The sequence below is a fragment of the Pecten maximus genome, chromosome 4, assembly GCF_902652985.1.
Source record: "Pecten maximus chromosome 4, xPecMax1.1, whole genome shotgun sequence".
Lineage (NCBI taxonomy): Eukaryota > Metazoa > Mollusca > Bivalvia > Pectinida > Pectinidae > Pecten > Pecten maximus.
The window spans coordinates 13515081-13582334 of NC_047018.1; the positions used below are offsets into that span (position 1 = coordinate 13515081).

The 67254-nt window shown below is 36.0% G+C and overlaps 7 protein-coding genes and 2 long non-coding RNA genes across 11 annotated transcripts in view; 5 read left to right on the forward strand and 4 right to left on the reverse strand.

Annotated features, from left to right (window-relative positions):
• Positions 1-182, forward strand: part of LOC117325295 — a 13118-nt gene extending 12936 nt beyond the window's left edge. Inside the window, exon 2 of the mRNA XM_033881412.1 lies at positions 1-182. This exon is cut by the window's left edge and continues 3271 nt beyond it. The gene's annotated coding sequence lies outside the window, so the exon portion shown is untranslated.
• Positions 183-3999: 3817 nt separating this feature from the next.
• Positions 4000-13974, reverse strand: LOC117325296 (inositol monophosphatase 3-like). The gene is made up of 5 exons (XM_033881413.1): positions 13638-13974; positions 11640-11805; positions 10896-10991; positions 10057-10236; positions 4000-8146 (listed from the first exon to the last, which is right to left on the reverse strand). The coding sequence occupies exons 1-5, from the start codon at positions 13959-13961 to the stop codon at positions 7866-7868; spliced, it is 1047 nt and encodes a 348-aa protein (XP_033737304.1). The 5' UTR covers positions 13962-13974; the 3' UTR covers positions 4000-7865.
• A 213-nt stretch (positions 13975-14187) lies between these two features.
• Positions 14188-22102, forward strand: LOC117325297 (probable ubiquitin-conjugating enzyme E2 W-A). Its single transcript, XM_033881414.1, has 6 exons — positions 14188-14214; positions 15963-16054; positions 18834-18936; positions 19553-19708; positions 21141-21216; positions 21558-22102. The coding sequence occupies exons 1-6, from the start codon at positions 14200-14202 to the stop codon at positions 21569-21571; spliced, it is 456 nt and encodes a 151-aa protein (XP_033737305.1). The 5' UTR covers positions 14188-14199; the 3' UTR covers positions 21572-22102.
• Positions 22103-22575: 473 nt separating this feature from the next.
• Positions 22576-30898, forward strand: LOC117325298. The gene is made up of 2 exons (XR_004532235.1): positions 22576-26887; positions 27098-30898. It is a non-coding gene; the product is annotated as an uncharacterized LOC117325298 (long non-coding RNA).
• Positions 30899-32731: 1833 nt separating this feature from the next.
• Positions 32732-60019, forward strand: LOC117325299 (neurotrypsin-like). Of its 3 annotated transcripts, XM_033881417.1 has the most exons (9): positions 32732-32870; positions 33404-33566; positions 35847-36037; positions 38065-38206; positions 38601-38806; positions 40542-40683; positions 40948-41113; positions 41395-41443; positions 59935-60019. In XM_033881417.1, the coding sequence occupies exons 1-8, from the start codon at positions 32777-32779 to the stop codon at positions 41395-41397; spliced, it is 1107 nt and encodes a 368-aa protein (XP_033737308.1). In that variant the 5' UTR covers positions 32732-32776; the 3' UTR covers positions 41398-41443; positions 59935-60019. The 3 variants fall into 3 exon arrangements, with proteins under 3 accessions (XP_033737308.1, XP_033737307.1, XP_033737309.1); XM_033881416.1 differs by lacking the exon at positions 59935-60019 and having other exon boundaries at positions 41395-41912; XM_033881418.1 differs by lacking the exons at positions 32732-32870; positions 33404-33566; positions 59935-60019 and adding an exon at positions 34960-35230 and having other exon boundaries at positions 41395-41912.
• Positions 33626-34396, reverse strand: LOC117325302. The gene is made up of 3 exons (XR_004532236.1): positions 34021-34396; positions 33701-33872; positions 33626-33669 (listed from the first exon to the last, which is right to left on the reverse strand). It is a non-coding gene; the product is annotated as an uncharacterized LOC117325302 (long non-coding RNA).
• Positions 47085-48839, reverse strand: LOC117325301. Its single transcript, XM_033881420.1, has 3 exons — positions 48512-48839; positions 47505-47711; positions 47085-47225 (listed from the first exon to the last, which is right to left on the reverse strand). Exons 1-3 carry the CDS (start codon positions 48693-48695, stop codon positions 47164-47166), a joined length of 453 nt encoding a protein of 150 aa, XP_033737311.1. The 5' UTR covers positions 48696-48839; the 3' UTR covers positions 47085-47163.
• Positions 56860-60008, forward strand: LOC117325300 (neurotrypsin-like). Its single transcript, XM_033881419.1, has 6 exons — positions 56860-57010; positions 57454-57595; positions 57988-58193; positions 59036-59177; positions 59448-59613; positions 59892-60008. The coding sequence occupies exons 1-6, from the start codon at positions 56875-56877 to the stop codon at positions 59892-59894; spliced, it is 795 nt and encodes a 264-aa protein (XP_033737310.1). The 5' UTR covers positions 56860-56874; the 3' UTR covers positions 59895-60008.
• A 3339-nt stretch (positions 60020-63358) lies between the features above and the next one.
• On the reverse strand, positions 63359-65448 carry LOC117325303 (complement C1q-like protein 4). Its single transcript, XM_033881421.1, has 3 exons — positions 65220-65448; positions 64419-64457; positions 63359-63830 (listed from the first exon to the last, which is right to left on the reverse strand). The coding sequence occupies exons 1-3, from the start codon at positions 65401-65403 to the stop codon at positions 63418-63420; spliced, it is 636 nt and encodes a 211-aa protein (XP_033737312.1). The 5' UTR covers positions 65404-65448; the 3' UTR covers positions 63359-63417.
• Positions 65449-67254: the final 1806 nt, after the last annotated feature.

Sequence of the window (67254 nt, forward strand, 5' to 3'; positions counted from 1 at the left end):
TTACTTATCATTTCTATAATGAAAAACCACACTCCTGTCAACAAGTATTTGTGGTCAACAACATAAGGACCATCGACTTAATTAACACCCACTAACATTCCGTGCAATATATATATATGTATTTAAGTTTAATATACTTGCTTTGACTCCTTGGCGTGTATGCAATAAATGATATAACTAAATGTCCTTGTTTGATTTATTTGTAAGTTTGAGAACCAGAATCTGGAAAGGAAATGTTATATATATATCCAATTATTACATTATTGAATAATGCCGATTTGTAATATATAACTATTCCACCTCCTCTACAAACTGATCTTGGGAAAGCAAGGTAATCATAATTATCTATCTTTAAGTCACCATGTGGTTTAATCCAGCACTCAGAAAGGCATCTTATATCTTTATTTAATTAGGTTTACAAAAATCTTTGTCCTCAAGTTTGTCAACGAGTCCTCGACAGACGTTCCATGAAAGTACCGAGAGTTCACCGTCCCCTTTGTGCTATCTAGGAGTATGGTTCGGAATAGTACCGTGGGGTGTGTTGGGACGTCGAGCCCCTCTCTGTGACAGGTTGTTCATGTATTGAACTTGCGGTTCGCCTTCAGATACTCACGGGTCGCGTTCGGGTGCTCGCGAGTCTCGTCTTGGTAATCTGAGGGTATTATCCGAGTGAAAATGACGTCTGTTGACTGTCGCCGTTACTGACGGCGTCATTGTATCCATTCCGAGGCTGTGTTGACTGTCTGTGCCTAATATAACATATTCCTCGTTTACCATGTATAACCGTCCGTTGATGTAAGGCTTGTCTCTTACTAAGCTGACCTCGTCGCCCAACTGTTTGTGCTGTTTTAACACTGGTCTTTTCCTTCTATCCTCTACCACTGACGGAACATGCTCATGTATTTCGGAATTGGATCCCTTGAGCTTAAAAGGTTTCGTTTTACTTGTTTGCAACAATATTAATGGGACGATTTTTGCCGTGAACACGTCGATCGAAACTGTGTACATTGCCGAACACTATCCTGTGGTCTATTCTGAGGTCTTCGAAAACAAAATCACGAAATATGGGTTCTGTATCCTCATTGTAGGCGTCAGTAAGTCAGTTAGGGATTCATAACTTCCACCATACTGGTTAGCATTAAAATCACCTTGTAAAATTAGTTCATTTCCTATGATGCTTATAATTATTCAGTGGAAACGTCATTTGGGACGTTGAAGCATCACAGACAATTATCTCCTAGTGTCACGTGATTGTCCATCTGCACACGACATCACAGAGCATTCGGCTCAATAGGTACAAAATATTCTCAGAGTAATGGACACTCGTGATATTAACAACCAGAGAATGAGAACATTAACAGTTGCGTGTCATCATTGCATAACTTTATACACGATTACTGCTCCAATCCTAAAACTATCTATACTGTTGTGAAGTAAACCTTATATGTAATCTAACATTATCCAGCAAGACTTTGGCGTTATTACCAAGAGCACATTGATTATGATTGTATTGGTGACCTCAAAGGCCTGATGATACGGCAGAGAATCATTGTAGAACATACATGTAAAACCAAACAATGGGTTTCATATATTGAGTATATTTTATTATCAAAAGAATGACATAATGATTGTACATAATGGCATGATCACAAATACAAGAACTGACCAGGATCAGAACTTACCACAAGAACTGACCAGGATCACTAGAACTTACCACAAGAACTGACCAGGATCAGAACTTACCACAAGAACTGACCAGGATCATTAGAACTAACAAGACTACTTGACCTCGCAACATAAAACCGATATCTCCAGAAGTTTATAACAAACAATAAATAAACAATGCCCCAATGTATTTGATACAGAATTGGAAAAAAAAGTTATGGTATATAATACTTACTACAAATGATCAAAGATATGATCCACCACTTGGTACTAAATAAAAAAAACTGGGATTGGATTTCTAAGTTATTGTTATTTGTAATGTTTGCTGGCTAATTTGCATTATAAGCATACATATTTTTAGTAGAAAGCCCTCTGTCAATGTTAAAATATACCATCGGTCATAATATCTAAGAAATTTCTTCTAAGTTACAAGTTTCCATGAAAGAAAAAAATAATAATAAAACAAAATAAAAACAAATTCAGCACAAATTCAGCCAAGGATTATATGCAATGACCTGTATAGGATATCTATCATCTAGCTGTACTACAATGCATGAAACTGAAAATGCAGGATGCTGGAATAAAGATGGATAGGTTTCCCATTCATATACCACATAAGGTACGTTTAAAATCAACAAATCTTTGTTCATGGCAATTTTTAAACTGTATATTCTAAATAATATCACACTCTCATATCCTAAATATGATCGGAAGTTACCTCAAAAGATGGTTTATGGATCTAGAATGTATATGGAATCAAATATCTTACAGATTAATGTATCTTTAGTGAAAAGACATCCTCCTGAAATTCTACTACTGAATAGACTTGGACCAGACAACGTACTACAAACATTATTTTTGAGTGTTTGTTCATTAAGCATTAAGAAATGTGGCAAGCTGAGTTCCATCTCAATATAACGTAATGGCTTTTTATGAACAGGCTGAAAACTCGAGTTGAGACATGTACAGTTTTAATTTGCTAGAACACTTCATATTTTTACGATTGAGTATGCCCTATATATTCAAGTTCTTTATTGACTTTGAGTCTTCCGACTCATCAGTATCCTATACATACATAATATACAAATTTTACATAACATTGACAACAAAATCAACTTGATATACAAAATGTAGATCTATACTGAAGTCCAAATTGTTTAATACAATGCACACTAAATCGTAAAACACAAAGTCCTCTAGTAAAATCAAGACTCAACTTTCCGAGGGAATTCCAAACCTGTTGAAAATTTTAGGATAAAACTAATTAAAAGATTATATGGACAATAACTTTGACACAGTGTGTATGTGTAGTACACTGTACATGCAGTAGGTTACAAAGAAAAGCCAAGAGATTCAAAGTGTCAAATTTGTTCAACTCATGTTTAAAATTATAGAAGATTTTCATTGAAAAAAAAGATTTGTGGTTTTAAATGGTACTAGAGAGAAAATATTATCTATGGACAGATGGGTCCATTGTTATATTACAAAACAAATATTGTGGACAGACAAGTTGATTTTAGTATAACATCAGTCCAGATTTCTAATTCTACCCTTCCATTCCCCCTTTTTATATCACAAAGTCGACATCATCAACAATAAACAAAACATGATACAAAATGAACACATTTAATTACTCTTTAATATTAATACCACATGACCATACCAATAAGTTACACAACCAGTAAAGCAAAACTACAGGATTTAATTGCTACTCATAGTATATATGGTATCATTTACATCTGTAACAGCTCCAATGATATCACATATACTGAATCTACAGCATAGAGGGACGTAACATAAACATTACTGGGACGTCACAGTCACATAGAGGGACATAACACCAACAGAACTAGGACATCACAGTCACATGTACTGAATCTTTAGTATAGAGGGGTGATAACACCAACAGTATTGGGACATTGCAATCACACGAACTGAATCTACAGTATAGAGGAACGTAACACAAACGGTACTGGGACATCGCAATTATATATAGGGGGACGTAACACAAACGGTACAGGGACATCACAGTCACATGAACCAAATGTACAGTATAGAGGGACGTAACACGGACAGTACTTCTAGGACATCACAGTCACATAGAGGGACGTAACACAGACAGTACTTCTAGGACATCACAGTCACATAGAGGGACTTAACACCAACAGTATTAGGACATCACAATTACATGTACTGAATCTACAGTATAGAGGGACGTAACACAGACAGTACTTCTAGGACATCACAGGCACATAGAGGGACTTAACACCAACAGTATTGGGACATCACAATTACATGTACTGAATCTACAGTATAGAGGGACATCACAGTCACATAGAGGGACGTAACACCAACAGTATTGGGACATCACAATTACATGTACTGAATCTACAGTATAGAGGGACATAACACTGACAGTACTAGGACATTAAAGCTACAGTAATGAATCTAAATTGGAAATGTTAAGCTAGGTGGTTAGGCCACAGATCCAATACAAATAGCCAATTTAGCAAAAGAATCCTGCGATAATGATATTTCCTTACTTCATCAAATATTTATTCATGTGTTCTGCTATAAAATGTTTTATCACGATTATGCACCAATTTACACTCAGTAATACTTATGGTCACTATAGCTTCCATTTATATCCAGTGTTTCTATAGTAGCATTGCAGTACCTGGTAGTTGTTTTCTTAATAGCAGAACTTATTGTGATGAGGTCAACAAACTAGGTAAACATGTATCTCGCTGTGTATGTTTCAGAACAACAATATTAATTGTGTATAGATTTGACCTGAAAACTATGAAATTTCTAATGACTTGTTGCCATAGTTTGCATTCGTAACACCAAAATCAACATTGCTGCTGCAACATTCAACCTGCTTTCTCTCAACAAGTATTTCACACCCGAACACAATCCATTCAATGTGATTATATCCAATAATTTGATCTGTTGTCAAACCTTTTAGTCCTCATACAAAATCACAAACAAAATAACTGTACCAGTACACCATTATTATAACAGGAACTGTACACAATGTGTTTTCACCTCTTGGAAGACAATGAATGATTTAAATCGAATTAATGACATGTCAATAAACCCATTTAAAGTCAGAACAAAAATTAATTTATATAAATATATTTATATATACTAATTATTAAAAATACAAATTGTCATAATTAAACAGAATAATATGATAAGTTTCATCAGTGATCTGTACATTGTAATAATCAAACTTAAACATGATATTTTATTATGTAATACACAGTAACCACGCATTGCTCTCTATTATCATCTGTTGCTATATACATGTACTTCCTTTCCCTTAATGAAAACATACATTTTTTACAAGCTTTGACTATGATTCAAAATGTTCTGGCATATAATATTTATTTTGACTGTAAGTACTGTTTTTTTTTCAAATATACAATCAGCTGTGCATAATTGAGAAAACAAATTTGTTTTAAAAAAGTATGGGATAAAGCCTCTTGAATTTGAAAAACAATATCATCGTAATTTGTAGAATTATCGACCACATGAACCCCAGGACCTAACAAATGTTGTATACTACCAGCACCGGCTACCCCAAATCAACTGTTTCCGTTTTCAGTTAGATAGAGAATGGATAAAAATTCAGAGGAACAGCATTGATTTTTCCTAATATAACAACCAAAATGCGTTTTTTATGTATTTTTGGTAGATACAATGTCATACATCGGTAAATCCATTTAGGAATGTCAAAAGAGAACATGTTCAACATGCAGAGCTATGTTGTTTTACCTATAGCAACATTTACATTAATTCTAAACAATAACCTTAGCCTATATTGAACCTTATATGTTCAACACATAGTAGTGGTTTGATATAACAACAAAATATATGCATGGTAACCGGATAATCTGAAAGATAGGAAAACAAAAATTTGATTTTGAATCTCTGTATACCAAATCTGCATGAAACTATTTATGTAATTACGTGTATATCGTTCATAAATAATATAACTTTCAATATATTGACCTATTAGAGAGCAACTCCTACTGTCAAAGAGAAACATACCTTGATATAAACTTCAAAAAATATTAAGAATCTTTTATCTTTTTTAATGAGTTCTCATTTGATATGAGATTTTATGAAACAAATCTTAAAAACTTTTTAAGGCTCGCAAAAATTAAATTTTCAAAGACTTGTCATAAAATCTCATATGAAATGAAAATAAATTTATGATGCTTTTTATCACTGTATAAAACTCAGAAGACTTACATTTTGACAGGTTAAAAAGTCAAAATGGGGACGGTAAAATCAAACAGAGGCAGCCATTTTGCTACGCCATGTACAATGCATGATGTAACTTTGACATCATTGTCTATATTATGACATCACAATAGATTTCTGACTGCCACTGAAAAAATGCTTCAGGGTATTTGACACTAGTGATATATATGCAAAAAATTAACAAGTACAAATTCACTGGATAACAGGCCGATCATTTATAAAATAAGCTATCGAAAACTGAAATAAAAAAATGAATAAAACAAACATGCTGGTACTGCTAAAGCAATACATGTACATGTCCCCTACCAACCCCTGCTAAAAATAGTAACAGTGACCTTGACCCCAAAAAACCTGAAACTCAAACTTGATCTGTAGCTACTGATACTGAAAATATATACCAACTTTCACCAACATACCTTGAAGCATGGCTGAGAAGTGTGGAAAAATGAGTAGATGGACAGCTGACAGGCGTCCAGAAAAGTATACAAACGGGGAGGAAACCTATAGCTACCCCCGGTTTCACCGGTAGGGGACTAATAATGAAGGGCTTTATATTGTACAGGGGTAACACCTGCACGATACCTAGATACAATGCGGCATGTAGAATGTGAACGAGCTGTGAGTGTTTTCATGTAAACGATCAAAATGGCTGAAATAAAGACCAAGACTCTGGCCATAAAAATGTTGGCACATGCAGATATATGGATGGGAACAGTTTATTTTTTGTGTTTTGTCTTGTTTTTGATAGAGAACATTTTGTTACCCATATTTTTACCTGTATCCAGTTTGTTTTCCCAGAATGTATAGTTCTGTACCACTCGGAACATTACAACCAAGTGATGTGAAAGCAGTATATATGATTAAACAAGAGACTCATTGGCCTTAACGCTCACCTGAGTTCTAAATTCATATACATTTGTATTTCAGTCAATATGACGCACTTTGACCCCACCCATCAGCCCTTGGAGTGCAGTCAGGACTAATTTGTGCATACTATCAAACTCCCATCCCATACTGATAATTCTAACTTTAATAATTCTAACAATGTTAGAATGATTTTTAATGGCAAATCAACTAATGTTACAAAACATATGTGATTTCCCTATAATATAACAAATTTTAATCCTTCCCCAGGGGGAAACATCAAACCCCAATCAATCTAATTAAAATTAATCTTGTAATTTCTGTTCCTCTTCGATACTCTGCAATGTATCGTAAAGGAGTGGAAATTCCAAGAATAATGTTAATTAGATTGAAACCCCAACGGTCATGAAATTCATAATTTTGGTAAAGACCCTTCTATTTATGAAGAGTTTTTTATTCTAAATTATTTGAGTCTTAAAGGTTTTTCAAATTATAGTCAATTTGACTTCTAATTCTTCTGCCCTTTATTAGACCCCTTGGACCATATAATTCACTATTTTGGTTGACTTTTGGCCATGAACAGTATCTTCAAAATCTCTTTGAAATTGGTTCAGAGGTTTCTGAGAAGTGACAAATGTACTTTTTACTGAAGGATGACACATAACGACAGACAACAGGCAATTAGGAACGGTCACTCAGGTGACATAACAACTCCACTAGCCAAGGCTTCTGATTATGTTTCTCACCACGTGGAGTGAAATGTAATCAGAAGCCTTGGCTAGCGAAGATGGTGACATAATAATTAAAATGTATAATCATTTGATATTCATGAAAGAGTTCCATGCCATGGGAGAAAAATACAAATGAAAATTAAAATAGGTTCCTACCAAAAATAGGTTTCACTACCACATATTATTTAATTATACATTACATGATTAATTATGTACACCTCCATTACAATTAACATTGATGAGATCCTGTTTACTGTAGTTATAAAGAAACACCAATTAGCATTTACCCACTAAGCCATGCCCAATACTAAAAATAAAAGCAGATTGATTCTGTCAATGTTTAGAACTGACCGACTTTTTAGCTTCTTCTGCAACCTTAGATAATTTACTTAGGAATTCATAATGATCATTAGCAGCTGCTGTAACTAAAAGTCCATCATGATTTTTCACATCTCCTCCAGCTTTGTAATCAATAGTATCCCCTTCGAGGGTGGTCATTTTACCATTTAATGCGGTTAAAACAGCATTACCAGCACAAATGTCCCATTTCTTGATAAGTGTTATATGCACATAGGCGTCAGCCTTTCCTTTGATCACTTCCAATGTCTTGTAACCTAGAAACAGAGTAAACATTTTGTAACTTAGAAATGGAGTAAACGTTTTGTAACTTAGAAACATAGTAAATGTTTTGTAACTTAGAAACATAGTAAATGTTTTGTTTCCTAGAAACAGAGTTAACGTTCAGTTACCTAGAAACAGAGTTAATGTTTTGTAACCTAGAAACAGAGTTAACGTTTTGTTACCTAGAAACAGAGTTAACGTTTTGTTACTTTAAAACAGAGTTAACGTTTTGTAACTTAGAAACAGAGTTAAGTTTTTGTAACTTAGAAACAGAGTCAACGTTTTGTAATGTAGAAACAGAGTTAACGTTCTGTTACCTAGAAACAGAGTTAACGTTCTGTTACCTAGAAACAGAGTTAACGTTCTGTTACCTAGAAACAGAGTTAAAGTTCTGTTACCTAGAAACAGAGTTAACGTTCTGTTACCTAGAAACAGAGTTAACATTCTGTTACCTAGAAACAGAGTTAAAGATCTGTTACCTAGGAACAGAGTTAAAGTTCTGTTACCTAGAAACAGAGTTAACGTTCTGTTACCTAGAAACAGAGTTAAAGTTCTGTTACCTAGAAACAGAGTTAACGTTCTGTTACCTAGAAACAGAGTTAACATTCTGTTACCTAGAAACAGAGTTAAAGATCTGTTACCTAGGAACAGAGTTAAAGTTCTCTTACCTAGAAACAGAGTTAATGTTTTGTAACCTAGAAACAGAGTTAACGTTTTGTAACTTAGAAACAGAGTAAACGTTTTGTAACCTAGAAACAGAGTTAACGTTTTGTAACATGGAAACAAAGTTAACGTTTTGTAACTTAGAAACAGAGTTAATGTTTTGTAACTTAGAAACAGAGTAAACGTTTTGTAACTTAGAAACAGAGTAAATGTTTTGTAACTTAGAAACAGTCTGAGAGTAAATGTTTTGTAACTTAGAAATAGTCTAGAGTAAATGTTTTGTAACATAAAAAGCGCAATGTTAATGAAGATCGACAGAATATATTTTAATCAGCACAATAATAATTTATAATTATAAATGTAGTATAATTTAATCTGATGCAATTTTTTGAAATACATGTACATTAAAATATATCAACATGGTTAAATGCACCACATCAATACAAGCTTAAGGTATGTGTAATAATGATTAAACAATACAAATCTATAACATAAACAAGAGTACCATGTACTCACTACTGATTACACAATACAAATCTATAATATAGACAAGAGTACCGTGTACTGATTACACAATACAAATCTATAATATAAACAAGAGTACCGTGTACAGATTACACAATACAAATCTATAATATAGACAAGAGTACCGTGTACTGATTACACAATACAAATCTATAATATAGACAAGAGTACCGTGTACAGATTACACAATACAATTCTATAATATAGACAAGAGTACCGTGTACAGATTACACAATACAAATCTATAATATAGACAAGAGTACCGTGTACTGATTACACAATACAAATCTATAATATAGACAAGAGTACAGTGTACAGATTACACACTACAAATCTATAATATAGACAAGAGTACCGTGTACTGATTACACAATACAAATCTATAATATAGACAAGAGTACCGTGTACTCACTACTGATTACACAATACAAATCTATAATATAGACAAGAGTACCGTGTACTGATTACACAATACAAATCTATAACATAGACAAGAGTACCGTGTACTCACTACAGATTACACAATACAAATCTATAACATAGACAAGAGTACTGTGTACAGATTACACAATACAAATCTATAATATAGACAAGAGTACCGTGTACTCACTACTGATTACACAATACAAATCTATAACATAGACAGTCAAAGTGATAAGTCACGAAGAATGATCTATTCTTAACACTGTAACACAGTATATAGTACTAAACTTACCTGCTCCCCCTGCAGGTACAATTTTGGTATCATTGCCGTATGCTTTTTTTGCAATCTTCTCCACTGGTCCGCTGTGTGACCGTGACACAATAATTGTTTTTGGAGCCTTTACTTTACTATCTGATGCAGTCTGGGAAACTTTAAGGTTTTCTGAGTGACCATAGCCCACCCAGGCCCATGCTGAAAGGTAAAATAAGAACTGTAGTTTGTTTTGTACCCGATCTGGATAGCATTCTAATTAGATTTTTTAAATACAAGTTTTTGTTGTAAGATACTTTGAATAAAACAACCAAATGCCATGAGAAATGTGTAGTGTCAGTTATTTTGGAACCTAACAATTAAAATATCTTGGGGCTATTTCATTAAAATATCTACCTAATTACCCCAAAACTCCACAATAAATCACTTCTATCCATGGTTGGATTTTCTTCCTATTAACTCTATGTAATTTATTAAAGAAATTCTATATATAGGTGGTACCCTTTAACAAAACCTGGAGTTCTGGGGTGGGAAAGATGTTTTACTGGAATAGCTCTTACTGATATTGCCCAAAAGACAGCACGACCACGAAAACCTCAAATTTTCTTCTCTGGCATGTTGTTATCAATATACATGTATTATCATAAATCTTTGTTAAGATACATACATTTTACATTTGTTTAATTTGATTCATGAACTTAAAAACAGAACTCAAAGATTTTATTGACTTGCTGGTAGTTAATTGTACAATTTGCATGGAAATGTTATCATAAAAGAGTACTTAAAGTTTTCATACTCAGGTCAAGATTTTAATGACACACTTGCAACAGTTACCCAGGTAACAGCTCTGTTTTTTTTACCTATTTGCTGTAGGAAGGGTTTATATATAACTCCTATTTTTGGTGATCCCTTCACTGCAACACAAATCATCACTGTGACATATTCCTGTAAGTTTTCTGAAATATAAAGAATACATGTGATCATTATCCAGCCATTTTATATATATATTTATTCCTCAGTACAAACAGTACACAAATCAGTATTAGTACTAGTGCTATTTGAAATATAGGTGTAAGCCCGCCAGCAATCTAAGTTTTCTCTCTATATATTCTCCCTTTTGTTCTCTTGAAATCAAACATACGGTACTTGTAATAAGGCAGTGAAGGCAACCTACATATCAATTTGAGCAAAATCCTTCCAGAACCTCATATTTTCCAAGAAATAGTGATAACAAACTTCATCTGTCAAAATCATTTTGTTTTCCTGATCAGACTCAAAATTGATTGAGCACAACTAGCTAGAAACCAATAGAGGAATATGATATTAAAACATCAAGTTTCAGAAATATCATTCCAGTACTTCTCAAGTGATAAAAAACTTCAAGTGTCAAGATGGCTGCCTGGTGGCCATCTTTATTTCCTGCAAGGTAAAACATCTATCAGCCATTTTGCTTTTTCTGTTGCACAAATAGCAAAAGTTAACTGGCATATTTTTCTTTATGTACACACATGTTTAAAATTTATATGTAATTGCACACCTGCATATTCAACTATGGTATACATAATTTATGTGTATTGTAAGAGACATCTATTTGAGTGTATTACCTGTATATTCCTGTGTGGCATCCAATGGATCTACCCACACTGTGATGTCTTTCTTAGGCACCATTTCATCATCCTTAATAATTTTTTCAACTTCTTCAAGTTTTTTACTAACATCTTCAATTATTTTGAAATTGACCGGCTTTAAATCAGTCTCTTCGGATATTATCTAAAACAGAAAGAACAATATTTTAGCAAACATCCAACAAAAGTAAAATATTTTGATTAAATTATTTTGATTGAATCAAATTATGCAAAAATGATCTTATGTGTTCAACAAATTATCAATAAAGGATTACTGGGTAAACAGATCTCAAAATTATGGAGAATTCAGTGTCAATTGACTGGTCTAAAACCCTTTATTCATTCTGACTCAAACTAAGACTAATTATACCACTGCACCACATGTACATCAGTTGTGATATTTATAAGTCACAGGTATTTTTGGCTTAATAATTCGGAGCCCTAGATTGTGTGTTTGCAGCCCATGCCAGCCAGGTCACAAGTCATAAAATTGTCTCCCTTCATTATAATTACAATCATGTTATTCTGTATATCTAATTATTACCACAGTGTATTACATGCACTAATGTGTCATTGGTCTGATGGTTAAAGATTTGAATTTCCTAGTCGTACTTTTAATGTGTACATGCATGCATGTTTTTATATATATTCACATATTAATCTAGTGAGTGTTTTTGAATTGATGGCAGATGACATTGATTAACCTGTGTCAATTTTGTTTTCAATTGTCATGCTATATTGTTTATCATGATAATCATATTACAATAATATGAGGAAAAGGTGGCAAATTTACCCACTATATATATATACCTACTGTATTCATTGTACAGGGTCAGTTCAGTGTGTGTCTAATAATATCCAACTTATCACCCCAGGGAAACCAACACATTATCTAGTACTGTATATGTACCTCATCAGGGATAGCCTTAAGCATGCTACCATTATGTTATCAGTACATCTGAAGATTTACATTGATCATTCAGGAACAGATACAAAGGTGTCGTTACAGACTTTTGTAACCAGAATAAAAGATAAATGCCAACCAACATTTACATGCACTGTACTTTCATTTCATGATAGCAGTCATTACATAAAATCTTAAAACTATATTACTGGTCGATTTAGCAGAATAAGATGTGTTTATAAATTATTTAAGGTTCTCATTCAATACAACAATAATATGTAAATAAGTATAGTAACTATGTGAAGGAACTTTAATTATTTAGGAAATATTGAACTGCAGACAGCTTCTATAATTATAGAGAAGGGAATCGAAGTATGACTACATGTCAGGTGTACATTTCTTTCCAATCCAATGTGGATGAAAAGATAATGATCCGTCCATTACTGAAAATGTATACCGGCCCTATGAGTTTCACCGAGTATTACTTCATAAGTTTAAATCCAAGTCTGTATTCCTGGTAGAGTACATCAGTTTTGCTCCTTGGCCATATGTATATATAAAGTGGAATTGAAAACTTGCTTAATTTTCCAGTATTAATATAACTTACTACACAAGTTATCTCCTTTGATTCAGATATAGAGCAACTCCACCAGAAAGTCAATACAGTTCCGATTTTGCAGGACAAGTTTTACAATCGTCAATGTGCGCATCCTTTACAAAACATCAAGATTTTGTATTTTAGTATATTCATTTTATAACGGTCACGGGTGGAATCTAGGAAGGAGTATGCATGATAAATATCCTAGGCCTGTCCACATGTACACTGGGCCTTGAAGTTGAACTAGCGACCTTTCACTCTCCGAACAGTCATATCACCACTACACTCCGAACAGTCATATCACCACTTCACTAAGGGGATTTTTCAACTAGCCTTGGCTTTTTTATGGCGACCTCTTCATTTACACTCTCATTTCACCTTTGGTTAAAATCATTGCACTTTGGCATGGGGATACATATATATTATAATTGCTGATTATGGAATAAGGATCAAGTGGATGTTATTTATATAATACCTGAATACCAGTAAATGCTTTCGACATCCCATACACAATTGCCCTGTTTGATTCCGAATCTCCCCTTGTTAACATCTCCTTCGCTCCTTCTGCCGTTTTCCCTTTCTCCTTTTCATCCAAAGCGTTTTTCAGTCGAATATCCTTGACTTTTGTGCCTCCACGTCGGGCTAAATCTATACTTGCTGTCAAGAGTTCTTTCATACTTACAGTTGGTTCTCTATTAAACCAATTGGGAACACCGAATGCATATATAATCAAACATAATGCTACAGCTAAAAACATAGCCGCCCCAACGGGATTTAACTTGATGTTAGCAGGACCCATGTTGCTTGTTGTGTGTGATGTGGCCGAAATGTCACAATCCGTTGTTTCGTAAATCTACAAAAATAAGAAGTAAAATAATTGTATATCAATCATCATAAACACAATAACATATTTTTATCATATCTAATATATGTTTGAGGTTAGTCTTGAGTAATATTATAAAGTATTATGTCGTAAAGCACATATTTGTTTAGACTGTTTCATTTATACGAAACTAACTGTAAACAGGAACGAAAATATGGCTTCCATGGAGGTGAGTAGCCGTGAAAATTTCCGGACACCTACATCTTTCTTATCGGGTTACATTTTAACCAAAGCTGTACAATTCACAAGAACCGATTCTATTTCACTCCATGTTCGTAGTTTAAGTGAGAAGTGTTTTTGTGAAAGCTTAATACCATAGTTTCATGTCGACATATTATTGTTGCTCAGACTGTGGGTTTTTTTCTGGGGAAATGTCAAACAAAATCAGCTGTACAGTAGGGACAGAGCAAGTTATTTCATCTAGGACAGTTTGTGACGTGTTCCAAAGAAGACAGATAAACACCTTTTCTATTCAGAAGAAGTTCTTAACATAGCTATACATAGGGTCGGAAGCAAAATATGTTTGATATTTTGGAACTATCCGACTATGCAAGTTGTTGGTATAATTTTAGAGCCGACAGACCAGGAAATAGACATTAAAACGGTAATCCAAGAAATATGACTAAAAATCGCTATGACTTAAAACTGATTTATATGTTACAATGTAATACCCCACCAGGAACCGAGAAGGGGAGCATTTATGTAACAGAAAAAAGTATTTGACCCTTTTTAAAAGAGTCAAATGCATTATTTTTCAGCTACATGTACAATATTAGTTACAGAATTATCTCCCCTTCCTGGTCAAAGACTTAACAGGTGAGCAAATATTTTTTGATTGACCAAAAATTTGCGCTCAGTCGACCAAGCCAGGGATTTATCTCTAAATTAAGAAGACACTGATTGGATCGTGTCAAAGAACACCAGTTCACTGAAGACAGACTTTATATAATGGATAATATAAGTAACAACGAAACACCCCTTGGGACCCTCAGGCTGATGGGCATTTTATGTATAAGGGGGATACAGGATTGCATCACATCCATCCGTCATTCCACATTTTAGCTTGTCTGGACTCTGTCTCATATAGAGCCCATAGTATATATACATGTAAACTTCAAACATGCATCTACACACCCTTATCACTATATATACACTCTGTATATATATATATATATATATGAGGCTGCCCCACTGGGACACATATTGTTGAGTGTATATATAGACAAATTCATAAACCTTTATATAGCTAGGCCCTTTTAGGCTACTAATTGTACTATGCTTAGACTACAGGCATTATTAGTAGTAAGTAAGAGTCAAACAAGTGATGCACCAATTGAAAACACCCATACAGGTATAGGTAATGGACAGTTGCCATGGATTGGTTACCTGTGATTTTTACCTGTAGGCTTCAAATTCCTTTACCTGTATACAATTTCTAACAGCTAGTAATTAATAATCTGTTAACTTTACTTTTGTTATCAACTGTAGTACATTTTTGTAAGAATTTTTAGTACATCATTTTGCAGTACTAATAGCTAGATACAGTGGCCAATGCATGGGTACTTAATTTAGTCAGTCTTACAGGGAAAGCAGAAATCAAGGACTCAAATATCCCAGTCAGGAATTCACTGAGAGAGAATATCTGTATGAAAAATAACACTCATTGACAGTTAAGTAAGTCCCAGAAATAACTATATCAACTTCAAACCTAAGCTAATTGAAATAAGTTATTTAAAACCAGATGCACTTCCATTCATTCCATTCCCTGACATACACAATGAATGACTCACAGTTTACATTCAGCAATCTCAACACATGTGCAGTGTACTCATCATCCAACTTCACATTCTTATTATTTATAGGCCTACAGTCAATTTGTATCAACATGCTTAACTTTTTAAATTTTAACATTTGCAGAAGCGGTTACAAAAAGAGCTTCTAGCTCTAACAAAGGACCCCCCAGCAGGTGTTAAGGTGGACTCAAAAAGCATATGTACAAATCTTTCTGAGTAAGTATATTTGTAATAATTGGTAAGAAGCATTATCCTGATATTTCTTTTTCTGTGCAAATGTAGTAAATTACTTGATTGACAGCCAGATAGCTCCATGTTTTTTTGTGTTTGTCTACTGTAGTGTAATTGAGGTCTGATGCTCGAGTACTGTTAAATTGTTATTGTGACATGTCATTACACTGGGAGAGATGTCTGCGACGTGTCTTTACACTGTGAGAGATATCTGACACACTTCATTACACTGGGAGAGATGTCTGACACATGTCAGTATACTAGGAGAGATGTCTGACACATGTCATTACACTGGGAGAGATGTCTGACACGTGTCATTACACTGGGAGAGATGTCTGACACGTGTCATTACACTGGGAGAGATGTCTGTGACATGTCATTATACTGGGAGAGATGTCTACGACATGTCATTACACTGGGAGAGATGTCTGACACATGTCATTACACTGGGAGAGATGTCTGCGACATGTCATTACACTGGGAGAGATGTCTGCGACGTGTCTTTACACTGGGAGAGATATCTGACACACGTCATTACACTGGGAGAGATGTCTGACACATGTCAGTATACTAGGAGAGATGTCTGCGACATGTCATTATACTAGGAGAGATGTCTGACACATGTCATTACACTGGGAGAGATGTCTGACACGTGTCATTACACTGGAAGAGATGTCTGTGACATGTCATTACACTGGGAGAGATGTCTGCGACATGTCTTTACACTGGGAGAGATATCTGACACACGTCATTACACTGGGAGAGATGTCTGACACATGTCAGTATACTAGGAGAGATGTCTGACACATGTCATTACACTGGGAGAGATGTCTGACACATGTCACTATACTAGAAAAGATGTCTGTGACATGTCATTACACTGGGAGAGATGTCTGCGACATGTCATTACACTGGGAGAGATGTCTGCGTCATGTCATTACACTGGGAGAGATGTCTGACACATGTCATTACACTGGGAGAGATGTCTGCGACATGTCATTACACTGGGAGAGATGTCTGACACATGTCATTACACTGGGAGAGATGTCTGACACATGTCATTACACTGGGAGAGATGTGTGCGACATGTCATTACACTAGGAGAGATGTCTGACACATGTCATTACACTAGGGGAGATGTCTGACACATGTCAGTATACTAGAAGAGATGTCTGTGACATGTCATTACACTGGGAGAGATGTCTACGACATGTCATTACACTGGGATAGATGTCTGACACATGTCATTACACTGGGAGAGATGTCTGACCCATGTCATTACACTGGGAGAGATGTCTGACACATGTCATTACACTGGGAGAGATGTGTGCGACATGTCATTACACTAGGAGAGATGTCTGTATATTTGGAGAGATGTCTTGTCAATGTATCAGTGTTCAGTCCGTATACAGAAAGAGATGTCTGCCAATATACCTGTGACCTGTCTGTAAACATGGAGAGATGGTCTGCCAATATACCTGTGACCTATATGTATACATGGAGAGATGGTCTGCCAATATACCTGTGACATGTGACCTGCCTGTATACAGGGAGAAATGTCTGCCAATATACCTGTGACATGTCTGTATACAGGCAGTGTATGAAATTATATATGAAAATTCCTTAGACAATATGTCTACAGAAAATTCAAATCCCATAGCCCAAGTCATTTTTCGATAGACCAATTTTTTAAAACATTGTTGAAAGTAGCATAACTGTCACGCAAATGTTTGCATCATCCAGTAATAACACACTGTTATGGGTAAAATAAACTCTATTGTAAGCTCTGATTTCATATGATCATTTGTCAGAAAATAATGGAATGTTGTTTTCATGAATTGTAATGTATGTCAGGGCTAAAACTTTTCATAGCCGAACACTACAGGGAGAGATGGTCTGCCAATATACCTGTGACCTGTCTGTATACAGAAAGAGATGGTCTGCCAATATACCTGTGACCTGTCTGTATACAGGGAGAGATCTAGCTGGTCTGCCAATATACCGGTACATGTGACCTGTCTATATACAGGGAGAGATTGTCTGCTAATATACCTGTGACCTGTTTGTATATAGGGAGAGATTGTCTGCCAATATACCTGTGACCTGTCTGTATATAGGGAGAGATTATCTGCCAATATAACTGTGACCTGTCTATATACAGAAAGAGATGGTCTGCCAATATACCTGTGACCTGTCTGTATACAGAAAGAGATGGTCTGCCAATATACCTGTGACCTGTCTGTATACAGAAAGACATGGTCTGCCAATATACCTGTGACCTGTCTGTATATAGGGAGAGATTGTCTACCAATATACCTGTGACCTGTCTGTATACAGGGAGAGATCTAGATGGTCTGCCAATATACCGGTACATGTGACCTGTCTATATACAGGGAAAGATGGTCTGCCAATATAACTGTGACCTGTCTGTATACAGAAAGAGATGGTCTGCCAATATACCTGTGACCTGTCTGTATGCAAGCTTAAAGGTAGCTTATTTATGACAGCAGCATATCTACAGTTATATATATATGTTTAAAGTGGTAAGTATTTATTGATCAGATATTCTATCACTATTAGATATCAGAAGTATTCAAACCTTTCTGTTACAGACTGGGCTAGCACACACATAACTGTATAAAAACCACACTGTCATCTTATTATAATGACACCCATATATGTCAATATATATGTTTGATGAAAGTTTCTATTTACAATATCAATAGAAATCACCAATATTTCTTTTTATTCCATTTAATTACAGATGGACTGTTGACTTAGAAGGTGCCCCAGAATCTATTTATGAGGGAGAAAAATTCCAGTTAATGTTCAAATTTGGTGCAAGATATCCATTTGAATCACCTCAGGTAAAAATCTATTGTATGCATTATTTAGTAAACTTGTAATATATATTTAATCAATTTAGTGAATGCATTGAAGATAAAAAATATTTACATTGTATGTACAATTTTTCTGTTTCTATTTTCAGAACATTTAATATAATTATACACTTAGGACTGTATAATACACTCAGAATATTGTACAAATCTATACACCTTTTCTGTAAGATATATATTAAGAACTTGGTAATATATACCTTTTTTGTATATATAATAATTAATTCATAGCATTGTATCAACTTTTTCTGTTTATGAAATTACGAAAATTGTATAAATTTTCTCTGTATGATTAATTTAGAACAATGTATACTGTATAAATAAGACTGTAACGGTATAATAAATTCAGAAAATTGTATGCACCTTTTTCTGTATGATAAATTCAAGAAAATTGTATGCACCTTTTTCTGTATGATAAATTCAGAAAATTGTATGCACCTTTTTCTGTATGATAAATTCAGAAAATTGTATGCACCTTTTTCTGTATGATAAATACAGAACATATTGTATACACTTTTCTGTAAATGAAATTGAGAACATTATATAAAGTTTTTAACATGTGATATACATTTGGTGTTTATATCAGGTGATGTTTATCGGGGAACATATCCCAGTCCACCCTCACGTGTACAGTAATGGTCACATCTGCTTATCCATCCTCACGGACGATTGGTCTCCAGCCCTCTCAGTCCAGTCTGTATGTCTCAGTGTTGTTAGTATGTTATCCAGCTGTAAAGAAAAGGTAAAGTATTGTCTTACCTTGATCCGGTATGTCTTTTATAAGGTGTGCATGTCAGGGTAGGGAGCTCCAGGTTCACTTTTCTGTGACATGCTGTAGAATCACACATGGTCCAATCTATTTGTCTTTTATAAGGTATACATGTCGGAGCCCTAGGTTACTTGGTTTGTAGCTTTGTCTTATGAGATTACAGATATACTTTGAAAACCTTGTGTCAAAATTCTTTTTTTTTTATGGAGGAAAGGTTCTTTGTAAATTCTCATAATCTGACTGTTTTCATGAATTTGTTCGCTATTGCTTGGCGCATCAATTTGTAACTTAGTATTGATAGTACAGGTAAATGTCATAATTAAAAGTTTTCAATTTTTTTTTAGCTCAACCCTCAATGGGGGGGGGGGGGGGGGGGGGGGGACTTATGTTGTTGTTATGGGGATTAAATATTGCTAACCTTAATCTGAATAAATTATTTTTAATGTCAAATCAAATGTTAAGATTTTGGTGGAAGTATGGAAAAGTAAACTCCTTTATAATTGTACTATGGTATTGATATTTGGTTTGAGGGTTGCTGTGGGGGTTAACTAACAGGTATTACTTCCCGTAATTGTAACACTAGAGGATATCTTAACACAAAATCTTATATTTTCATACAATAATTATGCATTCTCAATTTTGTTTTATATGAAAGTCAAATGTTTGAACTAAGCTGTTTATAGCTGTTTTTTGAGAAATACTGGAAAGATACTTATCAAACTTCGCATTTAGTTTTACTCATTTAATTTGAATCTGATCAAAAAAACGGCAGACATGCGACCATCTTGGATTTTGACAAGTTCTGAAATTTGTTATGATATCATAATTTCTTGAAAAGTACTTGAGGGATATTTCTCAAACTTCAAAAGTAGGTCGACCTTTGTCCATAGTTGTGCCTATTTAAATTTCATTTAGTCTGATTGGAGAAACAAATCAACAGTGAGCAGATAAGGCCACCCTCACCGAGGGTGACAAAACATTTATATATACATATGCATATACATATAACAATACATGTGACATATTACTTAAATGAACCTTTAGTAAAAAGCCAATGTGGTGTTAGCCAAATAAAAACCGCCATAAAGGCCTTGAAAATGTCTTCCCCACAGAAGTATCCCTGTCCAGGGTAAGAGAATATAGGTTTCTACCCCATCCATCCGTCTGTCAGTCTGTCCACTCAGTTTTTCGCACTTTTCTTGGCCATGTTTCAAGTTATGTGGTGAAAGTTGGTATGTAACTTCAGTATGAGCAGCTAAAGAAGCAGATCAAGTTTCAGAGTTTTGGGGTCAAGGTCAAGTTCACTATTACTATTTTTGTTGGGGGCCAGTAATATAAGGGACAATGTATTATACTTCAGCAATACTCATTATGTTTGTAAAATCATGATGTGTTTATGTTTCAGAAACGACCTCCAGATAATGCATTTTATGTGAAAACCTGCAGTAAAAACCCTAAGAAAACTAGGTGGTGGTACCATGGTAAGTATAAATATATCATTTTAGGTCCTATTCTGGTAATATTTTTTATGAGTAAGACCTCCTGAATTATAATGTTTGAATATGCACTATAAATAGGATTTCTTTCTTGAATGTTCTTATTGTTGTTATGATATAAAATGCTCTTAGTTACTCTACAATCTTACTAAAATCATAAAAGCATGTTTGTGAATTCCTTAAGAATCTTTTTTTCCCCTTGTGTTTAAAGATTGATTTTTTTTTTTGTCAATCGATATATGAATGTCATGAAAAACAATAATTGAAAAGAAACTCCTTTGAATTGCCATGCATTTAATATGAAACACTGTTGTCCTTTCTTGTAGACGACGATGTATGACGAGGAAGAAAGGGGCACATTTAGGCTTGGGGAGGAACACATTTACAGAGGCACAGTGTTGACGGGAACAAAGATACGCTATATTATCTGGTTACCACGACCTGGAGCTTACTGGAACCTGAATGTGTCCATTATGATAATAGTCACTTTTTATTTCCACTTAATTAAGACTGGGCAGTTACGGCTGTGATGTATGTTGTCAACCTGTTACCTTTTAAATGTTTTTACAAAATATACCTTGCCACTACTACAAAGTTTTACTGGTAGTTAAATCAGTATTAACAGATATCTTAGCTAGACACACATTAAGTGATTGACATATATTAGGACCGCCAAAATGGTTCCCTTCTGATATTAAAATATATAGGGACAGATAATGAAAGATTTATACACACAATTAATGTATATCATGCATGAAGTAAATAAATGCAGATTTGTATATGTTATATACAATAATGTGGTAATGCAGATCTGTATACTTTATATACAGTAATACAGATCTGTATACATCATATACAGTAATACAGATCTGTATACATTATATACAGTAATACAGATCTGTATACATTATATACAGTAATACAGATTTGTATACATTATATACAGTAATGCAGATTTGTATACATTATATACAGTAATACAGACCTGTATACATTATATACAGTAATACAGATTTGTATACATTATATACAGTAATACAGTATTATATACAGTAATACAGATTTGTATACATTATATACAGTAATGCAGATTTGTATATATAACATACAGTTATACAGTAATACAGATTTGTATATACAGTATTATATACAGTAATACAGATTTGTATACATTATATACAGTAATACAGATTTGTATATATTACATGTACATATATACAGTAATGCAGATTTTTATATATTACATGTATATACAGTGATGCAGATTTGTATATATTATATACAGTAATACAGATTTGTATATATTACATATATATACAGTAATGCAGATTTGTATACATTATATACAGTAATGCAGATTTGTATACATTATATACAGTAATGCAGATTTGTATATATAACATACAGTTATACAGTAATATAGATTAATTTTGTATTATTATATACTCACAAGGTTACCTAACAAGCTTCAATATGGGTGAAAACTCTTCACTCCTGGTACGAACTTAATAACTGTGGTCAATACAGATGATTGTTAAATAATATGGATTGTGATATTATATTGATACATAACAATACAGATTAATAACAAGTACATTGTACCAGAATTAAAATAATAATTGTAAATTAACACAAAATGAAAGGTCACAGTCTGTCACCAAGATCTAAATGTACCTGTCTGGATTTTTGTTTTGATTGATAGTATAAATGTTATAATGATATATGGCTATGTTGTAATACACATGTTATATACAGATAATTGATTATAAACTTCCATTATATGGTTATCATGTTTGTATTGTTGTGTATGCCAGGTATACAAATGCCATGTTTTAATATGAAAATGTATAGTTATTGGTTTATATGCTTATTTGTTTTTGTTTGAGATATTTATTGTGTATTAAAGCAGTATGACTGTGGGTAGAAGTAGTTACATTTGCCTTTCCAGGACAGAAACATATTATTGTAAAATTCATTTTATCTCCAACCAAAACATTTGCTTCAAGTCTAATTATCACTTGTTTTTGTTGCAAAGGCCATGCCATTTCCACTTTTAATGCACAATTTACTTGTAACTTAGGCACGAAGTCACATTTTAAAAAGAAAAATTACTGTTCCTATCAATTTTTGTGATAAAAAAAATCCACTGTTAGCGACTACATATATATTGCTAATAGAAAGAAGGATCATGCACTATGATTGTAATGGACACATATTGTTGCTCTATTTGTTTTATAGATAGATGTTATAAATCATCCTCACACATTAGTGATCAACCATTTAATAAGAAAAATATCTAACCATGTTTTACGCTAGTTATCTCCCCTGACAGTTTCATTTTCATGCATTGATTTTAGAACATCATGAACATACTTTTTGACGACCAATAATTTTGATGCGCATTTTTGATATTTTGTTGTAAGAATGAAGGTTTTTTTTTGTTTTTTTTTGTCATTTTCAGCCCTCAAAACTATCTGCGCAAATTACACAGGTTTTAACAGTAAGTTACCTAGCCTATTAGTTGTATTCTGAAACAGTCTCTATAATACAGACACATTATTACTCAGTAAAAGGTATTGATGATATCAACAAGTTTAAATAGAAAATGCCTTACATAACATATATAACACTACTTGGATAGTTAGACGACATCTCTTCTGTAGCACTGATGGAGTAGGGAGACAATTACAATTTGCCCCCATCCCCTGAAATACATTATTTTGTATCCAGCCAACAGTCCATTACTTAAGACTGGCTATATGTAGTTTTGGCGTTGATGTAATAAGGAAATGGATTTATGATGGATGGATTTAGAGATCTCGATTGTTGTTATGAAGTTAAGTAATACTATTATTCATTGTGGACGATGGTCTTTTTAATTTAATGGTCAAATATTTTAATTTTTGCTATTACAAGATGATAGAATTTATTTTGTCATCAAAGAAATTGGTGAAGCATTAGCTCAATCAGTCACCCTGTGAAATGGAAAATCTTGATTGAATGCCTAAATAAGGTTTGAATAATTATATTAAAGTGGTTGCTTGGTGTGCAAGGTTGTAGTGTTTATTGCAATATTATTGAGACAGGGTTGCCCAGGTGTTTTACACTATTTCCAGATTATACTCATTAACAGGTACCTAAAGTCTGTATCATTGTCTATAATCACAACCCAATAAACACACAAACAGACCAAGCTTAATGGTTGACAACACAGATAATAAAAACACCATTTATTATGTATATTATATACTTCAGATGCCATATCAACTATTCCAGGTGCTTTGCTGCTTCATTACCTAAACATAATATCTAATGACACGAGAGTTACTGTTCAGCAGTAATCAAACAACACTAGATATCTGTATTTTTGAGATCTAGGGTTCAGAATGTTATAAGAGTTTAGTTATTAGTATTTTAACTGACATCACTATGCTGTTCTGATGAAATATAAGAAACATAATTGATCAGTGTAGCATGGCGTGGTATACATCCTATAGCATGAGTTCTTTACAACGTGAACGAGTCGTGTATATGATGCCACACTTGAAAGGTGAAGGTACACCGATGCATGTACATGTATTTGACTTATTATAAAACTGTGTTGAAGAGAATTGCTTACAAATCCTTTTATCATGACTTTTTCATTGAAATAAACATATTAATTGGTGGAGTGTCGTTATCTTAATTTGAGACACCACATGGAGACTGTTGTTTTTTTTAAAGAAATTCTTATTTTTTAATGTTAAATCGCGAACACATTTCATTAACTTATTATAGGTACTCTGGTGATGTGCAATGTTTGAAGAAGTATTTAAATCAGCCTGTTGAAGATCAGTATTTTATGATTTGTTCTGAGTTTTCATCATGTGTTGTTGATGTACACACTAGGAGACATTATAATCCTAGTTACTGTAAAATAACACTTGTTTTTATATTGATATGCTGTATTACGTTTGGTTTACCGGTAAATGTTTTACATTCCTTTTTTGGCTGTTACATGTACACATTGCATTGAAAGTAGATAACCTTTTATTTATGTTTTCAATTTTCCATTGTATAAAAACAATTTGACTGTTTGGTTTCCTGAAAAGTGGCATTTTGTTTGAAAATAATGAAGTCAATATGGACTCTTGAAGCTAGAAGTCTAATCACAATGGTAGGCATGTACAGGTATTTGTTTAGTGGTAGTTTATAGATTTCCTGTCGTTTTTATTATGTATGAATTAGTAACAGTATGTGTGGTTAGGCTAGCTACTGTTTTATGTCCTATTGATGGGATCAACTCATTTAAGGACGTAACTTATAGGAGGAAGAATTTAAAGTTAGATTTGCTTCAATATGATACTTGGAAATTTCCTGCTGTGTACAGGAATTCTGTAACGATTGTTATCAGTCAAATTGGAGCTGAAACAATATACATATATGAAAGTTTCATTTTCCATGTGACTACAATCGATAATTTTTATCAATCTAAATAGCTGATGCGATTTAAAACTCAACCAGGAAACAGATGTTTGGTTTTATATTGTTTCTGGAAAGTAACTGAAAACCATACAGGATTGTGTTAGATGTGTTCCCAATGAATTAAGCAGGCTTTTGATTTGATTAAAAAAAACTGTGACAAAAGAAATGCATGATGTGCATTATATTACACTTGTAAATTCCAGAGAACATTTCGTAAGTTAAAAAAAATATATATGGTAGATTTGATATGTTATGTGCTTACTCTGAATTCTGAGTATTTGTAATTTAAATCAGTACATTGCCTTTAATTTTCCCAATAGCCAGATCAAATATGACTATACCTGTAAATTGCTATATAATCAGTAAAAGATTCAACCAATATTTTTACATCAAAATCATGTTTAGGACAATCAATTGATGAGTTCATCACATGCTGACTAAATAGACGTGTGGACTAACAGGTAACCGGTAACAGTGTATGTAGACATAAATAGAACGTGTGGACTAACAGGTAACCGGTAACAGTGTATGTAGACATAAATAGAACGTATGGACTGACAGGTAACCGGTAACAGACAGTGTATGTAGACATAAATAGAATGTATGGACTAACAGGTAACCGGTAACAGTGTATGTAGACATAAATAGAATGTGTGGACTAACAGGTAACCGGTAACAGACTGTGTATGTAGACATAAATAGATGTGTGGACTAACAGGTAACCGGTAACAGACATTGTATGCAGACATAAATAGAACGTGTGGACTAACAGGTAACCGGTAACAGACTGTGTATGTAGACATAAATAGATGTGTGGACTAACAGGTAACCGGTAACAGTGTATGTAGACATAAATAGACGTGTGGACTGACAGGTAACCGGTAACAGACTGTATGTAGACATAAATAGACGTATGGACTAACAGGTAACCGGTAACAGACAGTGTATGTAGACATAAATAGAACGTGTGGACTAACAGGTAACCGGTAACAGACAGTGTATGTAGACATAAATAGACGTGTGGACTGACAGGTAACCGGTAACAGACTGTGTATGTAGACATAAATAGACGTGTGGACTGACAGGTAACCGGTAACAGACAGTGTATGTAGACATAAATAGAATGTGTGGACTAACAGGTAACCGGTAACAGACTGTGTATGTAGACATAAATAGACGTGTGGACTGACAGGTAACCGGAAACAGACAGTGTATGTAGAAATAAATAGACGTGTGGACTAACAGGTAACCGTTAATAGTGTATGTAGACATAAATAGAACGTGTAGACTAACATGTAACCGGTAACAGACAGTTTTGTAGACATAAAAAGAACGTGTGGACTAACAGGTAACCGGTAACAGACAGTGTATGTAGACATAAATAGAATGTATGGACTAACAGGTAACCGGTAACAGTGTATGTAGACATAAATAGAATGTGTGGACTAACAGGTAACCGGTAACAGACTGTGTATGTAGACATAAATAGATGTGTGGACTAACAGGTAACCGGTAACAGACATTGTATGCAGACATAAATAGAACGTGTTGACTAACAGGTAACCGGTAACAGACTGTGTATGTAGACATAAATAGATGTGTGGACTAACAGGTAACCGGTAACAGACAGTTTGTATGTAGACATAAATAGACGTGTGGACTAACAGGTAACCGTTAACAGTGTATGTAGACATAAAAAGAACGTGTGGACTAACAGGTAACCGGTAACAGACAGTTATGTAGACATAAATAGAACGTGTGGACTAACAGGTAACCGGTAACAGACAGTGTATGTAGACATAAATAGAATGTGTGGACTAAAAGGTAACCGGTAACAGACAGTGTATGTAGACAGAAATAAACACTAACGTGTAAACTCATATTTCAAAGCTAAAAATCTATTGTACCAGGACAAAATGTAGTTGGGGATTACGTAGATAATAAAGTTTGAAGATTTAAAAATGGTTTATTGAGTGTATGCATGTGCCACATAATTAAAGTGTATGTAAATAATTCGCCGGGTGAATGAGTGTAAACTTGACAAAAAGGAAGATTTGATGAAGTTTAGAGTAAACACAAAAACTTTACTAGGGATCAAATATGTATGTAAAAATCACTACTGAACCTTTGCTTTTTGCATATACACATTCAGAAATAATGGACTTTTCCGATTATCTTAGCGTTGGTGTTATCCTAATATTGAGTTGCTGCTACTTTTTTGTGATTATGACTATGTAAAATGATGTAAGTCTATTAGGAAATGTTATTCCTTAGTCAAAAGCATTATTACCTGTAACTTTTTACTTTAAACAACCGTTATGTTTATTTGTTACCTAGGACATCACACATTGAATGTATTAGTCCCATTGTATGTACCCTTAGGTATTACGTTGTACATATTCTACTTTGTCAAGAATCAAATATCAATAAAGCCACAGTCATTTTGTAAATAAGATAGCAAGAACATATTTCAATGGCGTTAAAACACAAAGTTAATATATCAATGGTTGTAAAACACAGACAATATAACAATGGCGGTAAAACACAAAGACAATATAACAATGGCGGTAAACACAATGACAATATAACAATGGCGGTAAAACAAAGACAATAAAACAATGGCGGTAAAACACGAAGACAATATAACAATGGCGGTAAAACACTGAGACAATATAACAATGGCGGTAAAACACAAAGACAATATAACAATGGCGGTAAAACACTGAGACAATTTAACAATGGCGGTAAAACACAAAGACAATATAACGATGGCGGTAAAACACGAAGACAATTTAACAATGGCGGTAAAACACGAAGACAATATAACAATGGCGGTAAAACACAGACAATATAACAATGGCGGTAAAACACAAAGACAATATAACGATGGCGGTAAAACACGAAGACAATATAACAATGGCGCTAAAACAGACAATATAACAATGGCGGTAAAACACGAAGACAATATAACAATGGCGGTAAAACACAAAGACAGTATAACAATGGTGGTAAAACACAAATACGATATAACAATGGCGGTAAAACACAATGACAATATAACAATGGCGGTAAAACACGAAGACAATATAACAATGGCGGTAAAACACAGACAATATAACAATGGCGGTAAAACACAAAGACAATATAACAATGGCGGTAAAACACTGAGACAATATAACAATGGCGGTAAAACACAAAGACAATATAACGATGGCGGTAAAACACGAAGACAATTTAACAATGGCGGTAAAACACGAAGACAATATAACAATGGCGGTAAAACACAGACAATATAACAATGGCGGTAAAACACGAAGACAATATAACAATGGCGGTAAAACACAAAGACAATATAACAATGGCGGTAAAACAATGACAATATAACAATGGCAGTAAAACAGGAGGACAATATAACAAAGGCAGTAAAACACAATGACAATATAACGATGGCGGTAAAACACAAAGACAATATAACAATGGCGGTAAAACACGAAGACAATATAACAATGGCGGTAAAACACAAAGACAATATAACAATGGCGGTAAAACACTGAGACAATTTAACAATGGCGGTAAAACACAAAGACAATATAACGATGGCGGTAAAACACGAAGACAATATAACAATGGCGGTAAAACACAGACAATATAACAATGGCGGTAAAACACAAAGACAATATAACGATGGCGGTAAAACACGAAGACAATATAACAATGGCGCTAAAACACAGACAATATAACAATGGCGGTAAAACACGAAGACAATATAACAATGGCGGTAAAACACAAAGACAGTATAACAATGGTGGTAAAACACAAATACGATATAACAATGGCGGTAAAACACAATGAAAATATAACAATGGCGGTAAAACACGAAGACAATATAACAATGGCGGTAAAACAGACAATATAACAATGGCGGTAAAACACGAAGACAATATAACAATGGCGGTAAAACACTGAGACAATATAACAATGGCGGTAAAACACAAAGAAAATATAACGATGGCGGTAAAACGCAAAGACAATATAACAATTGCGGTAAAACAAAGACAATATAACAATGGCGGTAAAACACAAAGACAATATAACGATGGCGGTAAAACAAAGACAATATAACAATGGCGGTAAAACAAAGACAATATAACAATGGCGGTAAAACACAATGACAATATAACAATGGCGGTAAAACACAAAGACAATATAACAATGGCGGTAAAACACAGACAATATAACAATGGCGATAAAAACACAAAGACTATAACAATGGCGGTAAAACACAGACAATATAACAATGGCGGTAAAACACAATGACAATATAACAATGGCGGTAAAACACAATGACAATATAACAATGGCGGTAAAACAATGACAATATAACAATGGCGGTAAAAGACAATGGCAATATAACAATGGCGGTAAAACACAGACAATATAACAATGGCGGTAAAACACAGACAATATAACAATGGTGGTAAAACACAGACAATATAACAATGGCGGTAAAACAATGACAATATAACATTGGCTAAAACACAATGACAATATGACAATGATGGTAAAGCAGAGGATAATATATTATAATATTAAGACCATATAAAACTGTAAGGCACAAATACGGCATAAGAGACTGTATAAGTAGTCTGTCATTAAGACGTATAATATAAAGACAATGTTTAGACTTTGGTATAACAACAAGCGCAATTACCGTACAAGGGCGATATTATTAAACACAGTGTGACAAAAAGCAATATACCGACACTACCAACTGTAACGAGCAAACCTGTCTGGTTTGTCTTTTTTCGAGAACTGCTTTACACATGTTTTACAAGATTACTTTTGAATCAGGAACTTTGGTTTGAATTGAGTGAACAGTTGCTGAGCTGAAATTGAAGAGAAAAAACTTCGTTTCAATAATTCAAATGTGAATTTATTGTTCAGTGTGTGTTTCCAAGCAAAAAAAGAATAGTGAATATTTCTATCACAAATTGACAACGCCTTTTTGTAGAGCGTTGCCTAGGACAACGTTATATGATGAGTCCAGCAGGGTTGGGCCAAAATAGACTTGTGTCAGAAACAATGGGGTCACCTCATCATCAACTATGAGTGTATTCACCACTCTTCTCCGTAGGAATCTACATTTTCTTTTATTTATTTTAATTACGTTTCAATGATAGAATAATAAAAGTTTTATGGGTTACACACTGTTTTGTTTATTTAGATGTACTCCGTTAACGAGTGCAGAGTGGCTGTAACATGTCATTCATGGCGGTGTCTACTGTCGGATACAGGATTTTCAGGGGGGGGGGTGGGGGGGGGGGGGGTGTTGGCGTGCAAAATTACGAGGGTCCGGGGGTACTTTAGCAGGTAAATGCAAAATCCTGCATTCTAGTGTATTTCACGATATATTCATACAATTTTAGCGGGGCGTACGCCCCCACAGCCCCCCTTAAATGAACTTACAAGTGACGGCGGAAATGTAACTCATTTACAATATCATTATCTATATCATAAATATCTATTTGATTTGAAATCGTTTATCTAATGTTTTCCAATCCTATATGTAGCTCTAATGATATTTACGCATCGATTGTTAAGTTGCATCATCCATTAATATGCGAATTTGAACTGACCAACCAAATCCTGGGCCATCTCGAACGTTGTGCCACTGACTGGATAACACATACGGACCATGCTGTTTAGTGATATATGTAACTTTATAGAGAGAAGAGAAAAGGATATACTTGAAGGACATGAAAACTAATACAGTATGTCAGACATGAATGATATCTATTTAATTTACCTGAGCCGGAGTTGGCCAGGGTAAAAAAACCGTGCTTGCCTGACAGGGGCGAACATTCACGCGATCAACTAAAGGCCAAAAACAAGACGATGTCAAAGGAGACATTACGAAGAAGAACGTTGCTTTTATAGAAGAGAAAAAATAATATCCAAAATTTAGTCACCTTTTACGATCACGCAATGGTGACAGCAGGTAAAATGATTCCTACGTACCTGTAGGACAGACGGACAGAACCTTTTGACTTCTTACCTTCTACTTTTGGAATCAAAATGCGATAAATGTCCAACCGGAAATCATCGCGTACTTTTAAACTGAGTGGCGTATGAAACTGCACATGTAATTGATATAGTCCTGACCTATAGACCGTTATGACCTATATCATATTAATGTACGTATCCCAAAGCATAGTCGTCGAGCACCCCGTCCTACAAGTAGTACAACGAAAAATTAACAAACTTTCACAATAAAACCTCATGTTTCTTAATAAATAACTGAACAAATAACAAAATGACAACTTTCCGACATAACTTGTCTTTAAATATTAACCTTTGTGAGTTTAACAAGACCGCGCGTGTGTGGCGAGTCTTGTGAATATTATTTATATTGTTGTTACATGTTTATTGAACAGAAAGAAGTCCCATTCAAAAGTGAAAAATAAATACATATGTGTATAAGATGTTGATGGGGTACGTATGCATGAGATTACTGTAAACCTGTCTGTTATCCTTAGTGGGATCCAATCTCTGTCTCGGTCCTTATCCATATGTGTCTCCCCGAACGCACTGTCGTATAAAGGTCATACTTTAATAGTTAAAACAAAACAAAAACAAAAATACATGAAAGTGAAGATAGTTCATACCTATAAAGATATGGTGTACGTAATGAGTTGGTTATGATCCTAATGACTACCACATAACCGTTATATAGTTGGTACAGAATCTCGGACTATGTCACCGGTTACTAGCTGATACTCAATTTATAACTAATTTACTTATGTTGTCTAACAAAAATAAAAATTAAAAAGATAGATGAAGTAGCATACAAGTTAAAGAAAATAGCAAAACAACAGGCGATTTTTTTTTTCGTAAAAGACAGATACTGTTTTGATTCTCTATTGCCTGATAAGTTAACCAGGATGTGAACAGTCTGCTGGGCTGATTAATTAGTTAGCGGTAAGCGACCCAGCATGAGCAACAGCTGTTTGCTGTCAAGATCTGCCTCGCAACATTACCCAGTGCCGAATCGAAGGAGGCGGTGGCTGGCCCGAACTGACCGATGGAATCCATGAAGTTTATTGTGTTTTCACTTCTTTTATTTACAGGCGTGGTCCGTACATCGGTACTCAATCTCACGGCTGACACCGACCCCGGTATAGTATATATTATTAATGTTTGTCTTGTTCAGATCAAATATTATGTTTAATGCAGTTCTCTGTACGTACTGTATATCAATGAGAATGCGATGGCGGTAATACTATTGAACTTAACATATTTCATCTACGCCATTATTATAACAAAGAGCATGAATTTATAACGAGATTGTACATGTAATTATCTTCCTGCGAACATTGCACTTTTTAAGACAACGTACTTATTCTGCTGGACCTTGACGTACCGGGATATATGTTTTTTAATTCATGTATGATGGTTTATTTCAGGTAGGCATATTCTGAATTTGACTTTCAGTCTATAACACTGACTTAAACATTCTACTTAGCACATTTCTACAAAATTGTATCTATACAAACTGAAAGTACAATCCCAAGTGGTGTTGACAACCTGTAAATGACTCTTAATTTATAACAAGGTACCACTTTGCTGATCATTGCATCGTTCAACTTTATGTTATAACAACAGGGCGAGATTCCGTCGTATATAGTTCGTGGTTTGTTATCGGTTACAGGTGAACATGTACGTGACGTGTTGGTACCCGTCCGATTGGTAGATTCTCCCAATGAGGGGGAGGGGCGAGTGGAGCTGTTGTACGAAGGCGTATGGGGGACTGTCTGTGACGTGCTGTTCGGGGTTTCTGAGGCCAACCTCGTCTGTGAGATACTGGGATACAGGTAAACATATCGTTAACCTCGTCTGTGAGATACTGGGATACAGGTAAACATATCGGTAACCTCGTCTGTGAGATACTGGGATACAGGTAAACATATCGTTAACCTCGTCTGTGAGATACTGGGATACAGGTAACCTCGTCTGTGAGATACTGGGATACAGGTAAACATATCGTTAACCTCGTCTGTGAGATACTGGGATACAGGTAAACATATCGTTAACCTCGTCTGTGAGATACTGGGATACAGGTAAACATATCGTTAACCTCGTCTGTGAGATACTGGGATACAGGTAAACATGTCGTTAACCTCGTCTGTGAGATACTGGGATACAGGTAAATACATCGTTAACCTCGTCTGTGAGATACTGGGATACAGGTAAACACATGGTTAACCTCGTCTGTGAGATACTGGGATACAGGTAACTTTGTCTGTGAGATACTGGGATACAGGTAACCTCGTCTGTGAGATACTGGGATACAGGTAAACATATCGTTAACCTCGTCTGTGAGATACTGGGATACAGGTAAACATGTCGTTAACCTCGTCTGTGAGATACTGGGATACAGGTAAACATGTCGTTAACCTCGTCTGTGAGATACTGGGATACAGGTAACATATCGTTAACCTCGTCTGTGAGATACTGGGATACAGGTAAACATATCGTTAGTCTCGTCTGTGAGATACTGGGATACAGGTAAACATATCGGTAACCTCGTCTGTGAGATACTGGGATACAGGTAACTTTGTCTGTGAGATACTGGGATACAGGTAACCTCGTCTGTGAGATACTGGGATACAGGTAACCTCGTCTGTGAGATACTGGGATACAGGTAAACATATCGTTAATCTCGTCTGTGAGATACTGGGATACAGGTAAACATATCGGTAACCTTGTCTGTGAGATACTGGGATACAGGTAAACATATCGTTAACCTCGTCTGTGAGATACTGGGATACAGGTAAACATATCGTTAACCTCGTCTGTGAGATACTGGGATACAGGTAAACATATCGTTAACCTCGTCTGTGAGATACTGGGATACAGGTAAACATGTCGTTAACCTCGTCTGTGAGATACTGGGATACAGGTAAACATGTCGTTAACCTCGTCTGTGAGATACTGGGATACAGGTAAATATATCGTTAACCTCGTCTGTGAGATACTGGGATACAGGTAAACACATCGTTAACCTCGTCTGTGAGATACTGGGATACAGGTAACTTTGTCTGTGAGATACTGGGATACAGGTAACCTCGTCTGTGAGATACTGGGATACAGGTAAACATATCGTTAACCTCGTCTGTGAGATACTGGGATACAGGTAAACATGTCGTTAACCTCGTCTGTGAGATACTGGGATACAGGTAAACATGTCGTTAACCTCGTCTGTGAGATACTGGGATACAGGTAACATATCGTTAACCTCGTCTGTGAGATACTGGGATACAGGTAAACATGTCGTTAACCTCGTCTGTGAGATACTGGGATACAGGTAAACATGTCGTAAACCTCGTCTGTGAGATACTGGGATACAGGTAAACATGTCGTTAACCTCGTCTGTGAGATACTGGGATACAGGTAACATATCGTTAACCTCGTCTGTGAGATACTGGGATACAGGTAAACATGTCGTTAACCTCGTCTGTGAGATACTGGGATACAGGTAAACACATCGTTAACCTTGTCTGTGAGATACTGGGATACAGGTAAACATATCGTTAACCTCGTCTGTAAGATACTGGGATACAGGTAAACATATCGTTAACCGATTGCATTGTGTTATACATACAAGTCACACAGGATAGTACACGAATTTCCATTATTATTTCAGAATATCCCATATATTTGATATTTCCACGGCATGCTACAAAAATGATAAACTAATTTTCCTGCATGCTTTTATGTAATACGATGCTTTTATTGCACATTTTGGAAAAAAAAGTGTCTCGAAGGAGTTGTGTAATATTAATTATACTTTATTATATACAGAATTACACAATCCACCACAATGATAGCACATCTTTAAATACTTTCAGACTCTGACGAGGTCCAGCTACGTGTTTTTTTCATCTGATTCTGTTAGAAAGTTTCCAAATAGTGGAATTTGACACTATAGAACGACCAGTACAGTATCCGAATAGAGCTTAGGTTGTTCTATTTTTGTAGGTTATGATATGGATAGTTTTGAAGGCATTTTATAAACGCATTCATAGTGAACTAGGAATGATTAGGTCATGGAATGTATGTTAATGACTTGTTATAATCAATTTCATTTTAAGTCACGGCGGACTCCCCAAGCCAAAACTGACATATGGATTTGGGCGTGGCCCTATCATGGTTGACCTTGACTGCCCCTGGGATGCCACAAATCTCGACCAGTGCAGCCAAACAGGATGGAGCCAAAACCCTCCGCGAGTCTGTAATCACGATGCAGATGTGGGCGTGGCATGTAGAACCACCCCACCAGAAGGTAGATACATTGTTGTATAAAGAACTGAAAACTTGCAATTTTATTCGTGGTCGATCATCGAATATAAACAAATAAACTGTTAAGTAACTATCGTAAAAATACCAAGCATTGTATTCGGGTGTGAGATTTATTGCATTTTTGCCAGTGAAATATATAGAGGATATTGAATGGTTTCCCGTTAAATATAACATATATTTCACGAGTATGACAGAATTTCTAAATATTGTGTCATATGAGTGAAATATATGTTATATTTAACGGGAAACCATTCAATTTTCTTTTTATTGCATTTAAAAAAGAAAATTAAAAACATTACAAAATATTTACCATTGTATGGCACTGCCACTATATAACCCTACCAATTCAGTTGCGAGTTCACCAGCTTATGAACATCTTCGCTAGCCAAGGCTTCTGATTACGTTACACTCCACGAACCCTTGGCAGATATAGGCGTCAGTTCTGGCCCTCTAGCGGTGATTCGAAATTACCACCCTTCACGCATGAAATTTTCGACCAATCAAAACAAGCGTTACCGATTTACTTCATCGGTGATGTTTACAAACACACATCGAGGTTTGGTGTCATTTCGATGAGATATGTGATCAATGACTTATATGACTGCGAATGTTCCCCCAAAGATTGTGATTTTTGTATTTAGGTAAAATGCCATGACATAGTCGGCAGTGTAGCTCTGTACTGGGTGCCGCATTTTTTGTTTACTGTGAAACCAAGCCAGAATGTAAAACGCGATTTGATTGGGTGCCCTGGGATTCCAGGGCGCGACGGTTTGAACACGACTATATCCGCCAAGGGTTCGTGTAGGGTAACGTAATCAGAAGCCTTGGCTAGCGAAGATGGCTTATGAACTGCCAACTGAAATTTGAATTTGAAAATTTCCCAAAAAAAGAAAAAATCGCACGACAAATAAAAAATCACAGATGGTAAATATAAGCATTGAACGGCTTTCAGTTGGCATTCATAGTCGCGCTTCATGTTGAATTTGCCTCTGTCCAGTTGGCATTCATATTGACTATGAATGCCAACTGAAAGCCGTTCAATGCTTAATTAATAGCGTCAAAAAGTGCGGGAATCAGTAATGACGTCATCTCTTTGTGACGTTCCTCCACGTCAACTTGACGGCGCCATTTTGAAAAGACTTATCAACGCAACTTAAGCGTTTTCTGCTGTTATAGTAGAATCTGTACATGAATAGCAAATGTCAAATTTTGTCAAAAACTAGTCTGAAAATTTCAGAAATACAGCAAAATAACCAATTTATCTATCTCCGCTTCGGTTGGAAAAATCGGCAAGTTTCAACGAGGTGAATAAAACTTCTATTTTCACTGCAAAATCTTATATTTTCACTGCTCATCGCTGCAGTGAAAATATAAGTTTTATTAGTTTGATTAATTTCTATATTTCACTAGCAAAAATGCAATAAAGAAATTTATCAAACTAATAAAACTTATATTTTCACTGCAGCGATGAGCGGTGAAAATATAAGATTTTTCACTGCAGCGATGAGCAGTGAAAATTTAAGATTTTGCAGTGAAAATGTAAGTTTTCCGTTTTTGACCAATCAGAGCGGACCTTTTTATTCACCTCGTTGAAACTTGCCGATTTTTTCAATCGAAGCGGAGATAGATAAATTGGTTATTTTGCTGTATATCTGAAATTTTCAGACTAGTTTTTGACAAAATACTCACTTGACGTTAGCTATTCGTGCACAGATTCTCCTATAACAGCAGAAAGCGCTTAAATTGCGTTGATCAGACCTTTTTAAAATGGCGCCGTCAAGTTGACGTGAAGTTACGTCACAAAGAGATGACGTCATTACTGATTCCCGAATTTTTTGACACTATTAATTTTTCGATGTTTTTAATTTTTTTTAAGCTTATGAAATACAAAAGGAAAATTGAACGGTTTCCCGTTAAATATAACATATATTTCACTCGTATGACAGAATATTTCGATATATTTTTTAACGGGAAACCATTCAATATCCTCTATGTATTGTCGTTTAACAGACGTCCCTGTGCGCCTGATAGGAGGGACTGGACCCAACGAGGGGCGTGTCCAGGTACGACATGATGGACAATGGGGCACAGTTTGTAACCAGGACTGGGACCCGAGGGACGCAGCCGTCATTTGTCAGCAACTGGGCTATAGGTAAACATCGGCCATACACACGGACGGTTCTAATCTCATTGGCAGTGTGGTATGTGTTGTGTTCGTCAAATCATAGCCGTAACAAACAACATCGACATCATATGAATCAGATATTTATTATTTGTCTTAGAAGGAAGGGACTACGAATATACATTGATTGACCAACTATGTCTGATCAGAAAATGGCACTTGTTCATTCAAATTGCTATTAATTCGACATCAAATTGTTTCTAGTGTGTTATGCATTAATAATGTCAACTTTATGTCAGAAACTCTAATCAAGGACTTAGATCTGTATCGAAGAACGTGACCTAAATATGACTTTACGTCGCACGTTTGTACCGCGTTCGCCGATTTGTCTTAAATGTACATGTATAACGTTTTGTCCTAACAGTTATGGCGGAGAGGCAATGATGTGGCCGGCCAGAAATAATTTCGGGGCCCGACCCCCAGGGCCTATTTGGCTAAATGAATTGAGTTGTGGTGGCAAAGAGCCTCGCCTTGGGGAGTGTCCAGGCCTTGTTTGGGGTGAGGACGCCCACCACTGCCGTACAATCTTCATGGACGCCTCGGTCCGCTGTTACACAGAAAATATTCCAGGTACCAAAACATATTTATTTTCTATGCTTTATTATATTGTTTATTGTATAGCAAGTAAAGAAAATGATACTTCACCACCAGCTTTATTGATGTAATATAAATACCATTTTGTAGTATTTCTCCATTGACACAATTTTCTCACAAAAGCGGTGTGATTGGTTTTAAAGTTATTTGACGGATGTGTGCAAAATGCATGCGTGCAGTGTATGTGTGTTTTGGGAGACGGAGGCATGTTCTTGTCTGTCCCCTTGTAATATCGCGAATCTGATGTCGACCCCATAGTGTTACCTCATTGAAGCATACTGTCGAGGACATCTAGGAGGACACCTCACCCGGTCACATTATACTGACAAACGGCGAACCAGTCGTCCCACTCCACCCGATCACATTATACTGAAAACCGGCGAACCAGTCGTCCCACTCCACCCGGTCACATTATACTGACAAACGGTGAACCAGTCGTCCCACTCCACCCGGTCACATTATACTGACAAACGGCGAACCAGTCGTCCCACTCCACCCGGTCACATTATACTGACAAACGGTGAACCAGTCGTCCCACTCCACCCGATCACATTATACTGAAAACCGGCGAACCAGTCGTCCCACTCCACCCGGTCACATTATACTGACAAACGGTGAACCAGTCGTCCCACTCCACCCAGTCACATTATACTGACAAACGGCGAACCAGTCGTCCCTCTCCACCCGGTCACATTATACTGACAAACGGCGAACCAGTCGTCCCATTCCACCCGGTCACATTATACTGACAAACGGTGAACCAGTCGTCCCACTCCACCCGGTCATATTATACTGACAAACGGTGAACCAGTTGTCCCACTCCACCCGGTCACATTATACTGACAAACGGCCAACCAGTCGTCCCACTCCACCCGGACACATTATACTGACAACAGTCGAACCAGTCGTCCCGCTCCACCCGGTCACATTATACTGACACACGGCGAACCAGTCGTCCCACTCCACCCGGTCACATTATACTGACACACGGCGAACCAGTCGTCCCACTCCACCCGGTCACATTATACTGACAAACGGCCAACCAGTCGTCCCACTCCACCCGGTCACATTATACTGACAAACGGCCAACCAGTCGTCCCACTCCACCCGGTCACATTATACTGACAAACGGCCAACCAGTCGTCCCACTCCACCCGGTCACATTATACTGACAAACGGCCAACCAGTTGTCCCACTCCACCCGGTCACATTATACTGACAAACGGCCAACCAGCCGTCCCACTTCCTAAAATACTTAACGTTAACCAAGAGCAACCACTACAGTTTTTATAGACTCCGGTATGTCTCGACCAGGAGACAGAAGTCAAAGCTTTTCTAACAGGGGCGAACGCTCAACTAAAGGCTAAACGTGAGGTAGTGTCAAGGGAGACATTAGGAAGAAGGAGGGTGTTAGAAAGAAGAGAAAAGATAAGATCCCAAATAATCGCCTCTTGCGATCATGCAATGATCAATTGCTATTAAATTGTAAAGCACCAAGTAGCACTGTAAAATACCTCTCTTTGCCTGATGTTTAGTTACGTCTCGTGCAAAGCATCTCTCGCTGTCTGATATCGTTATGAGACACAGTTCAAAATATTTTCGTAACAGTGGATGTCTTTGCTTGGAGCAGACCTTTGCTTCAGTTCTGTTTGCATTTCCTATGAATCAGGTGTTTTACTGCTTATAGTTACAATACATATGCATTGTTTAGATTTCCAGATTCGACTTGTTGGCGGTGAAAACAACCAGACCGGACGTGTGAACATTTATCACGGAGGTCGTTGGTGGGACGTATGTGATGATTGGTGGGCCGATGATGACGCCAGCGCCGTCTGTCGGACTTTAGGATACAGGTAAACCAAATACCATGGTAACCATTGATAGCTGTTACTGGGTGCAGTTTTTATCCTATGATTGACATAGTCCGACATTATAATTGTTGCCGAAGTTTGACACCAGTCTTTTTACATTGTCGTTTGGCAAGGGAGTATGTATATTGAAATAGAGAAGTGGAAGCAAATCTGTTGTTGTCAATACTTTTAATTTCAAAATTGAACATTAGCTGAGAATGTTTGTCTAAAGAATCATGTAAAAAAATGAGTGCTATTTTCTTTCAGGAAAGGAAATGCGACCTATGTGCAGTATAACACAGGAAGGCTGGACGGGTTTGGGTGGGACATGGTCTACTGTGCCCCTGGGACCACTGATTTCCGTCACTGCTTTCACCGGGGATGGGGCAGACACACTTGTTATTGGTACGAGGTGGCGGGCGTGGTCTGTGAGGTAAGTGGAAGTTCCTTATCATTGGTTTCAAAGAGTAATTAATTGTTTTCTATTGTTATAATGTGTATTTCACATCAATATTGATTGCGTGAAAATTCTATTGAAATAAATTGGTTTTTTCAGGCCGGTACTTATCATATGGTTAATTTGGTACACGATGTGTATTTCACATTACTAAATGATACATATATTATCTTCTGATATGAAATCAGCTCATGTAGTGTTTGTTCCTTCATCATTTTGCACACAAAAAAACCACCCCAAATTTTATCTCATTTCAGTAATAACAAGCAATAGCCAGGACCATCAGAAGGACTTGGAAGTTGACAGGTGTAATGCTGTCAATGTAGACTTAATGGACAAGACAGTAAACTTTAGTATGGTGTGAATTCATTTGAGACTCGTGTATACTACGATAAAAATGGAAAGCAGACACATACATTTAAGTTTTTACTGCACGCTTAGTGTTACATATGAGGGAAGATAGAGCAAAAAGATAATACCTAAGACGGTTAATTACTGACAGCCAATGTTACAACAATACATATGTCATACGCTGCTATAAGTTAACGATTTAAGATATATTATATTGGAAGAAGTATATTTTTCTGTGTGCTGGATCCACTTTCGTTCAGCACTTTCACCGTCTTGTCCTCGATGGTGTCCTCTAGACACCCGTCTACATTAGACCTCAAACAGAGAGACACTTAGTGCATCACTTCCGTCATACGGTATAAACAGCTTTGTTTTAAAGTGTCATTGTTTCATTGTAATTCTAATAAATGTTTGTATTCATCAGGTGTATCTGTTATTTTTGTCTGTGTTAACCATACTACCTTCTCCTGTCAGTTCCACCCATCTATACCCATCTATGACAGCCTTTACAATACCATCTAGATCGGAGTTTTCTCTCTGCCGTCTATAAGAAAGACACACATAAAACCAAGGAACAAAATAATCGTTCAAGAGATTGACATTGATTGCAGGTTTCACACTGTCACAATTTTTCAATATAAACATCAAAACTCTGCTCCATGACAAACACTATGATGTTTTCTGTTGTTATCAGGAAAATGTTAACAAATGGAATTTAATTCAATTTTGAATTACTTTTGATATTCGTTAAGTGTCAGTTGGTTGTAGATATTGAAAGCACATTCGTGACAGATACTTTTGAGTCCCAGATTTGGAAACTCTTTTCAATTCCGTGGATTTGAAAGCACTCTTTCGCTATGTGAAAGAAGTCGATCTATCCACTAGACTTTAACGTCCTTTTACCTTATTATCTTTGACGTTATTTATACATCAAAAAGTTCACATATTCTATCCGTTATATATATTTTTTTATGATTTTAACCCACCTTTTTATCACAGTGATCTAAATATACATGTACAATACGAATCGTTCAAAAATGTTTTTATCTGTTTTTAAACTCAAATAAAATAAATAAATATTATTTTGTTTGGCCCTAAATGTCCATAGCTGTCGATTGGCTGTAAAACCTAAACAAACAAACAAAAGTATTACAGATAAAGTACTGCAATGGTTTAAAAATTATCTCTCTGATAGAAAGCAAAGCGTCTCAACAGGAGGATCTTACTCTACATTTAAAGATGTAAAAGTAGATGTTCCTCAAGGCTCGGTGCTTGGTCCCTTTTTAATTTTAATTAATATCAATGACATAACTGACTGCGTTGAAAGCAAAATCATAATTGCAAATAATCTTATAGGGAGATGGCTTTAAATAAGAGCGTACTCTTGTTGCCAAATCCCTAATTTCCAATTATTGTATATATTGACCCATGTATTGTATTGATAATAAAATACTGTTTAAACCAAAATCATGCTATTCACTTACGATACTCCACTGTACGAAAACGTAGACAATAACCATATTGAAATCGCTGAACAATTAACTAATGATATAGATAATATATTATAAACACATGGGCAAAAAATGGGATACCAACTTCAATCCATTAAAAACAGAATTAGTACTTTTCTCCAGTAACAAAGAGATAATCAATCCTGATTTTTTATTTCCTTATGATACAGTCAGTTGTGTCATGGATCACAAGTATTTAGAACTAACTTTTAGTAGTGACGGTTAGTGGACCTACTGTATAAACTATACTTGTGACAAAGTGTACACAATAATGAACACACTTAAACACAAAGTTAATAGAAAAATCTCCAGAATATCTATACCTTAAATACAAGGTCAGTTTTAGAATATCGGGATGTAATCTGGGGTAATTGTACAAACCAAAATAAAACATTGCTTAGAATCAATCCAATTCCTGAGAATAATTAAAGGATTAAGAAGGGGGTATCCTGTGTTAAATTATATACTAAATCTGGAATTAAAACTCTTGAATGTAGACGAAAGAACCATAAACTTATACAGATGAACAAAATACTTAAAAAGAGACGTCAAAATTCCTTGCAGATATTGTTGAATCACACGTAAATGACAACATACACATTAGATATCCATTCAGAAATAATCGACCTTTATAATTTTTGAACCCTTTTTGGGCACGCCCTTTTGGCCCCCAGGGGGTCAGTCCTACCAAATAAGGATGCTACTACCAAGTATGAGCGATGTACGCAACTTAATTGAAGTCGTTTATATCAGTTAAACCAAATTGAACTCTTTTGGCCCTACCATTTCAACAATTTTAAATTTCTACCCAATAAGGATGGTACCAGTCAAATATCAGTGATATTCATTGCTTAGATCAAGAGAAGAAGTCATTTACATCAATTTAGCCAAATTGACCCTTGGCTACACTAACTTCCGTATGTCCGAGCAAGTGTGGTTATGTCACAAGCAATGGTAAGACATTTAAGATAGTCGTTATCTGCTAGGTCAGCTGCGGTAGAATAGAGATCTGCACTTGCCGATCACCCATTAGCTTTGTAAAGCAGGGGATCAACAAAGTATTTTAATGACTGAATGTTCATAGAGTCAGACGCGTGATAGCTTACTAACTGAACATCAGGCTTCTTCATTTTTCTTCTCAATTTGCCAATAGCTCTATGGACAACTAATTCCTCATTAACAAATGTCTTCCGTTCCTTCCATATAAACATATTTTGTTGCAATTTCACAAGTGATCATTCATACAAGTTGATTTCGTGCACACGTTTAGGATGACAAGTTAAGAATTGTCCGTCTATCAGTGTTTTTTTTTCATGTTTAGAAGTAGAAAAATGATACCTACTAAGATTTGTTAACGTTTGCCGCGGCCATTTTGAAATTGTCTACTTTATGGCTATTTCGGTAACAATATGGCTGAATACACGACATTTTAGGATTAAAAAGATACAATAGCATCTAAAAAACATTAAAACATGTTTCAACACAAAGCACTATCTTATTTTAATAGATATACTTTCTTATAGTTTGTCAGGCCCATGTCAATTGAAATTTAAATCAATTATGGGTACCCCGATAAAAGTGCTATAGTTAAAAATAATGAGTAAAGTGGACCTACAAATCTTATAGATCCAACATGGGCCGCATTATGTTGTCAGATCGAATCTGATGATAACAGAAAATACTCATGTGCTAGCCTACAGCAAAGGTCATATTTTCAATATTATTGTGGAAATTATACAATGTAAATAATAAATGAAATATCTGTGTATGGCACAGATCCATCATATACATTTAATGCTGCCACATCTACAACTACCATTATTGCAAATATATAGATATACCGAAAAATAAAAATACCAGAATAACTATTTCCAAACTGAACTTTTACTTTTAGGTGTACGACTGAAATTATTAGAATAAGAATATTTCTAATTATACGAAACACTTCAAAAGTATCACTTATTTACGCCATCCTATACATATAAGAATCAGTATTTAAGAAAGTAAGAGTTTATAGAAAAAATGATAGTAACACTGTTTTGTCTGGAAAAAAACTTGGAATATGTTTATACTGAAGTACGTTTATAGTCAGATAACATGATAAGTATAAAATGCAAATATATGTGTAAATGTATCGTTGATGTTCCTATATATTATTAAATGCTAACTGATCTCCTCTATGCAGTTTTCTATGATGAATGAATCTTTTACTAGTATTACATATCGAATGATGTTACCTATACTATACCGAATGATGTTTCTAAGCAGTATATTCCATATCGAAAATATTCCATGCTGACTGAAATTCCTACAGTATTCCATACTCACTGATGTTCCTGGATAATATTCTATACTGACTGATGTTCATGAATACTATTTCATACTGACTGGTGTTCTGACATACCATTCAGTATTGCATGCAGACTGATTTTCATGAATATTATTCCATACTGACTGATGTTCATGCATATTATTCCATACTGACTGATGTTCATGCATATTATTCCATACTGACTGATTTTCCTACATAGTATTCAATACTGACTGATGATCCTACACAGTATTCCATACTGACTGATGTTCCTACATAATACTCCATACTAACCGATATTCCTACACTACATAGCAGTTTTGGGAATCGGTCGAGATATCAACATCGGTGATCGGATATAATCGGTTAGTGTCAAACGATCGATTTTTCGAGCATTAATCGTTTAATCTATCGTTACATACTCCTACAAAATTTTTTTTTTTTAATAGGTCTATTTTCTCCATAACAGAGCTCACCACCATTCGAAAATCAGCAAAATCCTGAGAGTCAGGTCAAAATATAAAATGCTCAAAAACCTGATAAATCGATAACAAAGGTATACCAATATATAAGCACAATTTCTAAATTAAATAAATAAAATATGTGCATGTTCAAAAACATTTGTTTCATTGAATTTACCTTCCCATGTTTCAATATATTGAATTGATAATAACAATTAGAAAATTGAGTTGTAATTTTATTCATACATTTTTCTATATCTATGCTGAAAAGGTATAATAATGATTATAAATTAAAACTTTAGTAATTTTTTTATCTGAAAAAATAAATGTATCCTATTTTTCACATCAGACATATTTCGTTACAAGTAATAATTCATACAAATTGATTTCGTGCCCACATATAGGATGACAAGTTGAAAGTTGTCCGTCTATCATTGGATTGTTTTCATTTTTAGAAGAAGAAATATGATAAAACTAAGATTTGTTAACGTTTTCAGCGGCCATTTTGAAACTGTCTACTTAATGGCTGTTTTGGTAACAATATGGCTGAATACACGACATTTTTGGATTTAGAAGATACAATAGCATCTTAAAAACCATGTTTCAACAAAAAGCACTATCTAATCTTAATAGATATACTTTCTTATAGTTTGCCTGGCCCTTGTCAATTGAAATTTAAGTCAATTATGGGTACCCAGATAAAAAGTGCTATAAAAAAGTTCCCAGCATTTCCCAGAATGTCCTCTTTCATTTTTACACTCCAAAGATATCCCTGTTCAATATTAGCTATAAGGAGATTTGTGCCAAAATGGGTACCGGTTGGTCAAAGAATAGAGGACTTTTGGGCCCTCTGCTGCAGCACTATAGGTAATATCAAGAAACTAGGGGAAGTTTTCTTCTGTTAAGGGGACATTGTATAGCCCACATCGGAACGACTAAAACAATTTATTCGCCGGAAAACATCGCGTATGAAAACATAAAAATGTAGTTACATACCGTAATCTTTATTTTAAAAATAAGTTTATTTATTTATTTATAATGAAAACGACCAACATCAGTTACTCTTCGTATCCAATTACATATTGATTTAAATCTCTACTGTTTACTTGCCTACATCAGCAACTCTCCGTACCCGCCAAGACATTGATTTAAATCTCTACTGTTACCTCACCCACACCAGCAACGCTCCGTATCCGCCACGATATTTATTCAAATCTCTACTGTTTACTCGTCCACATCAGGAACTCTCCGTATCCGCCTACATAATGACTTAGATATCCCCTGTTGACCGACCCACACCAGCAACGCTCCGTATCCGCCTACATAATGACTTAAATATCCCCTGTTGACCGACCCACACCAGCAACGCTCCGTATCCGCGAATATATTGATTTAAATCTCTACTTTTAACTCACCCATATCAGCAACTCTTCGTGTCCGCGACTGTTTTTCACCTGTAAAGATGGTATGTTGTTTTATCGATATGGTTAAAAGAGAGATAATTGTCGCTATAATTGTTGTTTTGTACAGTACATTGTACACTCTTTCTGAAAACGCCTATTCCCACCAGAATTCGAAATCGCACTAGCATGTTAAGGAATAGATTAAGTGGTAATTTTCGCTCAAGATGCGGTCGCTGTTTTAAAAAAAGTAATTCTAATTTGTTAATCTCTCAATAATCTCAGTCGATCGATAACTCGATTTACTCCGGCGATCATCATTACCAGCTTTACCTTCAATACTTGGTGGATAAAGTTGACTGTGGTCGGGGTCTTCTACCGTCTGTATGGAATGGGTCATAGAGGTTGGTATATCCGTATCAGGGCGAACGGGAATATTGACATGCTCTAAGTGTTTTAATCTTGTTTCCATGATTTCTTTGGCAATCTGTAACGCCTCTAGCTGTTGAACAAGGCCATGGTTTTCTTTTTGCAGTAAATCTATGAAGTACGAGAAGAAAAATCAGCAGAGCTGTTTAATAGCAGGACGAAAACCTGGCTCATATTCAACAACAACAAAACAGAGAAACAAAGAGAAAATGAGACCGGGATTCAGGATAAATAACAGGAGCTCCTGAAAGTTTTCGTAAAAAGAAACAAGAAAAATATACCATGTGGTAGAATTCTGGTCATATCACGACCTGTGATATACGTCATATCATGTGACGACCTGTGGTAGACGTCAGGTCATATGTCGATCTGTGGTATAGGACAGGTCATATGTGGACCTATGGTAGAGGTCAGATCATGTGACGACCTGTGGTAGAGGTCAGGTCAAATGTCGACCTGTTGTAGAGGTCAGATCATATGACGACCTATGGTAGACGTCAGGTCATGTGACGACCTGTGGTAGAGGACAGGTCATATGTGAACCTATGGTAGAGGTCAGATCATGTGACGACCTGTGGTAGACGTCAGGTCATGTAACGACCTGTTTTAGAAGATAGGTCATATGTGGACCTGTGGTAGAGGTCAGGTCATGTAAAAGAATATGCTAGAGGTTAAGTGCACAGAAAATAATAATAATAATAAAAAAAATCGAAATGATGTTTGGAACATGTATCTGAATAATGAATTAACTAAACCAATGACACAGAACATGCTATATTGTTAAAGGAAACTTACATCACCCGCAGATAAAATAAAATTTTATGGAATCTTTTGTTATTACCTATAACATTTTTATGTCATGGCTTGTGAGAAAAATGTATATTGAAGTTGTAATTAATTAGCCAGAATACCTATACGTTGGTCGTACTTGTTCAACATCTCCGCCTGTGATTGGATCAGTTCTGACTGTAACTTCACCATCTCCTTAATCTCCGTCAGCTCCTTGTCCTGGAGGTCGTCCCTGTTATCGGAAGGTGTCGCTTGTATCCCAACTATTGACAGAAAAACTACAACGAAAAAACGAAACGCGAACATGTTGTCTTCGCATAGACTGGTAGCGAGTGTTATCAATAATAACTAGGCCTTCCTATAAATCCTGGTAGGGTTCTTATCTTTGCCCATTCATAAACGTCAGTCGGTTGTGTCAGCATGTTGAAAAGGAATATGAATTATAGATTCTGCTTCAATCTTGTATATGTAATTATTGCTTCGTCTACATACATAATAATTACAAGTAATTTCTATTTAAATTCAAGTTTGTTAATTTGACCATAAAGTGTCAGGTAACTTAACGACAATTCGAACATCACGTGATTTTAACATAGACCTATCTACGTTATACAAAAGGCCTACAGTCACCGAGAACTCGTACTTCGTTGGTATTGATAAGATTAGCAGTTGATCACCTATAATCACCTGCTAATACAGACCGACCAATAACTGATCGGTGTCACTCTCTAAGTGTTGTTTGTAACATGTGTGGCATATTCCACGGCGTTTAAAAGCTGACAAATTTTCAGTTTTAAATAAAAATTTGATAATCTGTTGGGAATAACATATGTGTAAAAAATACTCTGGTATACCTCGGTCCTAGAAAGTGGGGCAGTGTCAAGGGAGGGAGACATTAGGAAGATAAAATTGTGTGGAAAGTTTGGTCGCTTCTACAATCATGCAACAGGGGCAGCAAGATATATTAAGAAGGATTGCACAAAAGGCATGCAAGATATCAGCACCTTTCAAAAACAAAACATTAGTAGAACTAAAATGAATTAAACTGTATCATATAGCTCTTTCATCCTTCTAGGACTGGTCAAAAATGTTAGGAATATCATGCAGCGGTATGTCCCGACGTCACTGACGAGTCCTAGAATGAATAAACAGTTGCATGATGTCCCTAACCTCACTGGCGAGTCCTAGAATGACGAACTAGCTGTGTGATTTCCCCAACATCCCTGACGGGTCTGAGAAGGACGAACAGTTGTTTGATGTCCCTGACATCACTGAAGAGTCCTAGAACGACGAAACAGCAGTATGATGTCACTGATGAGTTCTCGAAACAACTACACAGTTGTATGATGTCACTGATGAGTTCTCGAACAACTACAGCAGTTGTATGATGTCACTGATGAGTCCTAGATTATCTACGCAATAGTATGATGTCCCTAGCGTCACTGACGGGTCAAAGAATAACTAAACAGTTGTTAGATGTCCCTAGCATCCCTGACGAGGTGTATGGTGGTGTTTAATTCAGTTTTGGCTCTACAGTATTTACTCTCAATTAGAACTTCAATGGGCTATTATATTGCGTGTCTTTTGTACAATTCTTATATCAATATGTCACCTTTTCCCCGGACATGGTACTCCAACATACAGGACACAAAAATACGAAAAACGAAGCGTTAGTCAAGTGACATGCTATATCAAAGCGAAAACATATGATCTGATTTTTGTATGTACAGTGCAGTTCAACTGTCTTGATTTACCCACTTAAGCACGAACAACAAAACACGGGAGACAATATCTAGTCAGTTTCAATAGGTTTATTGCTCACCAAATTTAAGTGTCGGCTAGGTAACATATGTATCAAGATACACTGAAAATGTGCTGTGGTCAAAACCATAGATTCTAGAAGAGTTATTTTGTTGTTGTTATTTCGAGCCCAGACCATATTCCCTACAGCTAATGCTAGCAATCGTTCTGGTGAGTTTATCATACCACGAGCTAAAAGTACAAATAACCAACATCCATTCCATTTTTAACAATGGCGAGATGCATATATTTTTCAGCAGAAGAAATAAGAAGAGCGGTATATGTGAACGAATACGACCCGGCGACCGATGCGGTGAAGCGTCCGTGTCGTGGACCTATATTCATTCCAGACGTTCGTTATAATCTGTAGTCTATAGTCTGGTGTTGTCAGAGATGTACAGGATATGGGGACACGAGTCGAGTTAAATCCGACAGCGGTATTGTTATGTCTGGAATTGGTGTCATTTTTCCTTGTTTGTGTTGTGTCAGTCAGAATATTTCAATCACTAATGCTACTCTGGAGTGTATTCTACTATGAATAAGGATGAATGATAGCATAGATTATTATTACATTGTATATAATGTTATATAATGATCAGAATTAACAGAATTGCTAAAACGAGATATAATTCTTGAATCCCAATCCATTAAAATATCTTTGAAGGGTACGAAACGTATTTGTTACTGACTGCATGATTCAAAACATTTAAAAAAAAAGCTTTCTGCAGGCTATCTGACGAAAAGATTTCCCAAAGAAAGCAAAAACGCTGAGTTAAACGATACTTGTCAAATCCAAGTTAACTTTTTGGTTTCCCTGGTACGATCAGGCACAGACAGTGTTTTTTCTTTTTTTTTTTTTTTTTTTTTTTTGCTTTTGTTTTTGCTTCTTACATATGAATGTTAATGAATGGTCATCAATACGTCTTTAACGCTATTCACGTGTCAATGTAGATAAACTTTGAAAGCTAAACACACATACAGCAAGTGAACTGGAACTTCGTATCAGATAACTGCCGGCAATGTACCGGGCTATCTAGAGACTTTAAATTATAAATCCATTATTTCGGCCTGTGTGGGCAACACTCAGGAAAAAACGATTCTAATAAAATGGCCCATGGTCTAAATAGAAGTGTATTTCTGCAGGATGGTAAAACCGGGATATGTTGTATTTGACCTCAAATTATCGTCTTGAAAAAAATTCAGTATGGATTAGTGAATACAATACAAATATATAAATAAACCTCCAATAGAAACCTAGATATCATACACACTTGATCAAATACTGGCTAATGAGGAAATAATGTAGGTTATCTTAATAGAAGTATAATGTTGACACCAACAAAAATCAACAAGTTTGCACAAAAAAGGCATGCAATAAGTATACCAAAATGTTAGGTAGGACATGTAGTGTCTTAAAATTACCAATAATTTGCTGACGATACTTACATTTTTCTCTGGATAGCTACTCTGTGGTAAGATGTAGCAGGATATAACTCTTAATCACTCAAATAGCAAAACCTGAAAAATTCTAATGCTGTTATGCTCACAACTGTCTATAGTACACGATAGAAGCATTTGTTTGACCGGGTTTGACTATATGGACGTGTACAAACTTATTTGGGTTTAACCTTGAAATGCAAATGGTGGCTATGAATAATATTAAACCAATATGACATAAAATAAAAATGCTCCAATATCATACAAGGAGGATGTTTAAGAGACAGATTGTTTAACTGTGGAGTTTAATGCCTTTTCAGAAATATGCATATTTTACCTCAAACTCAGCGAGTGAGCAATATTTTCTTCTTGCCATGATCTGAGTTCTAAATAGTGTCTAATAAGAACATTTTTGATGCTTGAAATGCCTCCTTATTTGTGCCATATTTGTGTGATATTATTCAGAGCCTCCATTTGCATTTCAATGTCAAAATAGACTCCGTGTTTATACGTATTACAAAGTCAAATCATGTCATGTCAAAAAATACTCCCAGTGTGTGCAATATACACTTGTGAGCAAAACGTCATGGTATTTTGTGCAATACATGTGATACAAATGAGTTAATGATCTGTCACTGAAACATGCATTTTTTGCATGTTTTTTTTTTATTATTTACAGGTAGCTTTTCAAATTAAAGGTCATGGATAGCCATGATACATACTAACAATTGGTCATGGTGCTTTTGTTCCAGTGCACCAGAGTAGTGATTTAGTAAACTATCTCCGGATTTGCTTTTGATTTGAACCTTAAGAACTTACATATCAACAGCAAAACCAATGATTAGCCCTAGTACATACTAAAATTGATCATGTTACTTCTGTTAAATTGGTTCATAGGAGGGTTTTATAGCCTTGTAAAATATCATTGATATCACTTGACCTGCTGTTTAGACGACCTTTAACATTCCTGCTTGTGATGATCATTGTTATATAAGGACAACTATTTAATATCAGAGAGTAATAAAATGTATTCAATACTAAAATATGCTTCAATATTACATCGCGTGTTAATTCTAGAAATCTCCATCAGATATTGACCGGAAGGCTCAGTAAATAATAAATACGACTTGTAAGCTAAACTCTAATTATAACTAAAATTAGGGGACAAATGACCAATTTTCTCGATGTGTACGCATGTTCTTGTGATTATATATTGGGTGTATTAACGAATACCTGTGGTTTTCAATGTGGCGTTATGGGTTCAATTGGAGTCAATAATAACAACTGCTGTGCTGACAACGCAACCACCAGACATACCGTCACACAGAACACAGGAACCACCAGATATACTAACATACACAGAATATAACTATCTTCTACCCCAACACCTACACCTTACCGTATACACCTTACCCTCTACACCTTACCCTCTACACCTTCACCCTACTCATTACATCCTACCTATTACACCCGACCCATTACAACCTACACATTACAACAACCCACTTACACCCTACCACACACAACCTGCCTATTACACCCTACCACTTACACCCTACCATTTACACCCTACCCGTTCCAACCTACCCATTACACCCTACCACTTACACCCTACCCATTACACCCTACCCATTACACCCTACCCATTACACCCTACCACTTACACCCTACCATTTACACCCTACCCATTACAGCCTACCACTTACACCCTACCACACACAGTCTACCCATTACACCCTGCCTATTACACTCTTTCATTTACACCCTACCACACACAACCTACCCATTACACCTACCCATTACACCCTACCACTTACACTCTACCCAATACACACTACAACACACGACCTACCCCATTACATCATTCACATACCTCTTACATCCTACCCAGAAACCCTTCCACTTACAGCCCACACCTTCCAAATACACCCTACCACTTGCATCATACCCATTACACCCTACCACTCTCATCATACACCTACCAAATACACCCTACCACTTGCAACCTACTCATTACACCCTGCAACTTCCCGTCATGGTTGAAAAATTCAAATATACTTGCATCAACTACAGTAAGCTCGTCTTTGACTCAGCACTTGTAACATTTTAAATGCGGTCAAACATCAATTAGATATCAAAAGTCGTGAAAATTACAGATATAACACCACGAAATAGCAGGCATTGTTTGTGTCGTTATATGATGATAACACTGAATAAAGTATTCTAGTTACCTCCCTTCCATCAATATGTCGCCAAAATAAGCAAACTCCCATCAGATATAAAATTTCATCACCACGCAGGTACATTATGTATTTTCCTTCTTTTCATGGAATCGTAGATATTTTTTAATGCGTTGTTAATACTGAAAAAATGCGTTCGTGTATTTGACGATCTTTGGAAAGCATACAAGTATGTGATGTTTTGTACGCTACGTTCATCAACTCTCGTCGATTATTTACATCGGAGATTAAAACGTTTTCTTCTATTCCAGACAATTTGTTATGAAAGGTGCTAATATAACTTGTTGGGTGTATAATCCTTTGAGATTGTAGGTGGTAGACACCGCTGATGGGTAAGTCCCCGAGGTCAACGTAACCTGCTTGTCACATTTTGTTGTGTTTTGTTATTTTTGTTTGTTATTTTTTTTTCTTCTGTTCAACTAATTTGTTTCCTTAGTGTAGCGGGGTGTAATTTGTCTTGAAATGATGACAATGCCGCTGGGTTCGTTTTATATAAAAGGTTTTATTATTTCTCAAAAACCCACGTTCTGAAACATACATAATAAAACATAATTAGTTTCATTCACAAACCATACATCTGTCATACAACAACAGATCACGCGTACAATTACATATAAATAAATAGTATTTCCAAGACAACGCTAACACGATAAAATATCACAGATAATGACGATTACTCGGTAATATAAAATCACACACAACACGTATAGTGCATCAACGTAAGGCTAAACACTGCTCACTTCCATGATCGTCATACCGCACAACAGATGTAAACTACAATAATAAATTAAGTATAGTTTTCACACTTGTACAATAGTTTAAATATGAACACTATTACATTTATAAAAATATCTCTGCTGTACGATAACCGTGTACAGTACATATACGTATATGTATTCAAAGTATTAAAAATATGGAAAACATGATCTTATCATTCATAACTTTCAAATATCATTCTTACAGAAACAGAAACAGGGGAAAACAACTAAAGAAAGATACAAACTTACCAATACAAGAATACGACTCTATATGGTGACAGATGAATTCGAAAACCTGCCTCCTATAGTCCTGAGGTACCTTATAAGATCCACGTGCAGGTGGACGACCATGGCCTGACTCCCTATTCTTCTGCAAGGATACTAAATCCTGTTTCAGCTTGGACATCTCAGTCGTAAGGTCCTTTACCAAAGCCTTCATTTCTTTAATGTCCTCGTTGTGTGGTATGGCAACCTTAACAGGTTTAGGCTTCTCTGGTGAGGCGTCGGCCTGCTCTATCTGCCTAACAGCAATGCGAAGTTTGTCATAGTCCTGAATGGTATCAAACTTGTGACCAGTAACATCACGCAGCGACTTCTTATGTCCACGCCAAAACTTAGTCCGTAACATCTTATACCTCAATAATAAATACTTTACATATTTATTATATTTTATTAATAATTATCACACATGTACATGTATACATTTCACAAATATCAAACACTTTATTAAAAATAACCCTATTACATTAGCACCATATGATATATCAAAATTACATTTTCATGTTCATACATTTTACAATAAAGATTATATTGTTTTGCTTTACGGCCCAGTGGCAATTTGAGATATTTAGGTACTAACAACATACCAGACTAGAAGGAAGTTAAGGAAAGAAGCACATCAAACTAAAACTAAACTATCAAAAGGTAAAATCATTTACATTACGACACTGTAAGAAAGACAATCAAGGTCAAGTGTTCCGGAAAAATAAAAGTTCCTGCTTTCATCAGAACAATCCCGATTTTGGTATGGATAAACTGATAACCAGAGAAATGACAACGTTACACTCAGTACCCGTTGTTGTAAAAGGCACTGTAGAAATAGTGAGACTATTAGAGGCAGACTGTTATTATGTTGTGGTAAGCTTGTGAACCGCCACATTACCAGGCCGAATTAGTGATTATTTAAGACGGTAATACAGGGGATACTGAACCGAACACCTTAGTGGTACTTACTCATTTAAGCTTAGTTCTGTGACACCGTATCTTCACAACCATTTCTCATTTCTGACAGATGTTTCCATGTTAGGAAACTGAGTGTTTTATTGGGTTTATCGTCGACCAGTTACAGAAATTGTGTGTAAGTGTGATGACCATGGTAGTGACCGAGATGACCATTGCTGTACCTATGTAGGGATCATTACCGTCTAATTTGTATCAATTATAGATACTCAGCACCAAACGCCAGCCATACTAGTTATGATGTTCTACAATTGATTGAGAGCTTCATCTATTGTCAATCCTCTCGATCCGGGTAACAGGTCAAGACAACTCGTTGTTTAACACCGAAATGTGTAAGTAATTGGTTACATGTGTTCGTGAATTGAGAATCACCAACAACACTTACCTGTGAAATTCATAAAGTGTGAGCTTTAGCAGGTACGATAAAATATCACACGGAAAGCAATGGTATTTACCCAAAATATGGTTAACTAAAAATGGACAGATCTAGTGATGGATCCCGAAAATTGTGGCGCATTTTTTACATTTTCACGGCATGCTACAAAAATGATCAACTAATTTTCATGCATGTTTTTATGTAATACGATGTTTTTATTGCACATTTTGGAAAAAAAAGTGTCTCGAAGGAGTTGTGTAATATTAATTATACTTGATTATATACAGAATTACACAATTCGCCACAATGATTACACATCTATAAATACTTTCAGACTCTGACGAGGTCCAGCTACGTATTTTTTTCTCCATCTGATTCTGTTAGAAAGTATCCAACAAGTGGAATTTGACACTATAGAACGACCAGTACAGTTTCCGAATAGTGTTTAGGTTGTTCTATTTTTGTAGGTTATGATATGGATAGTTTTGAAGTCATTCTATAAACGCATTCATAGTGAATTAGGAATGATTAGCTCATGGAATGTATGTTAATGACTTGTTATAATCAATTTCATTTTAAGTCGCGGCGGACTCCCCAAGCCAAAACTGACATATGGATTTGGGCGTGGCCCTATTATGGTCGATCTTGACTGCCCCTGGGATGCCACAACTCTCGACCAGTGCAGCCAAACAGGATGGAGCCAAAACCCTCCACGAGTCTGTAATCACGACGCAGATGTGGGCGTGGCATGTAGAACCATCCCACCAGAAGGTAGATATAAAGGACTGAAAACTTGCAATATTATTCGTGGTCGATCATCGAATATAAAAAATAAACTGTTAAGTAACTATCGTAAAAATGCCAAGCATTGTATTCAGGTGTGAGATTTATTGCATTTTTGCCAGTGAAATATAGAAATTTATCAAACTAATAAAACTTATATTTTCACTGCAGCGATGAGCAGTGAAAATATAAGATTTTGCAGTGAAAATATAAGTTTTTCAGTGAAATTATAAGTTTTCCGTTTTTGACCAATGAAAGCGGACCTTTGTATTCACCTCGTTGAAACTTGCCAGTTTTTCCAATCGAAACGCAGATAGATAAATTGGTTATTTTGCACTCGTGAAAATATCGATATTCTGTCATACTCGTGAAATATATGTTATATTAAACGGGAAACCATTCAAAATCCTCTATGTATTGTCGTTTAACAGACGTCCCTGTGCGCCTGATAGGAGGGACTGGACCCAACGAGGGGCGTGTCCAGGTACGACATGATGGACAATGGGGCACAGTTTGTAACCAGGACTGGGACCCGAGGGACGCAGCTGTCATTTGTCAGCAACTGGGCTATAGGTAAACATCGGCCATACACACGGACGGTTCTAATCTCAATGGCAGTGTGGTATGTGTTGTTCGTCAAATCATAGCCGTAACAAACAACATCGACATCATATGAATCAGATATGTATTACTTGTCTTAGAAGGAAGGGACTACGAATATACATTGATTGACCAACTATGTCTGATCAGAAAATGGCACTTGTTCATTCAAATTGCTATTGATTCGACATTAAATTGTTTCTAGTATGTTATGCATTAATAATGTCAACTTTATGTCAGAAACTCTAATCAAGGGCTTAGATCTGTATCGAAGAACGTGACCTAAATATGACTTTACGTCGCACGTTTCTACCGCGTTCGCAGATTTGTCTTAAATGTACATGTATAACGTTTTGTCCTAACAGTTATGGCGGAGAGGCAATGATGTGGCCGGCCGGATATAATTTCGGGGCCCGACCCCCAGGGCCTATTTGGCTAAATGAATTGAGTTGTGGTGGCAAAGAGCCTCGCCTTGGGGAGTGTCCAGGCCTTGTTTGGGGCGAGGACGCCCACCACTGCCGTACAATCTTCATGGACGCCTCCGTCCGCTGTTACACAGAAAATATTCCAGGTGCAAAAACATATTTATTGTCTCTGCTTTATTATATTGTTTATTGGATAGCAAGTAAAGAAAATGATACTTCACCACCAGCTTTATTGATGTAATATAAATACCATTTTGTAGTATTTCTCCATAGACACAATTTTCTCACAATGGCGGTGTGATTGGTTTTTAAGTTATTTGACGGATGTGTGCAAAATGCATAAGTGCAGTGTATGTGTGTTTTGGGAGACGGCGGCATGTTCTTGTCTGTCCCCTTGTAATATCGCGAATCTGATGTCGACCCCATAGTGTTAACTCATTGAAGCATACTGTCGAGGACATCCAGGAGGACACCTCACCCGGTCACATTATACTGACAAACGGCGAACCAGTCGTCCCATTCCCTAAAATACTAAGCGTTAATCAAGAGCAACAACTACAATTTTTATAGACTCTGGTATGTCTCGACCCGGAGACAGAAGTCAAAGCTTTTTTCACAAGGGCGAACGTTCAACTAAAGGCTAAACGTGAGGCAGTGTCAAGGGAGACATTAGGAAGAAGGAGGGTGTTAGAAAGAAGAGAAAAGATAAGATCCCAAATAATCGCCTCTTGCGATCATGCAGTGATCAATTGCTATTAAATTGTAAAGCACCAAGTAGCACTGTAAAATATCTCTATTTGCCTGATGTTTAGTTACGTCTCCTGCAAAGCTTCCCTCGCTGTCTGATATCGTTATGAGACACAGTTCAAAATATTTTCGTAACAGTGGATGCCTCTGCTTGGAAGCAAACCTTTGCTTCAGTTCCGTTTGAATTTTATATGAATCCGGTGTTTTACTGCTAACAGTTACATACATATGCATTGTTTAGATTTCCAGATTCGACTTGTTGGCGGTGAAAACAACCAGACCGGACGTGTAAACATTTATCAAGGGGGTCGTTGGTGGGACGTATGTGGTGATTGGTGGGCCGATGATGACGCCAGCGCCGTCTGTCGGACTTTAGGATATAGGTAAACCAAATACCATGGTAACCATTGATAGCTTTTGTTGGGTGCAGTTTTTATCCTATGATTGATATATATATATATAAGTCCGACATCATAATGGTGTCGAAGTTTGACACCAATCTTTTTACATTGTCGTTTGGCAAGGGAGTATGTATATTGAAATAGAGAAGTGGAAGCAAATCTGTTTTTGTCAATACTTTAAATTTCAAAATTGAACATTAGCTGAGAATGTTTGTCTAAAGAATCATGTAAATGAGTGCTATTTTCTTTCGGGAAAGGAAATGCGACTTACAAGCAGTATAACACAGGAAGGCTGGACGGGTTTGGGTGGGACATGGTCTACTGTGCCCCTGGGACCACTGATTTCCGTCACTGCTTTCACCGGGGATGGGGCAGACACACTTGTTATTGGTACGAGGTGGCGGGCGTGGTCTGTGAGGTAAGTGGAAGTTCCTTATCATTGGTTTCAAAGAGTAATTAATTGTTTTCTATTGTTATAATGTGTATTTCACATCAATATTTATTGCGTGAAAATTCAATTGAAATAAATTGGGTTTTTTCAGGCCAGTACTTATCATATGGTTAATTTGGTACACGATGTGTATTTCACATTACTAAATGATATATATATTACCTTCTGATATGAAATCAGCTCATGTAGTGTTTGTTCCTTCATCATTATGCAAAAAAAAAAAAAAAAAAATTATCTCATTTTAGTAATAACAAGCAATAGCCAGGACCATCAGAAGGAAGTTGACAGGTGTAATGCTGTCAATGTAGACTTAATGGACAAGACAGTAAACTTTAGTATGGTGTGAATTCATTTGAGACTCGTGTATACTACGCTAAAAATGGAAATCCGACACATACATTTAAGTTTTTACTGCACGCTTAGTGTTACATATAAGGGAAGATAGAGCAAAAAGATAATACCTAAGACGGTTAATTACTGACAGCCAATGTTACAACAATGAATATGTCATACGCTGCTATAAGTTAACCATTTAAGATATATTATATTGGAAGAAGTATATTTTTCTGTGTGCTGGATCCACTTTCGTTCAGCACTTTCACCGTCTTGTCCTCGATGGTGTCTCTAGACACCCGTCTACATTAGACCTCAAACAGAGAGACACTTAGTGCATCACTTCCGTCATACGGTATAAACAGCTTTGTTTTAAAGTGTCATTGTTTCATTGTAATTCTAATAAATGTTTGTAATCATCAGGTGTATCTGTTATTTTTGTCTGTGTTAACCATACTACCTTCTCCTGGCAGTTCCACCCATCTATACCCATCTATGACAGCCTTTACAATACCATCTAGATCGGAGTTTTCTCTCTGCCGTCTATAAGAAAGACACATATAAAACCAAGGAACAAAATAATCGTTCAAGAGATTGTCATTGATTGCAGGTTTCACACTGTCACAGTTTTTCAATATAAACATCAAAACTCTGCTCCATGACAAACACTATGATGTTTTCTGTTGTTATCAGGAAAATGTTAACAAATGGAATTTAATTCAATTTTGAATTACTTCTGATATTCGTTAAGTGTCAGTTGGTTGTAGATATTGAAAGCACATTCGTGACAGATACTTTTGAGTCCCAGATTTGGAAACTCTTTTCAATTCCGTGGATTTGAAAGCACCCTTTCGCTATGTGAAAGAAGTCGATCTATCCACTAGACTTTAATGTCCTTTTACCTTATTATCTTTTACGTTAGTTATACATCAAAAAGTTCATATATTCTATCCGTTATATATTTTTTTTTATGATTTTAACCCACCTTTTTATCACAGTGATCTAAATATACATGTACAACACGAATCGTTCAAAAATGTTTTTATCTGTTTTTAAACTCAAATAAAATAAATAAATATTATTTTGTTTGGCCCTAAATGACCATAGCTGTCGAAAGCAAAGCAAAGCGTCTCAACAGGAGGATCTTACTCTACATTTAAAGATGTAAAAGTAGGTATTCCTCAAGGCTCGGTGCTTGGTCCCTTTTTAATTTTAATTAATATCAATGACATAACTGCGTTGAAAGCAAAATCATAATTGCAAATAATCTTATAGGGAGATGGCTTTTAATAAGAGCATACTCTTGTTGCCAAATCCCTAATTTCCAATTATTGTATATATTGACCCATGTATTGTATATACCATTGATAATAAAATACTGTTTAAACCAAAATCATGCTATTCACTTACGATACTCCACTGTACGAAAACGTAGACAATAATCATATTGAAATCGCTGAACAATTAACTAATGATATAGATAATATAAACACATGGGCAAAAAATGGGATACCAACTTCAATCCATTAAAAACAGAATTAGTACTTTTCTCCAGTAACAAAGAGATAATCAATCCTGATTTTTTATTTCCTTATGATACAGTCAGTTGTGTCATGGATCACAAGTATTTAGAACTAACTTTTAGTAGTGACGGTTAGTGGACCTACCGTATAAACTATACTTGTGACAAAGTGTACACAATAATGAACACACTTAAACACAAAGTTAATAGAAAAATCTCCAGAATATCTATACCTTATATACAAGGTCAGTTTTAGAATATCGGGATGTAATCTGGGGTAATTGTACAAACCAAAATAAAACATTGCTTAGAATCAATCCAATTCCTGAGAATAATTACAGGATTAAGAAGGGGGTATCCTGTGTTAAATTATATACTAAATCTGGAATTAAAACTCTTGAATGTAGACTAAAGAACCATAAACTTATACAGATGAACAAAATACTTAAAAAGAGACGTCAAAATTCCTTGCAGATATTGTTGAATCACACGTAAATGACAACATACACATTAGATATCCATTCAGAAATAATCGACCTTTATAATTTTTGAACCCTTTTTGGGCACGCCCCTTTGGCCCCCAGGGGGTCAGCCCTACCAAATAAGGATGCTACTACCAAGTATGAGCGATGTACGCAACTTAATTTAAGTCGTTTATATCAGTTAAACCAAATTGAACTCTTTTGGCCCTACCATTTCAACAATTTTAAATTTCTACCCAATAAGGATGGTACCAGTCAAATATCAGTGATATTCATTGCTTAGATCAAGAGAAGAAGTCATTTACATCAATTTAGCCAAATTGACCCTTGGCTACACTAACTTCCGTATGTCCGAGCAAGTGTGGTTATGTCACAAGCAATGGTAAGACATTTAAGATAGTCGTTATCTGCTAGGTCAGCTGCGGTAGAATAGAGATCTTCACTTGCCGATCACCCATTAGCTTTGTAAAGCAGGGGATCAACAAAGTATTTTAATGACTGAATGTTCATAGAGTCAGACGCGTGATAGCTTACTAACTGAACATCAGGCTTCTTCATTTTTCTTCTCAATTTGCCAATAGCTCTATGGACAACTAATTCCTCATTAACAAATGTCTTCCGTTCCTTCCATATAAACATATTTTGTTGCAATTTCACAAGTGATCATTCATACAAGTTGATTTCGTGCACACGTTTAGGATGACAAGTTAAGAATTGTCCGTCTATCAGTGTTTTTTTTCATGTTTAGAAGTAGAAAAATGATACCTACTAAGATTTGTTAACGTTTGCCGCGGCCATTTTGAAATTGTCTACTTTATGGCTATTTCGGTAACAATATGGCTGAATACACGACATTTTAGGATTAAGAAGATACAATAGCATCAAAAAAAAACATTAAAACATGTTTCAACACAAAGCACTATCTAATTTTAATAGATATACTTTCTTATAGTTTGTCAGGCCCATGTCAATTGAAATTTAAATCAATTATGGGTACCCCGATAAAAGTGCTATAAAAAAGTTTCCAGCATTTCCCAGAATGTCCTCCGGCATTTTTACACTTCAGAGTTATCTCTGATCAAGATTATCTCTAAGGACTTTTGTGCCAAAATGGGTACAGGATCAAAATACGACCTCTGCTGCAGCACTAATATGTGTTTATGAAAGTATAGGACACATTCCAAAAAAATAATAACTGGATCCGACGGACCAAGTTTCTATCCAAATTAGTCCCACAATGAAACGGGCGGGTTATCAGTCAACCACAACAATGGCGGAACGCCTTAACCAATTTACATCTACTCCGTCGTTCTGGGACTTGCAGAGGGCGCCGGAGGAAACACAACATAGGTCTAAAGGAAACAAAACACACGTGTAAGATGGTGATTGGGGTTTATTCAGTTTATTCAAATGCTTTGTCGTGTTTTAGCCAAACTACTGACTGTAAGGTGTGATAAGAAATCCAGAAAATGTGCTATAGCCAACACCGTGGATATTCGGCAACTCGTTTCCGTTATTTCGGACCCATACCATATCTCCTACAGCTAAGGATAAGACAACAGTTCTGGTGCCTTTATCGTACTCTGTGACGGAAAACATTAATCCAACAATGACTCCGTTTTTAACAATGGAAATGTGCATGTTGTGGTTATTGGAACTTGCCAGAAGAACTGTAGAGGTGAACGAGTACAAACCGGCGACCGGTGCCGTGAAGTGTCCGCGTCGGGAATCATATCCATTCCCGACGTTCGTTATAATCTGGTCAAATTCGATAGCCTGGTGTTGTCCGAGTTGTAAAGGATGTGGGGACACGAGCCTCGAGTAAAATCCGACAGCGGTGTTGTTATCTGAAATGTAGTAATTTACGTTCATTTGCTTTTCACAACTTGTTTTCAATACCGGTTCATAGGGAAACGAACAACGAAAAACTGACAAAAGCTAATTCCTAGGTAATATCAAGAAACTAGGGGAAGTTTTCTTCTGTTAAGGGGACATTGTATAGCCCACATCGGAACGACTAAAACAATTTATTCGCCGGAAAACATCGTGTATGAAAATATAAAAATGTAGTTACATACCGTAATCTTTATTTTAAAAATAAGTTTGAAATTTATTTATAATGAAAACGACCAACATCAGTTACTCTTCGTATCCAATTACATATTGATTTAAATCTCTACTGTTTACTTGCCTACATCAGCAACTCTCCGTACCTGCCAAGACATTGATTTAAATCTCTACTGTTACCTCACTCACACCAGCAACGTTCCGTATCCGCCAAGATATTTATTCAAATCTCTACTGTTTACTCATCCACATCAGAAACTCTCCGTATCCGCCTACATAATGACTTAAATATCCCCTGTTGACCGACCCACACCAGCAACGCTCCGTATCCGCGAATATATTGATTTAAATCTCTACTTTTAACTCACCCATATCAGCAACTCTTCGTGTCCGCGACTGTTTTTCACCTGTAAAGATGGTATGTTGTTTTATCGATATGGTTAAAAGAGAGATAATTGTCGCTATAATTGTTGTTTTGTACAGTACATTGTATACTCTTTCTGAAAAACGCCTATTCCCACCAGAATTCTAAATCGCACTAGCATGTTAAGGAATAGATTAAGTGGTAATTTTCGCTCAAGACTCGATTTACTCCGGCGATCATCATTACCAGCTTTACCTTCAATACTTGGTGGATAAAGTTGACTGTTGTCGGGGTCTTCTACCGTATGTATGGATTGAGTCAGAGACACGGGTATATTTACATTTGACTGACGTGGGAGAGGTCAGATCAGATGACGACCTGTGGTAGAGGTCAGGTCATGTGACGACCTGTGGTAGAGGACAGGTCATATGTGGACCTGTGATATAGGTCAGGTCATGTGACGACCTGTGGTAGAGGACAGGTCATATGTGGACCTGTGGTAGAGGTCAGGTCATGTGACGACCTGTGGTAGAGGACAGGTCATATGTGGACCTGTGGTATAGGTCAGGTTATGTAAAAGAACACGCTAGAGGTTTAGGCGCACAGCAAATTAAAATAAAAACTATTTCTTTCCGAAAAGATGTTTCGAACATGTCTCTGAATAATGAATTAACTAAACCAATGACACAGAACATGCTGTCTTGTTAAAGGAAACTTACATCATCCAAAGACAAAATAAATGTTTATGGAATCATGGCTTGTGAGGAAAATGTATATTGAAGTTGTAATTAATTAGCCAGAATACCTATACGTTGGTCGTACTTGTTCAACATCTCTGCCTGTGATTGGATCAGTTCTGACTGTAACTTCACCATCTCCTTAATCTCCGCAAGCTCCTTGTCTTGGAGGTCGTCCCTGTTATTGGAAGGTGTCGCTAGTATCCCAACTATTGACAGAAAAACTACAACGAAAAAACGAAACGCGAACATGTTGTCTCCGTATAGACAGGTAGCGAGTGTGATAAGTCATAACTCGGCCTTCCTGTAAGTCCCCGGGTTCTTATCTTTGTCCATTCATAAACGTCCGTCGGTTGTGTCAGCATGTTGAAAAGGAACATGAATTATATATTCTGCTTCAATCTTGTATATGTAATTATTGCTTCGTCTACATACATAATAATTACAAGTAATTTCTTTTTTTAAATTCAAGTTTGTTAATATGACCATAAAGTGTTAGGTAACTTAACGATAATTCGAACATCACGTGATTTTAACATAGACCTATCTACGTTATAAAAAAAAAGGCCTACAGTCACCGAGAACTCGTACTTCGTTGGTATTGATAAGATTAGCAGTTGATCACATATAATCACCGGCTAATACAGACCGACCAATAACTGATCGGTGTCACTCTCAAAGTGTTGTTTGTAACAAGTGTGACAGATGCGGGTCTTCTTTCAAGCCGCAGATTCCAAGGCGTTTAAAAGCTGACAAATTTTCAGCTTTAAATAGATAATTGATAATCTATTGGGAAAAACATATGTTTAAAAACACTCTGGTATACCTCGGTCATGAAAAGAGGGGCAGTGTCAAGGGAGGGACACATTAGGAAGATGAAATTGTGTGGAGAGTTTGATCGCTTCTACAATCATGCAACAGGGGCAGCAAGATATATTAAGAAGAATTGCACAAAAGGCATGCAAGATATTGGCACCTTTCAAAAACAAATCATTAGTAGAACTAAAATGAATTCAACTGCATCATATAGCTCTTTCATCCTTCTCACTGGCGAGTCCTATAATGACGAAATAGCTGTGTGATTTCCCAAACATCCCTGACGAGTCTCAGCAGGACTAAACATATGTATGATGTTCCTAGCATCACTGACGAGTCATAGAAGGACGAAACAGCTGTATGATGTCTCTAGCATCACTGGAGAGTCCTAGAACGACGAGACAGCAGTATGATGTCATTGATGAGTTCTCGAACAACTACACAGTTGTATGATGTCACTAATGAGTCCTAGGATATCTACGCAATGGTATGATGTTCCTAGCGTCACTGACGGGTCAAAGAATAACTCAACGGTTGTAAGTGTCCCTAGCGTCACTGACGAGTTGTATGGTGGGGTTTAATCCAGTTTTGGCTCTACAGTATTTAATCTCAGTTAGTACTGCAATGGGCTATTATGTTGTTTGTCTTTTGTACAATTCTTATATCAATATGGCAGCTTTTTCCCGGACATGGTACTCCAACATACAGGACACACAAAAAACGAAGCGTTAGTCAAGTGACATGTTATATTAAAGCTAAAACATATGATCTGATTTTGTATGTACATCACAGTTCAACTGTCTTGATTTAACAACTTAAGCACTAACAACAAAACATGGGAGACAATATCTAGTCAGTTTCAATAGGTTTATTGCTCACCGAATTGAAGTGTCGGCTAGGTAACATACATTTTTTGTGTATGTATCAAGATACACTGAAAATGTGCTGTAGCTAAGAACATAGATTCTAGAAGAGTTTTGTTGTTGTTGTTATTTCGAGCCCAGGCCATATCCCCTACAGCTAATGATAACAATCGTTTTGGTGAGTTTATCATACCACGAGCTAAAGGTACAAATAACCAGCATCTATTCCTTTTTTTAACAGTGGTGAGATGCCTATCTTTTTCACCAGAAGAATAAGAATGTGAACGAATACAACCTGGCGACCGGTGACGTGAAACGTCCTTGTCGTTGATCATTTCCATTCCAGACGTTCGTTATAATATGGTCAAATTCTATAGTCTGGTGTTGTCCGAGATGTAAAGGATGTGGGGACATAAAGGATATG

Excerpts from the sequence above, each read along its gene's own strand:
- LOC117325300 (XM_033881419.1), top strand. The coding sequence starts at position 56,875 with ATGGTCGATCTTGACTGCCCCTGGGATGCCACAACTCTCGACCAGTGC. Across the intron at positions 57,011-57,453 it reads TAGAACCATCCCACCAGAAG|ACGTCCCTGTGCGCCTGATA; the intron begins GTAGATATAAAG and ends GTCGTTTAACAG. Across the intron at positions 57,596-57,987 it reads TGTCAGCAACTGGGCTATAG|TTATGGCGGAGAGGCAATGA; the intron begins GTAAACATCGGC and ends TTGTCCTAACAG.
- LOC117325303 (XM_033881421.1), bottom strand. The coding sequence starts at position 65,403 with ATGTTCGCGTTTCGTTTTTTCGTTGTAGTTTTTCTGTCAATAGTTGGG. Across the intron at positions 64,458-65,219 it reads CAAGTACGACCAACGTATAG|GTGAAAAACAGTCGCGGACA; the intron begins GTATTCTGGCTA and ends CCATCTTTACAG. Across the intron at positions 63,831-64,418 it reads ACGAAGAGTTGCTGATATGG|ATAACAACACCGCTGTCGGA; the intron begins GTGAGTTAAAAG and ends ACTACATTTCAG.
- LOC117325296 (XM_033881413.1), bottom strand. The coding sequence starts at position 13,961 with ATGGGTCCTGCTAACATCAAGTTAAATCCCGTTGGGGCGGCTATGTTT. Across the intron at positions 10,992-11,639 it reads TGCCACACAGGAATATACAG|AAAACTTACAGGAATATGTC; the intron begins GTAATACACTCA and ends TTTATATTTCAG. Across the intron at positions 8,147-10,056 it reads TGTACCTGCAGGGGGAGCAG|GTTACAAGACATTGGAAGTG; the intron begins GTAAGTTTAGTA and ends CTCTGTTTCTAG.
- LOC117325299 (XM_033881417.1), top strand. The coding sequence starts at position 32,777 with ATGGAATCCATGAAGTTTATTGTGTTTTCACTTCTTTTATTTACAGGC. Across the intron at positions 32,871-33,403 it reads CACGGCTGACACCGACCCCG|GTGAACATGTACGTGACGTG; the intron begins GTATAGTATATA and ends TATCGGTTACAG. Across the intron at positions 40,684-40,947 it reads TGTCGGACTTTAGGATACAG|GAAAGGAAATGCGACCTATG; the intron begins GTAAACCAAATA and ends ATTTTCTTTCAG.
- LOC117325297 (XM_033881414.1), top strand. Across the intron at positions 16,055-18,833 it reads ATATGTACAAATCTTTCTGA|ATGGACTGTTGACTTAGAAG; the intron begins GTAAGTATATTT and ends ATTTAATTACAG. Across the intron at positions 19,709-21,140 it reads TATCCAGCTGTAAAGAAAAG|AAACGACCTCCAGATAATGC; the intron begins GTAAAGTATTGT and ends TTTATGTTTCAG.
- LOC117325301 (XM_033881420.1), bottom strand. The coding sequence starts at position 48,695 with ATGTTCGCGTTTCGTTTTTTCGTTGTAGTTTTTCTGTCAATAGTTGGG. Across the intron at positions 47,712-48,511 it reads CAAGTACGACCAACGTATAG|ATTTACTGCAAAAAGAAAAC; the intron begins GTATTCTGGCTA and ends CGTACTTCATAG. Across the intron at positions 47,226-47,504 it reads TTATCCACCAAGTATTGAAG|GTGAAAAACAGTCGCGGACA; the intron begins GTAAAGCTGGTA and ends CCATCTTTACAG.